At 33.0% G+C, this 64,989-nt stretch overlaps 6 protein-coding genes across 7 annotated transcripts; 3 read left to right on the top strand and 3 right to left on the bottom strand.

The window, feature by feature from the left end:
* Positions 1 to 7,727: 7,727 nt before the first annotated feature.
* On the bottom strand, positions 7,728 to 9,921 carry LOC130801867 (pentatricopeptide repeat-containing protein At3g49240, mitochondrial). Its single transcript, XM_057665797.1, has one exon. The coding sequence runs from the start codon at positions 9,829 to 9,831 to the stop codon at positions 7,909 to 7,911; it is 1,923 nt and encodes a 640-aa protein (XP_057521780.1). The 5' UTR covers positions 9,832 to 9,921; the 3' UTR covers positions 7,728 to 7,908.
* A 3,429-nt stretch (positions 9,922 to 13,350) lies between these two features.
* On the top strand, positions 13,351 to 21,983 carry LOC130801863 (pentatricopeptide repeat-containing protein At1g15510, chloroplastic). Of its 2 annotated transcripts, XM_057665792.1 has the most exons (4): positions 13,351 to 16,255; positions 16,384 to 16,474; positions 21,311 to 21,431; positions 21,501 to 21,983. In XM_057665792.1, the coding sequence occupies exon 1, from the start codon at positions 13,434 to 13,436 to the stop codon at positions 16,038 to 16,040; it is 2,607 nt and encodes an 868-aa protein (XP_057521775.1). In that variant the 5' UTR covers positions 13,351 to 13,433; the 3' UTR covers positions 16,041 to 16,255; positions 16,384 to 16,474; positions 21,311 to 21,431; positions 21,501 to 21,983. The 2 variants fall into 2 exon arrangements, with proteins under 2 accessions (XP_057521775.1, XP_057521774.1); XM_057665791.1 differs by having other exon boundaries at positions 21,311 to 21,983.
* A 574-nt stretch (positions 21,984 to 22,557) lies between these two features.
* On the bottom strand, positions 22,558 to 24,192 carry LOC130801886 (peroxidase 57-like). The gene is made up of 4 exons (XM_057665823.1): positions 23,954 to 24,192; positions 23,661 to 23,840; positions 23,388 to 23,553; positions 22,558 to 23,266 (listed from the first exon to the last, which is right to left on the bottom strand). Exons 1-4 carry the CDS (start codon positions 24,179 to 24,181, stop codon positions 22,857 to 22,859), a joined length of 984 nt encoding a protein of 327 aa, XP_057521806.1. The 5' UTR covers positions 24,182 to 24,192; the 3' UTR covers positions 22,558 to 22,856.
* Positions 24,193 to 30,481: 6,289 nt separating this feature from the next.
* On the bottom strand, positions 30,482 to 33,963 carry LOC130801884 (peroxidase 44-like). Its single transcript, XM_057665821.1, has 4 exons — positions 33,702 to 33,963; positions 32,304 to 32,483; positions 31,785 to 31,950; positions 30,482 to 31,088 (listed from the first exon to the last, which is right to left on the bottom strand). Exons 1-4 carry the CDS (start codon positions 33,933 to 33,935, stop codon positions 30,679 to 30,681), a joined length of 990 nt encoding a protein of 329 aa, XP_057521804.1. The 5' UTR covers positions 33,936 to 33,963; the 3' UTR covers positions 30,482 to 30,678.
* Positions 33,964 to 44,436: 10,473 nt separating this feature from the next.
* On the top strand, positions 44,437 to 55,857 carry LOC130801887 (chorismate mutase 1, chloroplastic-like). Its single transcript, XM_057665824.1, has 6 exons — positions 44,437 to 44,921; positions 51,422 to 51,644; positions 51,717 to 51,803; positions 54,286 to 54,429; positions 55,091 to 55,183; positions 55,266 to 55,857. Exons 1-6 carry the CDS (start codon positions 44,740 to 44,742, stop codon positions 55,506 to 55,508), a joined length of 972 nt encoding a protein of 323 aa, XP_057521807.1. The 5' UTR covers positions 44,437 to 44,739; the 3' UTR covers positions 55,509 to 55,857.
* A 2,464-nt stretch (positions 55,858 to 58,321) lies between these two features.
* LOC130801900 (early nodulin-like protein 17) lies at positions 58,322 to 61,329 on the top strand. Its single transcript, XM_057665839.1, has 2 exons — positions 58,322 to 58,705; positions 60,741 to 61,329. Exons 1-2 carry the CDS (start codon positions 58,531 to 58,533, stop codon positions 61,082 to 61,084), a joined length of 519 nt encoding a protein of 172 aa, XP_057521822.1. The 5' UTR covers positions 58,322 to 58,530; the 3' UTR covers positions 61,085 to 61,329.
* The last annotated feature ends 3,660 nt before the right edge of the window (positions 61,330 to 64,989 follow it).

Consider the following 64,989-nt stretch of genomic DNA (forward strand, 5'->3'; position numbering starts at 1 on the left):
CTAATTACTTACATTCAAGAACCTAGGATAGAAAAGTCGAGAAGAAAAGAAACAGCACACAAGTCAGCAGATTAAGTCGAATCCACTTTCTCTTGGCCAAGGGAAAAGTCGACTCGGCTTTTGCTTCTGTCTCCAAAACACTTTTGTTCCTTTAAAGCCTTTTTTCCTTATTCTAAATATACCCCTTTTCACCCCTTCTTTCCTTATACCATTTAATCATGGATTAAGCACCAAAATCACACCCTTAATTACAGCATGAACTAATGGATGTTGCTTGATAATTCTACTGTTATGACTTACTAAATGAGTTTAATGCTTTCAAATTGAGAGATATTGATCAGAGAACGATGTAGCATGTTGAAAAAATAAGAATATGAAAGTGAGTCCTTTGTTGGCCAAATTGTATTGTTTGGTTCGTTTGTGAATGGTAAGTTACTGATTTGGGATAATAGCAAATTAAGTTCCAGCCTCGTTATTGAGAAGAAAGTTGGTTGATGTTGAGCAACATACTTGTGACTTGTGAGTGATGAGCGATTGAAGAACTTTTGTTGAGTGCTGTTACAGGATAGAATTTAACTTTGTTTACTTCTTGCTGGAGAGCTTGTCAATTGTGATAGTGCTTGTTATATGCTAATAACTTAATGACTAAAATTTCATGACAATAGATTAGATCGAATTGAGGAGGCGAATAAGAACTTTGAGGAGCTTAACATAGAAATGATAGAAGATAATTTAAGAACGTATGGCGAAAAACGACTTGTAGAACATAAGTGAAAAATAACATGAAAAATGTGTATATCTGGCAATATATATAAGAATGAAAGGAAGAAGAGAATTTAAGTAGATGACCAATGAAATTGATTTTCTTAATTGTAAGTTATTAGTAGTGCATGGCCACATATAATATAATCTTTGGTAACAACGATTTTCTACGTCAACTTGCTTTGGCACATGTAGCCGATTTTATATTGTTGGAATTAAGATTTAAGACTTTATTATTTTTTTTTTTGCTAGCTCATGGTTTATGGTTTGAAAAGAAGCAAAATGTTAGGTTCTAACTATTTGTGACTAAAGGTTCTTACATAAAGAGGACTAAATAGGAAACAAACGCTAATGAGTAAGTTACATAGGTGGTTGAATCGCCAGAAATTAAAATGTAAGTCATACAAAAGGAATTATGTGTTGTTGGGTGTAGTAGAGTCAATCATCAGTTGCATTTATCTTTACAAACTTCTGAGGTTACGATCATCTCTAGAACTTGTTCTATACCATAGGCTGCCGATGCCTTCAGGATTGTTATCACCTATCTGCCAATTACGGTTCTACCTGAAGCAGATACCTTGCTACCTCCTCGTAGTCCCCCAACAGCCTCGTTTAATAGTGTGTTTCACCTTAAGTTTTGAGCTATCCATAGCTTAGGACGTGTTCCCTCTTCAACCATGATAAGGGATTGCAATATGTATCCCACCTCCCTGTCTTTGACATTTCACAAGTCTTATGGGAATCAACAGGCCATTATGTCAAGAACTCAAGATGCCCTAACCAAGCCACAATTTGGAGTGGGGTTCTCTTTTGCAATTACTCGGGCAGATGATTCTGGAGCCAAGCCTTCTTAGTGAAGCTTTGTGGTTTTGAGTTGCAGGCTGCAGCCAATTAAAGGATGTTGCCATCTTGTAGAGTTTGGCTTAGGTAGTTATCGTCCACTATAGCTTCTCCGTTTTTTGCTTCCGTTGATTTTTACTTCATTCCATTCCATTTCTCTGCAGCTGTTTCGAGATATATTCCATCCCATGGGTGACGTTGTAATTCCCGTTTTTTTCAGTGTGCATTGCTAAGGCAATGGTTTTGTTCTTGCAATTGATATTACTACGTAGTTAAGTGCGGTTTGGTCTTTATCCACGTTTTGCTCACCAAGTGAAGTGTCACTTGTTTTTAGTGGTGCCTATGTCTATGTGGGCCTAAAAAATGGTCATCAAGCAAAGAGATCGAAGAATTATTTATCATATAAATGTCATGATGGAATGAAAATTCTCACACTAATGTTGCCAAAAACGAAAAATCTCACGCTAATGCTCCCAAAAATTATTACTCGCAATATCATCATAGGATTTTTTTTAGAACAAAAACAGATTAACATTGTTAATACTCTTAGCAATCTATCTATATGAAGTATAAATTGTGACGATAGTAGAAGTTAGTTATGAGAATTTATTGTTTGGCAAATTAAAAAATTTTAAATTTGAATTTGAATTTAATTTCACCATTGTTTTTAAAGTAGTTAAAGTTGAGAATTTAAAAGTAACTATTCAAACTTTGTCGTTCTTAATTTCTTAATTTATGATTTCATAATTGAAATCTATAATTTAAAATGAAATAATTATCCTAAATATTACATTACACCATTTGAAAATAATTATGATAAATATTATTTTGATAAAGACTTGCATTCATTGAAAATTGAATGATCAAGTTCCATAATGCAAACAACTTTAATGTTAAAAAATCATATATATATATATATAATGCATATACTTCTTATTTCATTCAATAAATAATTTGTATTGTGATACATAATTAGTTGCTTTATATAGGTTCATCAATTGAATAATAGACGATAGAGTTTAAAGATGAAATAGAATTGTTGATGAAGACAACACTCAAACTTGTCTTCATCAACAATCGTATTTTCTTCATCATGCTAGAATATCAATTTAAATATGGCCAATATTTCAGAATTAAGATACCAACTTGTTGTATAAGAGAGATACAATGTACAAAATTTTAGTAGAAAATTTTATTCATTATTTGTAAATAATCATAAAAAAAAATAAAATTAATAAAATAATGAACCTATAGAATAATGCCATATATTACGGTTATTTATCCACTGAAGTTCAAATTTTAGTATAGAAGACCATTATTATAATGGACAAGAAAAAGGCCGCCGATCCGGATAACAAAAATCAAGCCTTTCTGCATTAAAAAAGCGAATTTCAATGAAATTCAAACACACATACAAATGATTGACATAATAACTACAAAAAGGATTAAAGTTTTCCAATACTAAATATCAGGCTTATGTTGCTTGGAAATTGAAACTTAATATTCGCGTTAAGATATAATTTGAAACATAAATGTATTTTGAGGAGAAAATTAATCAGAAACTTTGACAATAATGGGCTAACAAATTCTATTGAGAATATCTGATCCAATCACAACAGCCAAACCCCAAACTAGGGCAATCATGGAGGACTACAGTTGGACTAATGAACCTATGACTGGAGCATTTGATAATACTGATGCCTTACCTGAACCAAATATACACTTAGATTCATCTCAAGGTCAGGAAGGAGTTAAAGAAGACAACTCAAGTCCAGCTGATCAAAACAAAGATCACAGCAAGACCACACAAACAGAAGAACAAGCAACAGAGCAGTCCTTCTGTCAGCAGACTATGCAGGATACATGGAGCGCAGCTTGGTACACCAAGAACCTAGAAAACCCAAGGAAGGTCATCTCTACACATGGACCAAGCAGCTAAGGCCCAAGGACAATCCTAATAATTCACGAAGAATCCACAAGAACAGCCTCAAGGACTTGAGGTCGCTGGATCAATACTGACAGCATGTTTTAGTTTTGTTTTAAGTATTGACTCTTATTTGTGTACATGTGTCTAGCACGTGATGTTAGTTAAGTTTCTTAATCTCAATTATAGCCGTTACTTGAATAAGAATCCTATATATAGGGATTCTCTCATGTGTATCAAACATTTAAATCTTTCAATACATTCAACATTAGAGTAATTGCTTGCAATTGTTCAAGGGAGGTACAGGAGTATTCTCTAGCTTGAGTGTGATCTTTGTGAGTGAAGCAAGGGGAACATTCAGTTTTTCCACAAGGATTTAGAGAGTGAATCTTAATCCAAGTGTGAGGAAGGAGCCGGTGGCTGAGTGAAGGCCAACTTGTTTCTATCCCTTCTTTCTGTCCAAGGCACAGAACCATTTCTTAGGAGTTGTTCTGGCCACCTTCTGTTTCATCAATACAGAAGGGACGTTTAGGTCCAAGATCCTCCAAGATTGTTCTTGAGGGTGTTCTTGGGACATTGATTTGATTCTTGAGGATTATAACTGTGTGCACGCATCAATTTGGTATTAGAGCCAAATTTCAAAAAAGGTACATGAAGGAAGAAACACAAAAATCATAAAATAACAGGTAATATCTACATTCTGGTAAAGTTTTCAGATGAGCAGGTATATTGCAAACTTTGATTTTTGCCGCAACAGGTATGAATTGAATCCTTTATTACTTGTATTTTCATTCTTTTCACTACAAAGATTATATCATATAACCAATTGTACTTAATTGTGAAATTATGAATTCCTGAATTCTGATTTCATGTCAGTGCACATTTCTGTTGAATCTCTGATTTCTGATAAATGTCATTCTGAATTCTAATGGTCTTTCACGAAATTCAATTCTTGATTAAATTGCATGTTATTTCTAAAGGGCATTTTCGACACTTTGGTTTTCAAATCGCCCAATCATAGTTTTTCTGAGACTTGTAATTGGCAAAACTGATTTCAGAGAATCAAGGTTTTCTGTGTTTGTGCAATTACGATTGAATCTAAAAAATTCTTGTTTGTTTGCAATCTTTATTATATTGTGGTGTGTGTGCAATATGAATACTGATGAAAGATTGGCTGAAATGGCTAATGCCATTCAACAACTTGCACAAACTGTTGCAAGATTAGAAATAAACAATCAGGAAAGAGAAACACAATTACCCAATACTAAGAGGGGTTTAGAGGATAAAACTCTCAGAATTGATATCTCTGAGTTTGGGGGAACGTCACATAATCCTGAGAATTATTTGGAATGGGAGGCTGGGTTGGAAAGGTACTTGAAATTCAAGAAAACTCCCGAGGAACAGCAATACAAGTTAGCTAGGATCAAACTCACAAAGCTAGCTGTTATTTGGTTAGAGGGAATCCAGAAGCAGAGAAGAAGGGACAATAGGGACATGATTAACACATGGGTTAAACTCAAAAAACACCTTAGAAAGAAATATGTTCCTTCCTCCTACAGACAGCGCTTGTTTGTGCAATGGAGTACACTTACGCAAGGGGGAACGACAGTAGCTGATTACATACAGGAATGAAAAAGGATGTCAACCCTATGTGATGTAAATGAACCTGAGGAAATGAGGGTAGGAAAGTTCATAGGGGGATTAAGAGAAGATTTAAGGGAAAAGCTGGAGGTGACGCAGCATTTAACCTTTGAGACTGCCTGCAGTAGTGCCCTAACCTATGAGAATTACTCCAAGAAAAAAAATACTTATGTGCAAACCTACAAACTAGAGGTGATCAAACACCGGGCCGGGCCGAGATGCAAAAATCTGTCCATTGATGCGAGCCGGGCCGGGCCGAAGTGCGGGCCAAAAGTTCTTGCCCAAACCCGTACTTTGCGGGCTTTTGCGGGCCTATGTTATATATTATTTATATATATTATGTAAAATTTAAATAACTTTATAATTTTTAAATTTTTATTTTTTTATTTTAAATTAATTTTAAGATAACCATGATTATTTCACTATAACTTAAAGCACTCATCAATAATGCTTTAAATTAAAAACTCTCATTTTTTTATTTAATAATTTCTAATCAATCACCGTGATTTGTAAATAACCAAAAAAATAAAAATATAAAACTAAAATAAATAAAACCAAAAAAGACAAAGAAATTCACAAAACTACAAATATAATTGTTGCATATTATACATAATTTAAAACACAAATTAAAAATAATTGAAATAATCAAATACAATTGTTACATATTATACATAATATAAAACAAATTTAAAATGCAAATCATGAACAATTGAACACACACTTTTTCGGGTCGGGTCGGGCCGGCCCGCAGGCCAAACACCAAATCCCAAACCCGTCCCAAAAAAATCGGGCCACTTATTTTCTACCCAAACCCGCCCATCAGGCCATATTTTGGCACCCAAACCCTCACTTTTTCGGGCCGGGTTGGACCGGGCCGCCCATGATCACCTCTACTACAAACCCACACAACTTAAGCCTAACATGAACAGCATAACACTGGAAAACCTTGGGACCTCTAACAGTACCCCTAGACAACCTTTAAATCCAACAGTCCCTAACAAACCTAAAGAGAGGCCAAATATACCCATGAAGGATGTGATGTGTTTTAAATGCCATGGTCATGGATACTATAGGAATGAATGCCCTAATGTTAGAGCCTTTCACTACCTTTGAGTGGACTGAGATCCAGAATAAGGGAGGACCTAGGACTATGTTAGTGTCTAAAGATGGACAGGAGGAAGTGATACTCTCACCTACACCTGTGGATGAGCCAAATGGATCATATATATTGACTAGTTTAGGCACCTTACAAGAGCAGAACCAGGGGACACAGATGAGATTGAATCAGAGGAGGAAGAAAGGGAAAAAATTTATGATCCTACATTCTCAATGACTCAATGTCCAATGAATGAGCACTCTATCTAGAGTTCATTATCACCTTTCCAAAGCAACATGACCATTTATTCGAGTCACAGACAAAGAGTAATGCCATCGACAAAGAATATGGAGTACCTAAAAAACAATACAAACACGACTCGTCAATCATAGAACGATATGCCATTTATTGTTCCAATACTTGTTACTTCCACTTTGATCTAAAGAATAATTTTTTATACTCTTAATATCCAACAAATTAATTTATTTAGTGTTGTAAATTTGCAACTACAAGACTCCAAACCATGCAACCTTATAGTGAACGTCAGGATTCACTAATGCCCCACCTTCCATGTATGCTTGAGCAATTAAGAAGTTTACGATTAAAACCGACAAAAAGCAATATCTACAACACATTGATCACAAACTTCTCTAACTCAACATAACTACAAAAACAAACGAAAAAAGTAATCGACACAAGGAAAACAATGTGCCTAGGCTAACGGAATTTTGCATACTTATCTGAATATCAGGATCATTGCAACATGGGTGATCATTTGCACATATGAATCCCGTCAGCTAACTATAGAAAACTTGGAAACCTGCTGCAAAGCCCAGCTATAGAAAACTTCATAACTGCAGCCACGATTAATGATATGTGCACCAGTTCATAATGCTCCATGGTAACCATGACTTATTTGTGCATTATGCTCATTAGCTCCTTCACAATTACAGGCTCTTCTCTAGCATCTCATTGAACACCATATAATATCAGGAATCATGCTTATTTTTGAAGCTGCCTGCTTCCTTATGCCTAATCTAATACTTGAAGCCTCAAAATGTTGTTCTCCTCCCTATAGAAAGGCTCAAAGGAGACAGTTGAACACATAAAAAATTTTCTAGTAGTCAGTAGTCCTCTTAAGATATTTTCCAAATGATTAAAGATTATTCCCTTCAATCACTTTGCTTCTAACGTGATTGAAAATGTCACAGGAAAAAAAAGACAAGGGAATAAAAGGAATTAATAAATGAAAAATAACTCTATAGCATAGTGAACAAGAGCACAAGCTAACCAAATCAATAGTTCCAAGGAAAGCACAATTACTCATGTTTGATTAGGTTAGCCCAGTGTCACATGATTCGCTAGTCGCCTCGCGAATCGTGAATAAAAAAAGCGAATTATGGTCGATTTTAGGCTATTTTTGAGCCATTTTGAGCGAATAGCGAATTCAAAAGGCGAACTAACTACCGAATTATGTTTCACTGGGTTAGCCAATATCATAAACTAGCCAACTGACATGAAAATCTTTCAATTCATCATTTAATAAAATAGTTAATACTCGTGTTTTAACACGAGAACAAGCTAGCGCTCTTAAGACGCAGCAACAGATAAGGGAGCCAAGCAAAATGACCGTGTACTTGAAAGATCAATTTGTAGCCTGTGCAGTGTCAAGACTATTAGAATCAGACTTAGCAGCTTCCTCGCCTACTGTAACTGTATCTGTATCTCCACTAGCTTGCACCTTATCATCCCCTCCAGAGAACAGTGATTCTCTATTGTCTTCCTTATTTCCAAGGAGTTTGGATGGAAGTAAAGAAGCAACTGCAGCTTTTGCACTGGCCTTTGCTCTTTCTGCTTCTTCAGCCTCCCTTCTTTTAGCTTCTTCCTTCTCTCGCTCCTTCTGCTCAATCAGTCTGTCAAGTTCCTCTTCCTCTCGCGCTTCCCTTCTCAATCCATCCTTCACAATGTACTTCATGTCATCATTAAGATCAATACTCGCCTCATCCAAAATATCGCCAACAATCTTAAGCACATCATCAACCCGTCTAACATCGCACAAAGACTTGAACATAAATTCATAACTAGCAGAGTTGAACTTTAGTTTATTAACCATCAAGTCAAAGAACGACTTTGCATCATCAATCTTTCCCACTTGAACCAACCCTTCAACCAATCGGTTGTAAACCGACAAATTAGGTCGTAAATTTTCATCAATCATTTTCTTGAAATACCCAGCTGCATCATCTGGTCTATTTTCCTTAAAACACGCATCCATCAACAAACCGTAAGTAACCTCATCCGGACTGACACCCTTCTCGCCCATCCTACTGCATACTTCTTCAGCTTCAGGAAGCAAATCCTTGTTGCACAGAAGCCCTATCAAATTATTAAACGACAAAATATCAGGACTGCAATTTTTTTCATTCATACTCATAAAAACTTCAATGGCTTCCTTGAATCGACCTTCCAAGAAATACCCATCAACCATCACATTATAACTTCCAAGATTCACAGTCAACTTCCAAGGTGGATTATGCAAGTTCTTCATCCTCTCAAACAATTCCAAAGCTTTCTCAAACAGTCCATTCTTACAAAACGCATCCAAAACCAAATTATACGCCAAATCGTCCATCTTAACATTGGAATTCTCTGCCATTGCTTCTTCAAACTTTGCCATGGCTTTATCCTCCATTCCCTTCAAAAAATACCCTTTCATCAAAGGACCATACACAATCCCCTTAGTAACTTCTCCTAATTTCTCCTTCAACTCCTCATAAAGCCCCAACACTCTATCTCCATCATTATTCATAGCACATCCATTCATCAAATACGCATACACTACCTCATCAGCATCGAACCCTTTCGACAACATCTCATCCTTAATTTCAATTCCCTTTTCAACCCTATTATTATCCACCAAGCCCTTGACTAAAATACGATAAGTTGCCTTAGAAGGCTCAAAAGGAGCATCCTCAATTAGCCTCTTATAATGTTCAAGAGCAGTATCAGGTTTTCGACACTCACAATACAATGTAATCAACATATTATAAGTAATAACATTTGCAGCTATTCCAGCTTGAGTAATAAACCGATGAAGAGAAAGAAAATCGGAATACCTCGATTGACGAAGAAGAGCAGCCAATACTGCATTACAAGTAAAGATAGTAGGACGACAATTAGAGTAAACAGAATGACGAGTATACAAAGCTGCTTCATCAAGATCATTCTCTCGAATAAGCTTGAGGATTTTATTATGGAGGTTAAGGCGATTACCGGTGAGAACAAAAACGTGATCGGGGATTTTGGGGGAATTAGGGTTAGGGTTTGGAATAGGAGAACGTTGTTTTTGTGGGGGTTGTTGATGGCGAGAAGGGGAAATAGGAGGTTGCATACGAAGTTGACGCTTTCGTTTACGGCGTTCGGCGGCCATGTCTTCAGGAGTGGCGTAAGAGAGGAGGCGGAAAGCGACGGAAATTGGTGGGGAAACGCGGTGGAGAATGTGGTGATGATGGGGGGTTGAGAAGGATTTCAAATGGAGGAAGAGGGATGAGGGTTTGGAGAACGCCATTGATGAATGCTGTGAAGGTCGAGACTCGAGTAGGAAGTGAAATGGGGAATGAGACGAGGGTTTTTTAGAGGTTTAGAGAAATCAAATTTAGTTTTTTTTTTTTTTTTAAATGATGATAAGTAATTTTTATAATAATGGGGATTAGGCGAATCCCGACATGAATAAAAATTGTATTTTTGAGTTTGCTCTTGAAAATATATTTTTTTTATTATTAAGTTTTTTTTTCTTTCACTGTATCATGTAATAGAAAAATAATTGCATGAAAAAAATTAAACTTGATTAGTAGATATATTTTCCTATACATAAGTTACTAAATAGTTTTTGGTTTTTGGGGGTTTTTTTAATTATATTTAGCTAATGGAATGAAAAGATTAGATGAGAATCGGATGTAAAATTTTATCCAGATAAAATTAACACTTGCTACAACTAAAAAGTTCACTTGTTTTTGATTTTTAGGGGATAAATTTTGCCACTATGCATATAAGTAGATACTTAAAAATATGGAAAATTTCATATCATAGTATCGAACTTTGATGAAATGTCAGTGGTAGCAGTTTTGTAAAACTTTTCTACATTGTAGCATCCACTTTTGTTACCGTTAAATTCTTGTCAATTTCCTTTTAATTCACCATTTTAACGTTTTTATCCTAAGTGTTGGTTGTTGTCTTAATAATTTGCCCTAAATCATTTTTATGCTCTTAGATGTTTAGTTTACCGTTTAATTCATCAAACATTCTCAAATGTTGAGGCCAAATTATAAAGACACAACAACCAACACTTAATAAGGGTTGAAACGTCAAAATGGTGAATAAAACGAAAATTGATAAGAATTTAACGGAAAATGCTACGACAGTTAGATAAGACATAAACTGGATATTACCATGTGGAATTTCCCTAAAAATATAAATATACTAATTAGTCTATGTCTAAATTTATATTTAACATGCATTATTTTGCCAAATGTTTGAATTGGTACGAAACACACTTCATTAATTAAAAGTGCTTAATTCAAACTTTAAATAATAAAAACATAAATTTAATTACACAAGTTTGAAATAAGCACTAAAGTATTTTTTTTAATAATATTTAATTCATTAATAAAGAATCATACGACATCTATATCAGAGATTAAAATTAACAAATACATAATAACTTTAACCAAATATAATTCAAAATTAACAAAACTACGATCATTGTGTATGAGATCTAACAATTCTAAATATCCTCTTCTACATTGCTGTTTGATTCAGTCTCTTATGAGGGGGTCTTTCGATCTGTTGTAGTCTTGAGATAGAATTGAATTTGAAGTAGTTGATGATAATTGCAATTTTAGTGTCTGCTGCGTTATCGCATAAATTTCTACCAACAAATTAACTAGATATCAAAATTCATAACGCCAAACTCTCACGAGAAGAGAGATTAAAACCCAATATATGGGTAGAATCAACTCAATGAATGGGTAGAACAACCCTCCAATGGGAAGAGAACAAAAATTTATTCTAATCATATTAAAAAAGCTTAAAACAGAGAAATTAAAGGCTTATCATCAACTAAAAGGTTGATAATAGTCTCAAACCAACTATGGAGATTAGGATTTTTAAGAGAGATAAGTGAGAAAAAAAAGGAAGGGAGCATTAAAGAAATTATAGGCATATTATAAATATCATAAATTAATATTTTGGTGAATGAACCTCAAATATTATGATTTTGAGTAATTGAAAAATGATAAATTAAATTAAATTTATATTTAAAATTTTGAAATAATGTTCTTTTGATACAAAGGAAAAATACATTTAAAGTAACAATTTCAAATATTGTGTTTTATTTATAAAGTTATTTTATCCTGTTGATTTTATGATTCGGACGTATTGGATCTAATGGACAACTCATCCATAAATATTAACTTATTAAGAAACACCAGTAACTAAGTAAATCTAATTTCGTTGCCAAATGCCAAGCCATAAACCCATGACTTAATGAGTAACTGTAGATGACATCTACTTAAAATTTTTTTGGAAAATGCAATAAATCAAACATAGTTGTTGTAATTTGAATGAGGGTGTTTTTGGAAAATGATTTTTTTGTATTATTTTTGGTTGGTTTTTAACTATTGATCTGCTTTTTGGCAACATAAAAATATATGGTAAATGTATTTATAAACCAGCTTAAAAGTTAACTTATAACCTAAATCAAAAATTTAGTGCAAAGGTGATGCATAATTATATGCGAGAATCATAGGGAACCAAACTTCTTTACTACACAATGGAAGCCGAGAAACGATATCTAAGGCTATTCATGTCCCGAGCTATAGAAATATTGATAATGCGTATTAGGCAAATATATGACATAGATAATGGAGCCACGACTAGCATGCAATCACCTCTTTTCTTGTAGAAGTGAGTTTGCAACTTTGCATCAAGGATCGCCCAATAGCCTTTTCTATTTTGTTGCTATACTTATTGAGTTATCAAAATTTATTCATGAAATTACCCTAGGCGCATGCTTTTCACTAAAAACATTGTGCTTGAAGCAGAAACCAGTGACAAAGTCTATGTGAGGTTAGAGGATTGGAAGGTGACTCTAAAAGGTTGCGAATAAGTCACATTAAAAGATCAAGTTTAAATATTTAGGATCAATATTTAAGGGTAAAAGGAGATTGATGAAAATGTAATGCACCGAGTTTAAGTTAGATGGCTTAGATGGAGCAACCACTAGGGGTTTGTGTAAGAGATTTTCAATTAGATTAGAAGTTATATTATGTCAAGTTGCAGTCCTAACTTTGTTGTATGGGCTAGTGACAATGATTAATGAGCATATGATAAAAGTAACTGAGATGTGAATATCGTGGAGGATGTGTGGACATATTATTATGGTTAAGATAACGAATCATAACTTAAGGGATGGACTAGGGGTTGTACCCATTTCTATAAAGATGCGTAAAAGTTTATTGAGATGTTTGTGCATGTGCAATGGTATAGACCACCTATGCACCTGTGAGAAGGGTGGAAAACATCACGGTCTATGGAAAGTGAAGATGTACGAGGCCTAATACCTAATAAACATAAAAGATGTAAATTATTGGATCAAAACAGAACAACAAGTTGTGAATGTTTGCTTGAAGGTGAGAGTTTATTGAGCTTATATATGTGAGTGTCAAAGGGAAAGCTTAGAATGTCTAAAATATTATGGTGTAAGCTACATGAAAGGGTTGAGATGCAATGGTGGAAAGACGGGGATGCTGCTCTCATTACTGGAAGAATATAAAGGTGTATGAGATGTTTCTAGTAGCCTTAGAATATTAGTGAAACGTTCCAAGTAATAACACATAATTATACGGGTATAGCATACATAATTTAGTAATGGTGTTTAAAAATTTATTTACAAATGGCTGTTTTTAAGAATTTGAAATAATTTTATCTTCAAAAATAAAAGGTACTAATTGAAATAATTTTAAATAATATTGTCTTCAAAAATAATAAGTTTAAAAATTTAAAGCATTTCAAACTTGTCTTCAAAATATTAAGGCAAACTAAGATATTAAACAATTTACAACCTCATCCAAAAATCAGAGCGCGCAGTCAAAGCTCTGATTTTTCCCAACTATGGCGGTCTCCTCTAAAACTCTGCCAATTCCTCCATCACCAGATTCCCAAAACCCTCTCCATAACAACACCCATAAACCCAAAATCCTTTCTTTCAATCTCCACAACCAAACCCATCACCATTCTCTTAAGAAACTTTCTCAATTCTCTGTTCTAAACACTGATTCTAGTAATTCAAACACCCTCAACTTTAGCTTACGTATAACTGAATTATGCTTCAATGGAAGTTTAAATGAAGCATTAAAGCTCCTAGATTCAGCAATAGGACTCAATCTTCCCGTTGAAAATGATGCCTTTATTGCTCTGCTTAAGCTATGTGAGTGGAAGAGAGCAGTAAATGAAGGTTTACAGGTTTATTCACATATCTGTAGCTCCATGACAATGAAAAGTTTTGAAGTTCGTTTAGGAAATGCACTTTTGAGCATGTTTGTAAAGTTGGGTAATCTAAATGATGCTTGGTATGTGTTTGGAAAAATGGAGGAAAGGGATTTGTTTTCATGGAATGTATTGGTTGGTGGGTATGCAAAAAATGGGTTCTTTGATGAGGCTTTAAATTTGTATCATAGAATGTTGTGGGTTGGTGTTAAGCCTGATGAGTATACTTTCCCTTGTATTTTGAGAACTTGTGGGGGAATACCTGATTTGTTAAGGGGTAGGGAGGTTCATGTTCATGTATATAGATATGGGTTTGAGTCTAATATTGATGTGCTTAATGCTTTGATTACAATGTATATGAAATGTGGTGATATTTTTAGTGCACGTTTGGTGTTTGATAAAATGCCTAAAAGAGATAGGATATCATGGAATGCTATGATTTCAGGGTGTTTGGAAAATGGAGAGTGTTTGGAGGGGTTAGGATTGTTCTTGATTATGCGCAAAGCTGGGGTTTATCCGGATTTGATGACAATGACGAGTGTAGTATCGGCTTGTGAGCTTGCGGGTGATGAAAGGATTGGGAGGGAGGTTCATGGGTATAGTATAATCAGTGGTCTTAGTGTTGAAGTTTCAGTTTGTAATGCATTAATCCAAATGTATTCAGGTACTGGGAATCTGGTTGAAGCAGAAAGAATTTTTGCTAGTATGAATTATAAAGATGTGGTGACATGGACCTCAATGATATCTGGTTATCAAGATAATGGTTTTCCTGAAAAATCTGTGGAGACTTATAAATTAATGGAGATTGAAGGTATCTTGCCAGATGAAATCACTATTGCTAGTGCCATATCCGCGTGTGCTTCATTGAGTCTTCTGGATATGGGTATGAAACTTCATGATTTAGCTGTTAGAACTGGATATATTTCATATGTGATAGTTTCCAATACTCTTATTGATCTGTACTCTAAGTGTAGATGTATTGATAAGGCTTTGGAAGTGTTCCACCAAATTAAAGAGAAAAATATAATATCATGGACTTCTATAATCTCTGGACTTCGTCAAAATAACAGGAGCTTTGAGGCGATATTTTTCTTTCGATTCATGAAACTTTCTTTGAAACCTAACTCTATCACTTTGGTTGCTGCCCTTTCGGCATGTAGTAGGATTGGAGCTTTTAAGTGTGGAAAAGAGATCCATGCATATGCCTTAAGAACCATGTTGGCTTTTGATGGATATGTACCAAATGCAGTCTTAGATATGTATGTTAGGTGTGGAAGGATGGAACTTGCATGGAATCAGTTTAATGGATGCTGCAATGATATTGCTGCATGGAATATCATGCTCACTAGTTTTGCAGACAGAAAGCTGGGGGTACTTGCTGTGGAATTCTTTCATAAATTCTTAGATTCAGGTATAGAGCCAGATGACATTACATTTATATCATTACTCTGTGCTTGTAGTAGATCCGGTCTGGTGGCTGAAGGGCTGGAGTATTTTGACAACATGGAGAACAAATATCATGTTTCACGGAATTTGAAGCATTATGCGTGCGTAGTGGATTTGCTTGGGCGTGCTGGTAATTTGGACGATGCCTATGCATTCGTTCGGAAAATGCCTTTTAAGCCAGATCCAGCGATATGGGGAGCATTATTGAATGCTTGTAGGATTCATCAGAATGTTGAGCTTGGAGAACTTGCAGCACAAAAAATCTTTGAAGTTGATAAGGAGAGTATTGGATATTACGTACTTTTATGTAATTTGTATGCTTTCTGTGACAAATGGGATGAACTTGCTAGACTGAAAAAGACAATGAGGGAGAGAGGTCTAATCGTTGATCCGGGATGTAGTTGGATAGAAGTGAAGGGGAAAGTACATGCATTCCTCAGCAATGATGAGTCTCATCCCGAGATAAAAGAAGTGAATGCCGTACTGAAAGCCTTTTATGAGAAAATGGAAACCGCTGGAGTGAACGAGGCTGAGGACCTAGCTGAAAGTCCTTCAAAGGCTGAGGTATTCTGTGGCCATAGTGAAAGACTGGCCATAGCATTTGGTCTTATCAATACTGCCCCAGGAACTCCTATTTGGGTCACAAAGAATCTATACATGTGCAAAAGCTGTCATAATGTTGTAAAGTTTATTTCCAAAAATGTCCGGAGAGAAATATGTGTTAGGGATACTGAACAATTTCATCACTTCAGGAATGGTGTTTGCTCCTGTTGTGATGAGGGCTAGAAAGAAATACACTAGTTATACCCTCAGGAACTTGTACTTGTACATGTAATGACTTCACACTTGTCTCAATATGCTGCACTTTTAAAGACTTCCTTTGCTTGTAAGTGGTTGTAACGGGCTAGGGATTGTGGGTGAGCCGATACTGTCTACATCTAGCTCATATATTCTACGAATCTTTGCTAGCGGCGAACCTTGCTACCTTCAATTTTGGAAATGTAAACTTATATCCAAATGTGTAACTTATATTCAAATGTGTAATTATATATGCATTCAACCAAGCTTTATCATTTCTGTTTAAATGTACAAGAATTCCTGATCTAACGTCTTCAATTTTTTGGATTAGGGCTTTTGTTACCCGAGCTGATTACTACATTGGGACGATGTAACAAATAGGTGCATATATGGTGGTAACCCGAGCTCTTCTGTATTTCTATGTAAGTATGTTATTGCCTCACCTCATTCAAAGGACTGAAGACTGTTTCTTATTGTGAAGACTACAATTAGATGATATAAATTTTGTATATTTGAAACTCTACTCATTAGAAGAGGTTGCATGTTTTCATGTTGAAAGATTAGTTCTTCGTGAAATAGTGAGTTAACTCGGTAATACAGCTACTTCGATTCTTGTAGTTTGACATGTAACCTCACTTTACCACTCAGATTTTACTGATTATCGATATTGTATTTGAAAACCTTGTTAAGAGCCTGAACAAATTACCCACAATACGCCCAAGAATGAAAGGTTTGATCTCAAGAACACGACTCACACAAACACCCCAAAAGCTGAATTGAATATGTGCAACCAAGTACCACAATTAAGAACAAATAAGAACACAAATAAAACACACACCAAGATTTAAGTGGTTCACTCCTAATTGGGCTACGTCCACTGTCCTAGCCTAGATGTCTTATTGCTTCTTTCAAAAGTTCTCCAATACACTTGATGATGATTACAATTGAGGAAGAAGAGAATAGAGAGTTGAGAGAGAAATTTGTAGGGAGAGAATGAGGGAATGAAAGCAATGTATAAATTCTATGTGTTTAGCCCTATTTATAGTTTATAGGGTCTAACACTTATAAATGATCCTAAGGCAAATCAAGAAAACCAAAAACAGAACAAGAAACATGTTCCAGCACATAAAGCCGAGTCGGCTTCCCTTTGGCCAGGGGGAAAGCCGACTTGGCTTTCTCTTCTGTCTCCAAATGATTAAGGACATTAAGTCATACTAATCACCACAGAGCCATATCATCATTTATAGTAAAAATACTGAAATGTCTTCTCAGTATCCTCTTTGTGCATGGAGATGTAGTTCACTGGTTTGTTGTCGTCATAGGATCTTCATGGGATAGTAATATATATTTATTTGGACTTATGCTTTGTTTTATTTAGTGATTGGAAGAAAAGGAAGAGGAGAGATTTGAAGGGATATAATTTTCTTTGTTTGGATAATAAATTTGGAGGTTGGGGATTTGAAAGGAAGATTTTTAAAGGAATTAAATCCCTTAAATATTTTGGAAAATTCCACGTGGTAACCTTGAGGTTTTGGGTTTTTCACGTGGTAACCAAAACTTTTAAAAAATCCACGCACTAACCCTGAGGTTTATCAAATTGTTCCACCATGACCTTTTTTACACATAAAACACTAGCAAACGTTAATTTCGACACTTTAAGGCTGCTGTACGCCTATTTATGCGACTCACCATTTCAAATGCCACCAGTTTCAACCTTTGCTTCAAAACATAAACCCTAACTCTACCATCTTTAGATTTGGGGGGAAAAATATGATTTGAATGAAAGATGGATAAGTTAGGGTTTATGTTTTGGGGGAAAAGGTTGAAACTAATGGCATCGGTGAGTCGCATAAATAGGCGTACAACAGCCTTAAAGCTTCGAAATTAACGTTTGCTAACGTTTTATGTGCAAAAAAGGTCACGGTGGAACAATTTGGTAAAAACTTCAGGATTGCCGCGTGGATTTTTTAAAAGTTTTGATTACCACGTGGAAAACCCAAAACCTCAAAGTTACCACGTGGAATTTTCCTAATTTTTTTTAATGATCAAATCTCTTTAAAAGTGAAATTATTTAGAAGAAAAATTATTTTATTCTTCCTCTCCCTTCCTTTCCCTCAAACAAACAAGTGAAACTTTACTTTTCATTTGCTCCCTTCCCCTTACCTCCCTTCCCATTTTCTTCTTTTCCTTTTCCTCCTAAATTTATATATCTAAATATGATGTAAGAGTCAAGTCAAGGAAAGTAAAGCTTGTTTATAGAGTCCTCTTTATGAAAACCTAGAGAACAAAATATTCACTGTTAATAAGGTAGATTTCATCTTAGAAGTTTGCCTCAAAATATTTTTGTTGCTTTTTGAGTGTTTGGTGAAATTGTTGGTGAGCTTATTGAACCCTTCAAGGTTAACATGTTAAGTGGTTGACAACCTAAATAGATTACATTTGATAGAAATAGACATCTGACACCATGATAGAAATATTTGTCGTGCTTTTTCTCATTAATGTTGTCAAATATATGCAAAAGTACACGAGCTTAATCAAATGGTCCATTTAGCTTATTTAAAATAAATAAATTATTTTTATCCATTCTATCAACATTATGGTTTTGGTAACTTGAACTCTAGCCTACAGCAGCTAGTTCAGTGAAAATTACTTTGATTTGGTTCATTTAGCCTACGCCATATGTTGGGATTAAGGCTTTGACATTGTTATTGTTTTTGTGGTGCAAAAATTATCTATGGTAGTATTTCTCAAAAGTATTAAAGCATCATAAAGCCCTTTTCAGAGCTCTTACCAAATAATTTTGAAATGTCTTTTTGTTTTTTGAGATGTCTTTTATACATTGCATTTTCAACTAATTCCTTGAATCGTATCAGGAAAATGTTATATATGTACTTGGTTATATAGAAAAGGTTGCAACTTTGGTTAGGCAAGTGTTTTAGGCGATTTTTAGGGTAGTGGGGATTTTCAAATTTTTTGTTTTCATATGGAAAGATTTGATCTTTTTTATGTTTTAGAGCTAGGAATGGTTTATGGAAGGATTAATGTATGGGGGATCGAGAAAAATTGATAAAGATCCAATGTTTAATTTTGATTTAATCACATAGGTGATTTTATGAGGTGGAATTTTGAAAGATGAAATTTTGTAGTTTAAGGATGATGGACAAATTCTAATGAAGGGTTGATGGTTTAATGTTACGTGTGGGTTAATGGGATTCAGGGGGGATTTAAGTTTTGTGAAGTATTTAGGATATCAAATGACATAAGTTTTAACATAAGATAGATTTTACGGAAAAGATGCATTGAAAAGGTAGATCTAATTTTTTTCTTTGGTTATGGCGTGAGGCCCAGGAGTTAATATCTTTTGTGGACGTGTGGTATTGAAGGATATTACAACAATTTTTAAACTCAAAATTTCAAACTTTTCTTCTACTTAAAGTTTTGAACTTTCTTCCAATCCAATGATTGTTTGCCAAAAGAGCTTTGACCTTTGCTACAGGATTATACGTATTTAATGTGTATTGTTAGAATGATCCTCGGACATAATTCTTCATTTTCTTTAGCCATGTTTTTTATCATCCCGTTCTGCATCTTCTTCTTCGTCTTACCCAAAAAAGTTTAAATCTTTGATTGAATTCTCAAGCAAGGTGTTGGTTTTGTTTAGTGGGCTTCTTATACAACATTGGTGCAATTTCTCTTTTTTCACCTTCTTCTTAGTCTTACCAAGGTTATCAGGATCAAGACAATGTGGGTAGGATCGAATTGGTTGGACCAAATTATAAGATTGTACGGTCCTACAAATAAACTTAAATATGCTAATATATTTGGCCCCTAGTTGTAATTATTCGTTTTAAAAGTTTATAAATGTGATATAAAATTTATTCGTTTGAAAAGTTTATTTGTTAATTATAATAAGGAAAATTTTCATACAAGTGTGTAAAAGAAATTAATGAAAGATGGTGCATTGAAAAAAAAAATTATAACTAAAACGAACTTTGTTAGATCGGATCGTAGGATCATAGAATTCGACTATACTCCTGCTACTCAAAATTGTATCTCAATTAGGATCGTAAGACTCCACCATCATTACGATCCTGCCATGATTCGGATCGCTTGCTTGTTTTAAGATTGTAGAACCATAGAATTGTGGATCAATCCTGATTTTAATAACAATGGCCTTACCCCAAAAAAGTTTCTATCTCTGATCGAATATTGTTCCTAGCAAGGGGTGGGTTTTGTGCAATTGACTTCTTTTCCAATACTGGTGCACTGACTTCTTTCTCCTTGGCCCCTAGAGATAGTAATATCGTGAACTTGATTTTTCCTATGTAATTTGATTTAAGTGTGTGCTTTCTCATTCATATTTGTAGTTTCCTTTAGATGATTTTTGCCTTCATAATTTGATTACCTGAGAATCATTGTGAGTTGATACCTAATTCTTTATTATGTTAAAAATTTAAAGAGTTATAGTGAGGATTAGGCTTGTGGGAATTCGAATTCAGATATAGCTCGCCCTCATGTTTGTTTCTTTTGTATTCTACTTAGGATTAGTAATTTTGATTTCTCCGGTTAGTACTCATAGCTTTCCCTACCGATCATAGTGTAAAAATAAGGCCATCGACCGCATTGTAAAGGTTTTCAAAAAAAATGAACCGATATATTCCACATAATGAAGGTGTAAAAAACCCCTTATTTTGGCGATATCAAGTGATATCTTATGATTCGATTGATATTTAGTTGTTACAATACTGCTTCACTCCCGCCACCGCATCACCATTCCATTGTGTTTCCGCATGTTTAGACTATGTTACCTATAGGCTGATTGCAACAAGTTAGATGATAGTAGATGCACTGCACTGATTGGGCGTTTTTTCATGAAGAACTTGTATGTTAAGAGTGCAAATAGCTGGGTTTTTGTAATGATTCTTTTTTTTGGGAGTTTTTATTAACTTGAAGGCGTTAAAATATAAAAGGGGCATGTTGGTGAAACTGTTTATCTTGCCTCATCTGATACTATTGACGGTAATTTACTGATTTTGTTCTGGTCGTGATCAATTCTAGGTTTTATGAAACTTGTAGCTTGTAGGATACATAACGTACAGTTCTACGATGAATTAGACTTTTCAGGTCGAGCCTAGTGTCTATAACGATTTCCCTACTGCGCAAGAGCAATTGGTGGTACAGATAAGAGTATTTTAAATCTGAATGTTAAGATACTCATGAGCAGATATCACTAATGTTTCTCATTCGTCCCTCTGTAGAATTCAACGTTCCCCATCGATCCCAAAGCACTGCATTTAGGCCTCGACAGTCCACCACTCTTACATGTCGAAGTGGTGATCTTTGTTTGCATCAATATTCAAGCTGACAGAATTCGTAAAGGTAAACAGACTTGTTTTTTCTCGACTCTTGTTGAATTCGACACTTCCTTTAACCTTCGAGTCAGAATAGATGTTGCAACAAGACCACCCTCTTCATATGAACAACACAAGGTTGATGCTGGGAACAATGCTGAGAACACAAGCAATGAAGACACAAGCATTGAAGCTCAACCTAGCCCAGCCCAAGCAAATGAAGCTGATGAACAAAGAGCTGAGGAACAATTACTCAGTACTATGAATATACATGATACAACCTTAAGGAAAGCATACATAGTTCTGTATCTGGAAGAGGAGGAATAAGGAACAACTTGGTGTTACCAAACGCAAACAGAAGACCCAGCACAAAAGGCCCAGCAGACCTTCAATCTTTCTGTATAAGGCTTTTGTTTTCTGTTATAGCCGTTAAGATTTAAGCGCTTTTTTCTTGATTGTTATAGCCGTTAGAGGATGAAAGCCAAATCTATAAATAAGGCTCTCCTCACAAATTGTATGCAGTTCATTCATTCATCAACGTTTATAGTAATTCAATTCAGAGAACAAAGTGTTTGTTTCAGTTTCTGTTTTCCATTTTTTGTCTTGCAAGGTTGAAACTTGTGAGGATTAGGCCCTGCATTCCTTAGGGAGTCAGTGTCTTCTTCCAGGGATAAGTAGTCGATCAAGATTACTTAGAATTCAAGCCAAACAGACATTCTGATCAAGAAACCTTCTGTTCTTGGTTGTCTCTATAAGCGTGCGTGTGTATAAGGTAACAAACGTCATTTTCCTCTTCATAATTGGTTCAGATGTTCCAGAAGTTTTGATGAATAGATTACGGGTTTATCAATCTATGCCATGAGTCTGATGCGATACTTGGTTTAGTGGTTAGAGCCACACGATTATTCCGTGGCATTTGATGAAATTAAAAGAATTCTCGAGTTTGAAGTATTATTTCATGTATATTTCAGCGATACTTGGTAACAAACACACCTCGTGCAAATAAGTTTGATTGATTTTCAAGATGTTTGTCTGTTGTATCTACTGAATCTACGATCAAGTGGAGTGCTCGATGTGCTCAGCGGCCAGGGGTAAATGATTATGGTGTTAACCGGACACATTTTGTAGGATCGCGTTATATGTGTCAACATGACATAACGCAAACACGGACACAGGATCTACATCAGACCTGGTCATAAAAAAGGTAACCCAAAAATATGAACAAAAAGCAGCTCCATGTATATCTATTGTGTTCCTTCATTTGTGTTTTACACAAGAGGAACTTGCATCAACTGTTATGTCTACAATACACTATTGAAGGAATCAACTCTTATGTCAACAATCCCTTCATGATATGATGACAAACTGTCCATCCATAAACTTAAATTTTTGAGAGATTTAAAAGAAAAACACATTTATCAACTAACAGTAAAAACTCGACAAAAAAGCGAAGCTAGTTTATACGACGACAATTGGTCCTGATTTGGCCTTGTGAACCGGTAAGGACTCCAACCCTACCAAGCTTAACCATTGCATCACTAAATTGGAAGGCAAAGTCCCCAGTCAAGGACAATCTGTTGACAGTTGTAGCAGTAAGTGTGTCTTGTTCAATCCTTTGATCAATTTGGAGTACACCTTTGTGTAGCTTAATTGCATTGTAGAAACCTTTGTCCACCTTAAATTCACTTCCGACTGTTTGGTCTGCGAAAACGAAGTTTGTCGATCCAGTGCTTGGGCATTTTGATCTTAGGAACGTGAGAGTGGTTGTATTCATGGTTGGGTCTGGTTTCCCGGTGTTCTGGAAATTGTAAAGCCGGTCTAGGAAGAAGTTACAGTGAATTACTCCAACAGTGTGACCACCACCTGCGTATCAGTGTGTTAAAGTGATCAATTAGAAAAATGAACTAATTATATAGGCTTGTCTTATAGTGAAATGGTCTCATCTAAGATGAGTTGATAAAAGAGATGAAACAAGATTGATTACCTAGGAGGAGCACAAAATCAGTAGCATTCAAGCCTTTGGAAGCGAATAAAGAAACCGCATCAGAAACTGGGATACTTGGCCCTGGAAGGCTATTTGAAGCTTCAGTAGCACTTGAAATGGTACCATCCCTTCTTCCTGTTTCCACACTAAACCACTTTCCTCCAGCCTGTTTTGATTTCATATATATTCATATTATATCCGTTTTGAAATACTTGTAATTTGTTGTGAATGTCACTATCAGATAAACATTACAGAAGACAAAGTATATCATACCAGGTTAATTGCAACTCGAGTAGCCATGACAATGATATCAGCACAAGACACGGTTCCTGGACATATTTCCTCCAGTTTTGACTTACAAGCATCAATAAGTTCATAACCTCTAACACTTGCATTTGCTCCTGCTTTTTTCTCTGAGCTGCTTCCGTCTAATAAGATTGACGCATCACATCCCTGTCGTCATAATGATAATATATACTCGTTAGCTATCTGGGATAAAAGTATGCAATGATTTCATTTACATTTCTTAGAGGTATATGCTAAAACATTAAAGTAGCAATCCGTACCCTGACGAAACAATCATGAAACTGCATTCGAAGAAGAGCGGCTACAACTGTTTTATCTTTAAAGAAAGCTGCTCGGACAATGTCGTACACAACTTGCTCCGCGTTTATTGTCCCACATTTTCCAGCGTAAAACCCAGTTTTCAACTGACCATAAGACTGACCAAAGAATGACATAAATAGCATAAATATACAAAAAACTGAATAAAAACCAATGCTAGTTTTGGCCATTTTTGGGGGGGTTTTTGTTTTTTTAAAAAAATAATATTTGCTAATTTCGAATGGAAAAAAGGATAAAAAGAAAACGTAGCTAAAAATATTCTAAACTCTTTTTCTTGATATGTCGAACCAGAAAATTGGAGACTGGTATTTATAAGGATGCTATTAATTTGTAGCGTCCATATATATATATATATATGGATAATGCATAAATGAGTCTAAATGCAACGTGTATTGATATGGAAATTTTTAAGAAAAAACAAGTTGACATAGTTAATTATTTTTTAGTCAACCAAATGATAATTGGAAATAATTCTGTAATTTAATTTTATAAATCAGTTGACATTCCTTGTCATAAACAACAAAGAAACATTTTTTTGTCCCCTATCAATGACTTGTACAATTATTTATATTTCTATTATAGAGATCCTTACTTGATTAATAGGATATTGCTACTATTGTTCTAAGGGGATTTTAGTTTAATTTAGAGTAGTTTGTTAGTTGTAGGTGTTTTTTGGGTGAGAAGTATGTTATTTACTTTTTTTTATATAAGAAGTATTTTTACGGGAATTATTTAAGTGTGCATATTTTTTTTTGTCTTTTCTTTAAAGAAGGTATGAGTTTGATTTGTTTGTTATCTTTTTTTTCGGATTTCAACATGTACAGAATGTTGGATTGATGAGTATGACTATTATATAGTATATTGAAGGATGTTTATTGTTATAGTTGTTAGGTTCTTTGGCGCAATTAGACATGCATCCTACTTCATATGTTTGACTTTTTTAGTGTCATGCACCAAAACAGCAAAAAACAAGATTCTTGGACAGGGGTGGTGTAACGCTTGAAAATTGAATTATTAGAGAATGTTTATTAAAAGTGCATGTCATATGATGATTAAAAAGGCTATTAGTCATTATTATACCTAGTGTATCCTGCTTATAGGGATTATGAGCAGAAATCCATACCCATAAAGGAAGATGCGGTTAAAGAGTCTTCAAACTCAAAAATTGATCCTCCAAAGAAGCTCTTCCTAAAGAGCATCTTATCGTTAGTTGTAATTAAAGCCTCGATCATTGTCAAATTGGACAAAATTAGATTCAAAAATGCACCATAGGGGGATTAGAGTCGACTTATGCATGCATTATAGATATAGATAATTTGGCGAGTAAATGTGCCTTTATTTATTGCATGTTTTTTGAGTAGAAATGTTTGTGTCTCGTTTCAAATGTGCTAATTCATGCAAGAGTTAAGGAAATTGATGCATCATAGCTAGAGACAAACCTATATATGTTGCTCGTTTTGTATGTGGTACTTCATGCACGAGTTAGGGAATTAGTGCATCATAAAGACAAGATATATGTTTTGTATATGCTACTTCATACATGAGTTAGAGAATAAGTGCATCATAGACAAGATATATAGAGTGTGACCAATTACTTGGTGTTTTACCCTACTTTTATATATTGTGCTTTTTTTGTACAAATGGTTGTCTCTTTTCGTATGCGCTACCTCATGCATGAGTTAGGGATGAAATGATACTTTTAATGTGGAGAAAGACTTGTTGATTGAAACTTTATGCAAATTATTTTGTGATGATAATTAATGTGAATGTAATGTTCCTAGTCAAATGTAATATTATCTTGCAAATTTACTAATTACTCTTTGTTCATCTTGCAAGGTTTACTATCAATATCTATAAATTTTAAGGCCATAGAAACACGTGTGATTGATCATTTTGTGCATGCCCCGTTTGTAAGGGTTATTTTCAAATTTTTTGAAAGACTTGAGTAAAATGCTAAACGTAAACCAAATATTGTTTTTTGGATTATAGGGTAGATTGATGGAATTGAAAGGGTTAGGTGAAAATCAAATCTAAGGTCTTTTTTGAAAAATGATACTTGCTCTCAAGACACTATTTAATTCTCTAAACACCAAGTGTTTTTTTGGATTACAAAATAGACCGATGTTAACCTTTCTTGAAAAGTGGTGCAAGGTCTCCAACTAAAACAAGGCTGATTCTTTAAACACCAAATATTAAGACCACAAAAATGTTGATTTTTAAAGTTGACTCCAGCTATTGACTCTGCAGTGATTCACAATATTAGACTTTAATGACTTGAAAGTAAATAAAGACGCATCATCCAATCAATTAGATATGACATTCTAATTCCATAGATTATAATTTGTTAAAGCAAGTACCAAAACTTTTAACAATGATATTGAATTTGAACGTATAATTGAACATGCCTTATCATGTATTTTGAAGAAGGATGGTGAGGATGTGTTGAGCTGCGATGGTTTAAGAATGATCAATGAGGTGATTGATATGAGGCATATGAGGCTTCACTAAGGGTGTGAAATCATGCCTTGAAGAAGGCAAGCAATGAGAAGAAGGTTGCTCGAACAAGACAATAAAGAAATGAAGTCAGAAGCTGACAGCAAGGGTTTGCTCGTTTGAGCAAGACATCTTCTTGTCCGAGTAGAAAGTACAGTAGCAAGCAGTGTGTTCAGGTAAGGGCCGCTCGAACGAGCAAGCTATAGGCTCAAATGAACGACATGCAAACAGTCTAATGATCAGTTTTCTTAATGTGTTTTTTGGGTATTGATGGGGATTTATTTTTGATCTTATTGTCTTGTATTATTATATATGTTATTGTATATTGATGGTGAGTTAACCTCTATATAAGGGCACATCATTCATAAAAATCAATCACCACCACAACACAATTGAAAAAGGGCTAATTCATATGTAAAGAAGTTAGAATGTGTATACTAAAAGAGTATTCTTTCTTTGAGTTAGTAGTTGTGATCTTGAGAGATTGTTGTTCTCAAGACAGGAAAGGTGATTTATATTGTATTGTTGAATCCAATTATAAATAAAACCATTGTTGAGAGGGAGGTATTTAAAATACCTCATAAAACATTGTGTCCTTTTAGGCCAAACTTACAAAAAGGGTGTGGAATAGGCAAATTAAATGTGCCTATGCACTCTTTAAGAGCTAATCATATATGCATCATTGGCCGAAAATCAAGAAGGTTAGTTGTTTAGATTTGTAATCAACCTTGTTATTTTAATACAAAAAAATGTGCACTAATTATTATTACAACAAAATAATAAGTACACCCTTCGTCTTATTGAACTTGTAATATTTTTTCATTTTGGTTCATTCTATTTAATTTGCATGATTTTTATTTTGGATAGTGGTCCATCAATCTTCTAATCTCATTCATACGTCTTAAATATTTTAATTTCATCAACATAATATTTTTTCTCTTTATTAATTATCATTTTCTTAAAAAAACTTAATTTCTCTTTGATACAAATCAAAAAGAATAGAGAGAGTATAAGAATGCGAAATATTTCTTGAACTTGATCTTCATCAACTTCACGTAAACTTTCTATAAAAAAAAATAACACACTTTGTTACCGGACATAAACTTGATTTGAAATGTGAGCGCTTTACTTTCTTTAAGTATTGATTCTCCTCACAATGGTAGTTAGTTAGGTGTATGAAAACAAAAAGTACACTAAGAGATACAATCATTCACATAACATCTCACAATACAATGAATGTTGGAAAATGGATTTGGATTCAGAAACATCAATAAGAAAAAAAAAAAAAAAAAAAAAAAAAAAAGAAAAAAGAAAAATCTAGGTTTTAATGTGAAAGATTGAAAAAAATAAGATAAAAAAACAATTTAATTCCAAATATAAGATTCGGGAAAACTTATGTCCCAAAATAAGCTTCCGTACGTCCAAGCCTAGCCTCGGGTAAGTCGCTGTTAGTAACAGCGAATTAAGGGAAAAAAAAAATAAAAACTTGAAAGTCGCTGTTAGTAACAGCGACTTTCAAGTTTTTATATATATTTTTTTTAAATTTAAAAACTAAACTAGCCGTTGTTAATTAGAAAAATAGCCGTTAGAATGTGAAAATAGCCGTTGTAATGTTGTTGTATAAATAGGTCCATCATTTCTCATGGATTATGTAATTGGATTTATGAGACTGAAAGAATTATGAGAAAGTTAACTAAGCCTTCTTAGTTACGGACGCTAGTTTAACTTAATGCATGAAGTATGTAATTGGATTTGGATTTGTTGAACTTGCTTGAAATTGTGTTGAATGTTGAATAGCAACATCCTTATTTGAATATGATTGTATGTTTGTTTTTGATTAAATTTATGCTGCATTGTTCGCGGATTGATTCATCGCCCAAAAGTCTAAGTAGTTAACATCAATTCACTCATAATAAACGTGTGATACTACGGTAAAAATATATACATGTACATATATGTTACAATTTACACACAAAAGACCAACAGTTACAAATGAGTATGTACAAATGTTCAATAATTACAAAACTATTGTAATGCTAATCCTCCTCCTGTACCCTGTCTAACCTGTACATCCCATAGCACACTGCTCCTATGACTCGCCTGCATCGTAAGGACACTAGGGTCCAGAGGGCCTGGAGCTGTTGGATCCATCTCTCCTGCAATTAAATAATAAGTAAGCCTTATGTAATCTATAAATAATTAAGAAGTACTGAAAATGTTTATTTGTTTGTTTCATAATCTTTACGTTTATATACTCAAATATAGATACTATTTACCTTGACATGCAAAATCTAGTGTTATGACCGTCAATACCACACCGTCGACAAGCGTTGCGTCTCCGCGATCCTTCGTCCATTTCGTTCGCGATCCTCCTGGACTTAGGTCTTCCTAATCCACGAATGTGATCTGGATCGTGTAACACCTCAACACCGGTGTATTGAGGCCATGCCCTCTTATCAATTAACGGCAAGAATATGCATTCATACGTGTTAACATAGCTCTGCGTCTTGTAGCAGGAGTCCACAAAACGCTCATAGGATAAGTGTCGTTTAATGCATACGGCAAGAACATGAGAACAAGGTAAGTGAAATATGAACGGTTTGTTAGTAACAGCGACTTTCAACTTTTTATATATATTTTTTTTTCCCCTAATTCGCTGTTACTAACAGCGACTTACCCGAGGCTAGGCTTGGACGTATGAAAGCTTATTTTGGGACATAAGTTTTCCCGAATCTTATATTTGGAATTAAATTGTTTATTTATCTTATTTTTTTCAATCTTTCTTTTAATGTTTGCAACATTTTTTTTCCAACCATTCTTGTGTGCAACGGGCCTTATGTATGAGACTATCATTACAGGCCCAACCCAATAAATTTTTTTAAATCACTCAAAATCAAATTTTAATTGCCCTTTCTAAAATGTAAAAAGCCAATTTAATATTTACCAATTTCAAGCAATAGCCTCACAGAAAGGCCCAACCTATAATTTATATTTAAAAAAATTTTTTATATAATTTTTTTTTTCAATTCAAATTTCAGACTTAAAAGGCTAAATTCAAGATAATGTTTGAATTAATCTTTTAAGCCTTGAATTTGGTTTTTTAAGTTTTGAAATTAGAATATTTTTTAAAAAAAATTATAATGCCTAACTTAAGAATTAAAATCAAATTGACTTAAGTCTTGAAATTGGTCTTTTGAGTCTTAGATTTTGCCTTCTAGGTATTGAATTTTATCTTTTAAGTTTTAAATTTGGTATAAAAATATTACTAGAAAATTTTTTTACAAAAAAATTGGATCATGGACTATTTGGCCCATTTATAGGTGGTTATATCCATGCAATCATTGCATACAAGTTTTTTTTTTCTCTAGATTACAAGGTAAATTGAGGGAATTGGAGGTGAGATTCGATCCAAGACCTTGCTTGAGAAAAGACGACACTTACTCCAAATGAGAAATGACCCGATTCTCCGCAAGAAACTTAACATTGAGATTGTGACATGTGAGAATACGAAAATTATGATTTTTGTCATCAATATAATTGATTATACATGCACTCTATTTATAGAGAATAGACAAATAAATTTGTTGCGTTTAGAATGCCTACATGTCTATTAGATAAAGCAACATGTAATTTGGCTAAAACAAGCATTGTTTGGCCATAACAAGCTTCATTTCACAACAAATAGACACAGGGATATAGGTTTGCTCGATCGAGCAATGTTCACAAAACTAAAATGGAGGATTCACAAAACTATGTGCTTGATCGAACGTATGTGCACAAAATCAAAATACAGGATTCATAAAGTTGTCTACACGATAGATACTAAACCAAAATGGACAATAATTAATAGTGAATAGAAGTATTTGTTAGTAAAAAAAAAATCACATATAAAAGTATATTGATTACAAAGATAAACCTTGATCAATAACAAAAAAAAAATACATAGAAGAATAAATTTATCTTCCACAATAGGAGCATGAACAAATATAGTGTTACTCCTGCTTAACTTGTGAAAATAAAGACAATAGAAAGAAATAAGTTGCAAAAATTGAAGAGAATTCCAAAGCGAAAAAAAGGGTGAGAAAATTAATCCATTTTATAGTTGGTGAGAATAGAACTCTTATAAAATCCTTAATTTTTAGGCTAATCCATGATTCCCGATGAAATGAATGAATTAGTTAAGACGGCGACAATTCTTCCTGATTTGACCTTTAGAGCCAGTAAGGACACCAACCCTACCAAGCCTAACCATAGCACCACCAAATTGGAAGGCAAAATCACCAGTCACTGACAATCTTCTAACTATACCAGATGTAGCTGGGTGAAGAGCTATTTGTTGATCAATTTGGAGTACACCTTTGCCTTGTGTGATTGCATTGTAATAACCCTTATCTACCTTAAATTCACTCCCTTTTGTTTGGTCTGCAAACACAAAGTTGTTTGATCCACTGCGTGGGCATCTCTTTCTAAAGGCTGATAGGGTTGTTGGGTTCATGGTCTTGTCGGGTTTCCCACTGTTTTGGAAATTGTAAAGCCGATCTAGGAAGAAGTTACAGTGTAGAACTCCTACTGTGTGACCACCACCTGTTCATATACATAATAATCATTAGCACTGCACGTATTAGAGACGAACCCCCCAAAATTCTCGAGTGTCTGAAGAACTTTTTGGCCGCCGCATCCTCCTATGTGGTTATAGGTTGTTGTCTTTTATTTCTGCCCATATCTTGATCATTGATCCTATGAGCAGGATATATATACTGGATATGATGTTGATTATGATGATGACATTACGAAAAAGATTTTAGGAGAACTTAGCCTTTTGGCCCGTTTGGTCATCGATACTAATGGCCATGCTTATTCTACTTTTATATCTCAATTTCATCACAAAATTCATTTCAATACATTACTATTTGAAAATATAGTATTAGATAATAATAGAATATTGTGAACAAAAACACCTTTTATGATTGAACATTTATTACCATAGGAATGACATGATGCATATCGTGAAAATTTATGCTATAATTTATTATCATTCCTACTATTAAGTGTTGATTATCAAACGGGCCGTTCAAGTTAAGATACTATCTTTGCGGGTCATATATATATATATATATACCACATTTTCACTGGTTGTTTAAAGACGGGTAAATAAATAAGAGTAAATATTTGAGTTATGATTTTTCTTTCATTATTAATAAAATAAATATTTGTAGATATATTGGTTAATATATATAGCATTATGCATTGTGAATCTCCCCTAGAATAAAAGGAAAGTACCTAATAGGAGAACAAAATCATCAGCGCTCAAGCCTCTTCTTCTGAATATATCAATAGCAACTGGAACTGGGATAGTGGGTCCAGGAAGATTTGCTTGTGCTTCTGATGCCCTTGAAATAAGGCCATCTCTTCTCCCAGTTTCAACGTTGTACCACCTTCCCTGAGCCTAAATTAAAAAATAATAATTTCAATATATATAAGTAATATATCTATTTTATTTTACATATATTATTATATTATATTATTAAATTATACTCTCTCTGTTTCTTTTTGTTTGTCTAGTTTAAGTTTTATGAAAGAGAGTTTTAAATTTGATTTTTGAAGTATATAATTAAAACAAAATATATTCATATGGAATCTTGTTAGATTCGTCTTGATGCAAAGAATTTTAATATATAATTTTTATAATTTTTTAGTATGCTTATCGACGCTCAAAATTTGTATTGAAATAAGTAAAAAAGTAAAGTGGACAAACAAAAAAGAACGGAGTAAATATATCTTGATTATGCATATATGTACCAGGAAAACTGCAACTCTAGTTGCTATGACGATGATATCAGCACAAGAGACAACTCCCGGACATTTTTTCTCCAAACTTGCCTTGCATGCATCTATAAGTTCATAGCCTCTAACACTAGCATTTGATCCATCAGTTTTTTCTGAGTTGCTTCCATCTAACAAAATGGATGCATCACATCCCTTTTCATACATCAAAATTAATGATGTTAGTATCAATTAATTAACTAGCACATGTTTGATACAGTATATAACATAATATTATAGGGTTTGAAATTTTGATTGAGTTAATTCTTAAACATTTAACATGGTATCAGTATGTAGGGCTGAATAAAGTTTGGTCTAAACCGATTAAACCGTAGTTTAAGTATTTGGTTTGGTCTACGGTCTATAAGACCTGGTCTGGTTTAATTTTTTTTGAATGTTATGGTTTCTGACATGGTCTTGATTTTTTATTTTTTAGACCAGATCAAACCGAAAACCGTTTTAAAGTAGAATATGAAATGAAATACTCCGTCCTAATATTGCTTGACAAACTTTTAATATATAATCTTACATTTATTATTCATAGAATCATAGTACATACACCTTGCATATATAGTTCGATCACCAAAGTGGAATTGAGACCCAAAACATAAATTTAAATCATTAAAACTCGAGTAAGATGCTTTCTAATGTTAAGTACAACTTAAAATTATTAAATATTAAGATATGTCAAAAAGAATAACTGTTAAATTCTAGTTAGGTTTTACATAATTTATATTTTTGTGTATTTCATTTGATATTTATCCACTAAAAGCTTATGTTTTGCATAATTCATGCTTTTGTCCATTATAATGGATTAAATTACATAATTTGTGTTAAACTTAATGTAATTATGATTTATAATATTTTAAATGATGATCATGACTTATGTAGATTTAATTGAAGGAGGGAAATATTTGCATGAACAAATACATTATCATACAAAAAAGATTTAAAACGCAAAAAAACCATAGATTAAATAGTGTGTTAAGTGGTCTGGTCTGAAAAAATTTCTGACTGGAATTTCTAGTTTTTAGTTAGACCAGACCAAACAAAACCATGTACACTCTTGGGTATCAGAGTCCAGCAGAAAGGTCACGGGTTGCAAAATTTTTGCTAATGGCAAGGTTTAATCTTGGGCACCTTGTATGAAAGATAATTACCTAACCAACTCAATGAAGTTCGATTTTTACTCTTGATTGCAATACACTTAGATTTTTAGTATTTTTAAAGTACTGTCACTTACCTATATAAACTACTTTTAGATTCGTCCCTGAATAAGACAAACATATATATATATAGTAGAGTTTAAATGTAGGAATGAGGATAAAATCATGTCGAACAATTATATAAGCTAAAGCTAAAAAAGAACATTACCCTAACAAAACAGTCATGAAATTGCATACGAAGAAGAGCGGCAACAATTGATCTATCTTTTTTGTAGGCTGCATTGACTACATCAAAGATATCTTTCTCCACATTGGTTTTCCTACATTTTCCAAGGTAAAACCCATTTTTCAACTGGGCATAAGACTGACCAACAAGAGTCATGCAAAGAAGTAAAATTGCTAGTGCAACCCTTGATGATGAGCTTGTTCTTGCACTACCCATTTTTAACAATTTAATTTTTTTTCTTTTTTGTTATATGATTTACTAGAAACATGGATTCATATATATATATATATATATATAGCCAGTTTAAGACTAAGTTAGGGCAATGGTTGGCCATAAGTTAGTAGTTGTAAGCACGAATGTAGCCAATCAACGTGCATTGCACTAAAATAAGAAGTTAGTTTATCTTTTTATAATTAACAACCCAATTGAGTTGACCACACAAATAAAATAAGACATCTCTTGAATTATTCTCTTTATCATTGACGAATTGTAGTTTTATTATTTTTATATTATCCTCTTGTCGTATATATTATTACACCTTCGCTTGTATCAGATCATTTTATTATGAGACGAGCTTATATAATTAATCGTTTTTTATTGATTACTTTAAAGTTGTATATAAGTGATACTTTGATAGACTAAATGTATATGAATCAGTCCAATATAAATAGTTTCACTATAACACTGTTTCATTTAAGAATTTATGAAATTGTTATCATATTTAATTATGGGTGAAGCTCTTCTTTCTCTGTTGAGATGCTCATTCTATTGATTTTTATTCCGGTCCCTTAATAATTTATAGTTATACAATCATATAATTTAGAAATAATTGTCAGGTTGTACCTGATAAATTTTTTTCCAAAAAGTAACTAATAAAATTTTTTTCCAAAAATTACCTAATTAAATTTTTTATTTTTTAAAGGGTATCAAGTAACATTTTCCTTCAGTTGTTCGTCAAATATAAGGGTTGACTGGTTAAAATCGAAAATTCTTCCTCATCGTCTTCAGTTTGTTTTCCAATTCAATTTCCTCACTCATCTTCTTCCTCTACTTTTTACTCAAAATCGAAAATTCTTCAACCTCAATTATTAGAGGGGATCTTGGTAAGAATCAAATCTTTGTTACAAGGGTGAAAGACTAACTCAAGATTTTTCAAGCTCAATTGTAAGAGGGAATTAATCTCAAAAGTACACTATTTTTATGTTTCAAAAAAATTTCAACAAGTAGAAGTGTAGACGAAAAGACGAAGAGTAGCCATTTTCATCCGCCGTTGATGGTGCTTGGAATTGTTCGTACAATAAGAAAGAGAAAATGGTTTAAGAGAAGAAAAAGGATTGTTAAGGCATTTGAAAGGTGGAATTTTGAGTAAGTAGTATTGATGAGGAGATGAAAAGCCATTTTCAAAATTTATTTGTTGTTGAATTTTTCTCTCTTTCAATCCAAACTCAGTAGATCTATGAATGAAAGAATCAAACCAATCAAAGCAGAAAGCTTTGATCTTTAGCAAGTGGATATTTCTCAATTTGATGAACCAAATGCATTAACAAATTAATTGAATCAATAACTTTTGATTTTGAGTAAAATGTTGAGGAAGAAGATGGGTGAAGAAATTGAATTGAAAAAAAATTAAAGATGAAGACGAATTTTTTATTTTGACCAGTCAACTTTTATAGTTGATGGTCAACCGAAGGAAAACGTTACTTGGTACTCTTTGAAAAAGAAAACATTTTATTAGGTATTTTTTGGCAAAATTTTTTTATTAAGTACTTTTTAGAAAAAAAATTTATTGGATACTTTCTGACTATTTTCCCTATAATTTAATAAAAGATTTGGAAACTTTCAAATAAATGACATTATTATAAAGCTTCACCAGATGGAATGTTATTATTGGCCAAGTCTTTATTACATGGTAGATTTTTATCTATCAAAAAAAAATTAAAACAAACTAATTAATCATCCAATTACTTACTTATGAAGTAAATTAGTTTCAGTGTCGTTTCTATCAGTTTTTTGACCCTAGGCGAAAAATAAAATAAAGATCCTTATGTAAGTAAAGTTTCGGTTGATTTTCTCTAATTAAGTAGTTTTGAAAATATGCACTTAATTGAAAAACCTAATGCTGCAAGTTCGATTCATGCTAGAAGTTACTTATGTAAATACTTATTTTTAATTATAAAGATTGACTCAATTTGGGCCTCCTTCATAAACTAGACCGTAGGCGATTACACCTCAAAACTACTATCAGAAACGACCCTGATTAGTTTAGGTGTGTTATTAATTTGATTTTATTACATAAATAGATGAGTATTTACGTAAATAATTATTTGGCGATGTATCATCATACAATATACTAATAATAATGTTGGAAAATTCCAACTGAGGTGTAGTATGAGCTTTGACAAATGCATTATTTCACATGTAAATATTAATTATGTGCTCTATGTATATAAGAAATTTTTTTTGCTGTACTATTAGGCAAATATATATTTTCATAAGAGTCTTTTTACCTTAGGAAATTATAAAATGTAGTTTATGAAGTTATTCAAAGTAAGCTAATTCAGTCAATCGATCATACAATTTATTCGGTGTATAATTTTTAAAAGTAATTGCTAAATTTTATTTCATATATATTAAACATCTTTATAACTTAATTCTTTGGCATAAATTTAGTCAATAAGCATCAGCCGGTCTCCTAAGAGACCGTTTGTCTGAGAGACGTCTCTCAAGTCAAGCCTATTAAACTTAATTAAAAAAGATGATAACTAATTGTATAATTGCACACTTACTTGGTAGGGTTTTAGGATAATTCAAGTAGGCATTTATGATATGTCAAGTAGAGGTTCACAGTATGTTAAGTAGGCATTAAGGATAACATAAATAGGCATTAAGAATAGCTGAAGTAAGTCTTAAAGGATATATTAAATAGACGTTCAAGTAAGCAAAGTAGGCATTAAGGATAACTTGAAGTTTGCATTTAACTTACGTAAAAAGGTATTCGGGAGAAGTGAAGTAGGCATTTAAACTATCGATATATAGTAAGCAATAAAAAAACTTTAGTAGGCATTAATGATACCTCAAGTTCGTATTAAATTAAAGATACATGAAGTTTTCATTTAGTATATCTCAAATTAGCATTAAGGATTTATCAAGTAGGTATTAAGGATCAGCTAGTTTCTTGAGAGGCCGTCTCTTTGAGAAACATATTTCAAACCCAGTTCATTAAAAATTAATGTCTACTTACCGTATTCTTAATGCCTACTTACATTATGCTTAATGTTTACTTACCGTATCCTTAATGCCTACTTTCAGTATCTTAAATGTCTACTTACATCATTCTTAATACTTCTTTACAATATTCTAAAAAATATATTATAGCTCAGCCCAATTAATAGAGATGGTCTCTCAAAGAGGCCGTCTCTCACAAGAATTTGTGATTAAGGATATCTCAAGTTGGCCTCAAGAAAACATTAAGTAGTCATTGAGGAAATCTCAAGTTGGCATTAATTAGGAGACTTAAAGTAGGCATTAAGGTTATCTCAAATTGGCATTAAGGAGACTTCAAGCAGAGATGAATGATATTTTAAGTTGGCATTAAGGACAATTAGTCAGTTTAGATATCACAAGTTAGCATTTAGGACACTTCGAGTAGTAATTAAGGATATCACAAGTTGACATTAAAGATACTTCAAGTAGTCATTAAAGATATTTCAAGTAGGCAATTACAACTCTGTATGATTACTATTTAGGGAAACTCCACATGGTAGCATCAAACTTGCGTGAAACGTCAGTGGTAGTACTTTTGTAAGATTTTTCCACGTGGTAGCATCCAATTTATGCCTTATCTAACTGCCGTAGCATTTTCCGTTAAAGTCTTGTCAATTTTCATTTGATTCACTATTTTGACGTTACTACCCTTATTATGTATTGGTTCTTGTCTTTATAATTTGCCCTAAACCATTTTTATGCTCTCAAATGTTTAATTCACCATTTTGACGTTTAATTCATCAACGCTCTCAAATTTTTTGGGCAAATTATAAAGACAAGAATCAACACTTAATAAGGGTAGAAACGTCAAAATGGTAAATTAAACGAAAATTAAGAAGAATTTAACGGAAAATGTATGATAAATGCCTACTAGACATATTGTGAACCCCTACTTGATGTATCTTAAATGCCTACTTGAGGTATCCTAAAACCACACCGAATATGCATGCAGTACTTACTCTACATTATTTTCCTTTTTCTACAAAAAAAATAATGGCCGACCCAATTAGATATGGTCTCTCAAAGAGACCATCTCTCACAAGAATTTGTGTTAGTCAATTCAAACCAAATTTGAGATAAATAACAAGTTTTGTTTAATTCCTTACTTTACATATATTATTTCCTAATTATTGTAACATATATGAAGAGTAAGGAATGTAAACGATACACCTAGGGAAGTTTTAGCTACACCACGACAATCATCCCCCGGGGTTATATCAGAACTTTAAGACTCTATGAGTTACATTTTCCCTAAGGTGAGATTAAGGGGTGTTTGGTATAAAATTTTTAATACTAAGTAAGAGATTCAATTATTATTACTTCGAATTTTTTGTTGGTATGACATTAGGTTAATCCAATTCCTTTCTTGAGGGTAATAGATACTCTTATTTTGTTACCACTCATTTATGTCAAGTAACAAATTTCCCTTCTTTGATCAAGTAATTGTTTCTTTTATATTTTCATACCAAACAACATATAATTATAACCCATACTCTTACCCTTACTCCTCTTTATCATTTTTCTTTCATTACATTTTATGTTCTCATACCAAATATCCTCTCGGTGTTAGCGATCCCTCGAACTTCTGAAAGATGGACATATATTGGTTTTTCTTTTTTGCCCTCGGTTCATCTCTTCCTCTAGATGGTTCTCCGTTTTGTCGTGTTCTTTTTCGTACACTTATCTTACTTTTTGTATTGTTTGTAGTATCCCTTCTAGATGAGGTCTTCAATAATATTCCTCTAGGATGGCATAAGCTCATAGTAAGCCTTTTAGTCTTGGCCGACTTTATCCGTGGTAGCTTGCCTCTTCCAGTTTTGCTGTATTTGTGCACTTGGTAGATTTTTGCTCGAGACTCCATCAGGGGGTGTATTCCCTAAAGGTCTGGAGAACATGCACATTCGAGTCCTCTCCACTAGAATTGGGGTAATTGGGTAAATTACGTTAGATTAATGAATTTAATTGAAAGTCAAAGGTCATTTACTTTAGTCAATGATCATTTTAGCAGGTCATTTTAGCAGGTCATCCGGTGAAGTGGCTGTATCGATGTGATCGGTAATTTGATGGTTTTTGTTTGTAAAAAAAATTCAAAGGTGTTTATTCTAAAATGACTAAACTTTAAGGTTATAGTTGGTAAATGATCCATACAAAAATATACACTCGAGTTTTGACTAGATCTATAGAACTCTGTAACCAACTATCAACTCAATCAGATATTGACTTGATATCATAACCGACTCCTATTCAAAAAAAGCCTAAACTCAGTTTGTGCCCAAAAAAACAAAATAATTATAGACCAATGACAACATGAGCCCGATTGATGCTCGACACGAATTTCAAATGGTAATGAACCGGTGTGAACCCGATAACGCAAATAATCGTTGTTAAACTGATTTGAAATTAATTCACTACTAATAAATGTTAAAATGGCGACGGCAAAAAGGCGACGGCCACCTGTTCATCGCCAATATCGCCAATGGCGACGAACAGGTGCATCGCCATAGATTTCGAAAAAATGTCGACAACACAGTCCTGTAGCCAGCTCGTCGCTAGCCTTTTTCAACGTCTCTTTTTAGAAAACAGTGTGGGGGCGACGACCATTTCCCGTAGCTAGCTCATCGCCCAAATTAAAAAAAAAAATTTGAGTGGGGTACGGCACAAGACCGTAGCTAGCTCGTAGCCCCTATTGAATATTTTTTTTTTTATTTTTTTTAAGTGGGCGACGACCATGTGCCGTAGCCAGGCCGTTGCCCCTCTCCACTTCATTTGTGAAATTTTGCTGCATTAAAAAAAAAAACTACATAAGTGTCTACAATTAATAATATACTAATATAATTAATAATATATTAATAATACGCTAATACGACTAATAATACACTAATACGACTAATTATATACTAATACAATAATGTACTAATATTGTAATAGCCCTATTTTTAAACCTCTTTTAATCTTAGCTTAAATAGCTATAATACACTAATACGACTAATTATATACTAATTTGACTAATAATATATTAGTATTACTCTAATATGACTACACAACTAATAATATATTAATAAGATACAAATTCGACTAATAATACACTAATACGATTAATAATATATTAATACTACACTAATACTACTACAAAACTAATAATATATTAATAATGCATTAATTCGAATAACAATATACTAATATGATTAATAATATATAAATATTACTCTAATATGACTACACAACTAATAATTTACTAATATTACACTAATACGACTTATTATATACTAATACAATTAATAATATACAAGTACTACACTAGTACAAATAATAATATACTAATATGATTAATAATATATTAATATTATACTAATACGATTAATAAAATATTAATACTACACTAATACGACTATATAAATAATAATATACTAATACGATATATTAATACTACACTATTACGACTATAAAACTAATAATATACTAATACGATTAATAATATATTAATGGTACGCTGATACGACTATACAACTAATAATATACTAATACGATGTATTAATACTACACTAATACGACTTTAAAAGTAATAATATACTAATACGATATATTAATACTACACTAATATGACTAAAAAACTAATAATATACTAATAATGCATTAATTCGACTAACAATACACTAATACAATTAAAATATATAAATAATACACTAATTCGACTAACAATGCACTAATACGGGTATTAATATACTAATACGATTAATAATATATTAATACTATACAAGTACGACTAATAATATCCTAACAAAACTAATAATAAAGTAATATGACTCACTACATAGTAATATGATTAGTTATATAATAATAATAATAATAATAATAATAATAATAATAATAATAATAATAATAATAATAATAATAATAATTATTATTATTATTATTATTATTATTATTATTATTATTATTATTATTATTATTATTATTATTATTATTATTATAAGTTATAAAAATATTGAAGTATAAGTTATTAGGTAATAAATATAAAAGCAACATAATAATATTTATTAAGTTACGAGTGTCCTAATGATTGGAGTGTTGCACCTTGATGCTACAGGTCCAAGGTTCAAGCCCCAACAAGAACAATTATTCAAATATTGGTTTTCGTAGCTAGGGTTCAAGCCCCAACAACAGTTAGAAATTTTTTTTTTAAATCTAGGTGACGAAACAGGGTCGTAGCCAGACCGTAGCCCCATTTTCGTAATTTTGGCGACGTTTAAGTGTCCAATTTTCATTTAGCGTCCACCCTTGGACCGTCGCCCGAACAACTGTCAATTTAGCAATTAAATAGCGATCATAAGTGTCGTCCCAATTTTGTTATTTTTTTGTAGTGTTTAATCCGACCAAACTAAATGATATCCATCCAAAACTAACATGATAACTCAAATGAGCACTTCTAAACATATGTAGCCCTATCGGCTACTTATAAACGTTAATGATAAACTAAAAGAGGGGTAGTATACTAGGAGGAAATGAATCTAGCAATTATTATCATACAATTACTAAAAAAGAAAGGATATTTTCATACGGCATTCTTACAAAGATTTGACACATGGAATAATCAAATTGTTTAATTTCTATATTTATTGAATTAAATATTATACAATTAACTAAAAGGATATTTTCAAGGATTTGCCATATAGAATAATCAAAATGGTTAACTGCTATATTTATTAAACTCACGACATAAATTATTATATTTCTACTAGAAAAATCAAAACACTCACAAACAACTCAATTAATTCCAAAAAAAGGTAGTATACTTTAAAAGAAAAGAAAAATAATGTCTATCATCAAATTAATTTAATATAATTATATTTTAAATGATAATTATACTATTTATAATATTTTAATTTGATAACGATAACATTTATTTAAAATCATAATTTCTTTCAGATTATCAAGTCTTGGTTATTCCATTAAACTTAAATATATATTTCTCTTATTCCATTAAACTTAAATATATATTTCTCGAATGAAAAAATATTCAATTTTTTCTTTTCTATCAAATACAACTAACCCCATCTTATTCGGTTCTTTTTTTCTTTAAATTTTTTGAATCCATTTTTGGAAAATTATTTTTAGCTACATTAATGAACTTTTGTTTTTAGTTAGCCAAAAACAAACCAACGCTTTTGTTAATTAGTAAGAATATTCATATATTTTAAAGAATAGATTAAAATACAAAAAAAAAAATCAAAAAAATAATATGTACATGTTGATGCTGGATTTAGTGATGAATTCTATTTTTTTTATGCTTTATTAGATAATAGTAATGATATAGGTTTTAAAGTTTAAATGTATACATTTACCAACAACATATTATATTATTAATAACAGGTAATAGGGTATGCTGCAAGCTATTTAAGACAAATGTTAGATTATTCACAGCGAACTAAGAAAAAATGTTGAATTATTAGAATATAATCTAAAGGTAAAATTTTTTCACAGCGGATGAGTCAAATGTTAGATTATTAATGTGGATTGCGATATTCTAGTTTATTATTTAAAAAGGAAAATTGTCAAAAAGTACTTAATAAAAATTTTTTTTCCAAAAGGTACTCAATAAAAAAAAGTTTTGCCAAAAAATACCTAACAAAATTTTTCTTTTTCAAAGAGTCCAAGTAACGTTTTCCTTCAGTTGACCATTAAATAGGAAAAGAAATTGAAGATGAGGGGGAAGAATTTTCGATTTTGACCAGTCAAATATTATATTTGACGGTCAACTGAAGGAAAACGTTAATTGCTAATCTTTGGAAAAGAAAAAATTTTATTAGGTATTTTTTAACAAAATAAGTATTTTGTTAAAAAAAAATAAATTTATTAGGTAATTAAAACTCTTATTAATATTTATAGAAAACGAAATTGAGGTTAGAAATCGAGATTTTGAGGTGAATTTATAGAAACTACCTTATTTTTTCAAGGGGAATGATAAATGACAAATATTTAGTCTTAGATATGAGTTGAAACTTGGGAAGAGAAAGCCCACAAAAAAACTCTTGGGGGAGAGTGGTATTTGGAGTTCAGAATTAGAATTTTTATAAAAAGATATTTTTGCCCTTGATGATAGTAAAGAGAAGTAAGAATTATAAGAATAATTTTGTAATTATAATTAATTTTTTTCTAATATCTTTTCTATTTTTATCATTTGTCAAATAAAGATATAAGTCATTTATTTTTAAAGTCTTAATTTTAATCTCATCCTAAGTCTAACTATAATCTCATAATTCTTATTCCCACATGCCAAACACTCTTTAAGTTTTATATACAAATGAAAGATTAAAAAAAAAGAAAAAAGAATATTCAATGCTATCAAATTTTCCTTTTTCTGCAAAGTTATTAGTAAAGATTGATTTTATGTATATGAAAACTCTAATTCAAAAAAATTATATAAAAATTCAGTTTATAAATAGTATTGTATTAACATATTAAAATTGTCTTTATATGAGAATATTTTACAAAGATGTAATTAGATTCTTTTAAATATATAAAAACACGTTAATTAAGAAAATGCGTTGATTTTTATGCTTAGCCATAAGGGCTATGTATATTAAAACCCTTTATTCATATTAGGGATGATCAAGGGTCCAAAATCTTATTTGACATGACCTAGGCCCGATCCTATTTTTAGAGTTTGTGTCTATTTTTTTGAAACTCAACGGATCCGAGCCTGGTTTTGTCTCCAACAAAAATATGAGTATGAGTCTACGGTCTTCAAACCCATACTCGACCCTAATTATCTATACGAATTCATTTATGACCTAGATCAGCTTGTCCTGTCCTATTATACAACCCAAAATTAATTTAAATTGTTCTAAAGGATTCAATTTAGGCTTGTATACAAGACTACCTATCCCAGTACCAATGAAACTTTTAAAATAAAAAAATAGCCCGTCTTGCATGAGACCATCTCACGGTGAGACAACCTCAGAACAAGAAGTCTATAAGCTACAAGTTTTCATTATTGTGCTAGACCGTCTCATACAAGAATTTGTGACAAAATCAATTATGGATGATTAAATCAAGACTCATTTTCACAAATAGAATCCAGACAAACTTGATAGGTCTGAGTTCGAGTCTAAATTTTTTAAATCGTAAGAATCTGAATCCGAATATAAAACCACCAAAAATTAATAACACAAAGTGAGAGACCATCTCTAATTGGACCAAGTCATTATATATTTTTTTAAAATATTGTAAGTAAGCAATAAAAATAATATAAATAGACATTTGAGATATTGAAAGTAGACATTAAGGATCTGGTAAGTAAACATTAAAGATAATATAAGTAGACATTAAAAATCTAATAGTAAATAGGTATTAACATTTAATTTTAATGTGCTGGACTTAAGATACTAGCCGATTAACTCAAATATGAGTTTAAATCCGATTAAATTCGACCCAGATCCCACCCAGTGTCATTCCTTATTCAAACCACACCTAACTCCTTCACCTAACTCTAATGTTACGTAAGATCTCCGCCTCTAAATTTGTTATTCTCCTTTTTCCACTTGTTCAGTCACTTTCTCGAACATCTCCCCCTGCTGGCCTGCTTCTATAAAATACACTCAACTTTTCTACTTGTTTGTTCACTCACTTTCTTCACCCGTTCTTAATTTCTATTTGACTTTGAAATCGGGTTTGGTCTCGGTTGGATTCGATTTCTACTTGAGTTGGAAGTTGGAAGTTGGAAGTAACTGGACTTCATTTCTGCCCCAGCCCTTCAATGGAGGCTAAACTTTTAACTCCTTCCCGGAATGTTCATGTTGATACCAACCCAACAAAATCATGGAGAACCTTCAATTTCCCTCCTCACCAAATTGGGAAAAATAGTAGCTTTAGCTTTTCCAAGGGTACCTATTCAATTAGGGGGTTTCAATCGCTTCATGTTTCTGCAACTGCTTCTGGGTATATTACTATATTACCATCTTTTCCTTTGTATGATTGACTGATTTGATAGATTATTGTATTACATTCCTTGGTTTGTTCTATTATTGATTTCTCGTTATCATTTGATGTCGGGCATTGTTTTGGCTGATTTATTATTGGAATTTTTTGGGTTGTTTGTCTTTTGCTTTAGCCTTTTTTTTGATTTAATCGAGTGGATTGTTGAAATTGCTGGTGTTTATGTTTTGCAGTTGTGAATTATTCCATTGATGCTGAAAATGGATTAATTCTACTCTTCAGTATATAATTCAGGCATTCTTTGGTTGAAAAAAAGATATTTTGTTTTCTTTGAGAAAAAAGTGTATTTTTGATACAAAATTACCGCTTTTGAAGAATGGTAGTTCCATTTTTATAAGGAAATTGACATTTTTTAAAATTATTTTGTAGCATTCCTGAGAGAAAAGGACATGAATGGGGTAGATGAGTGCTTCCAAACCTATCACATAGGTTTGATTGGTGGAAAGTGGAAACATTATTGTATTACAAGTATAATTAATAGTTTCTCAAAAAGTTAGGGTTCTATGTTGTTCCTAAACTATTTTCAAGTTAAGAGCTTTACAATCTACAAACATTCATAATTGTTAAATTGATAGATCTATCTCCTAGGCATTAGCTTCTCTGGTCCTTTTTATCGCGCCCCCACCTCGTAGGTATTGATATGGCCGTCCAGTTAAATTGACAAGTGATGGGTAATTCATATCCATCATTGGTAAATGTTATCATTCCATTTAGATTTAAAGTAGCTCGCATATTATTAGGACTAGGTGTGATCACTGTATTTGCTTGCGTTTAAGCTCATTTTTTGTCACCTTGGGGATAGCTCAGGATGGGGTTCCCACCGCTTGACATTTCATGTAAAATTTTGGAACCCATTCTTATGACCTTTTGCTAGTTTATTGTCTTTTGGGGCCTTCAACGGTTCAACATGGATAACCTTGGAATGGCTTTAGTGATATCTATGTTAAACCCAAGCCTAGCGTATTATATCTTGGATTGAGAGCTAGTAAAATCATGAGAGGGACACTAAAACATTTGAGGCAAGTTTTTAAACCAAGCATTTTACAAGTATTGGAAGCACTTTTTTTGGTCATAATACCTTAATTAAGTTAATGGGTACTATTTGAAGCATTTTATGTTATACAACTTAACCAAGGAGCATCAAATATGTCAATTTCAATCATTATAAATCTACACAATTCAATTTCCATATATAAACTCAATTTTCAATCAAACCACTACACTCGCCCAAGTTTTCAGCTTTGAGTTCATAATCCTATTTTATTTATATATCTTGCCTTTAATCATACTTGACACTCATCAAAATGAAGTATTCAATTCTTCACTAACGGCTCTTGTAAAAATTTTACGTATCAAATGTATTTCCCAAGAAATCACAAGCATGCCACCGTCACCGATACTTGGGCGTTATGAATTATAATAATCGGATCACTCTTGTTAATGGACCACCATTTCGTTATCGCGATCGCGACCATTGTCGTATTATTACACTATGGTGTCTATTACCGTATTTTTTGCACTGTGAGAAGAAACAAGGGAATAGAGAAGACCATGAGAAGGAAAAGGAGGGTAAGAAAGCGTTGTGAGTTTTCTCTTAAAATCCATTAATTCCCGGACATTCTCATTTGTTGGAAAAGCATTTTTTTTGTTGTCCCAATATTGTCCAATTCACCAAAAGACGTCATTGGAAATAAAATCCTGACGAACTCGAAAAAAAAGTAATGAAATGTGTTTTGAATCCGCTTAGCACTTGGAAATCTAGAGAACATCCATGCCAAGCACGCTTCCACGTGGAGTATTGATGGGATCCGGTGCAACTGTGCTGGAATAAGTGAACCGATGAACTCATGCAATAATTCATTTGTATGCGCATCGCCCTGTCTGAAGTGCTTCTTATTTTCTGATAGTCGTGAATCTGCGACCGGGACATGCTAGCGATTTTTATTTTTTCCTTGATCACCTCATATTATGTGCCTTCCTTGCCTTTGTGTAATTCCTTCCAAATAAGCTCTGAGGGATATGGTTCATGGTTGTTTGATCAAGTGGAGCACTTAAGTATTCATTATGACTCTAAATGAATATAAAGGGAAGTTCCAAGTGCATATTCCTTTCATAAAGTTTTAGCTTGTGAATCCTCATACTCTACTGTTTTAAAACTTTAGTTGTGAAATTATGTTAATTTTTTATTCTGAAAGCAATTATGGGTATATCCATACTTAGTTGATTTGCTAAATAATTTGTTGGATAGTATATATTGTAACATTGAGAAAGCCAGTGATAGCAAAAAAGTTTCTTCACATGATAGCTTTGAGGTTATGTTTTTGTCTACACCGTAAGAATTTATGGTTAAATGTAATAAAAAGTTAAATATTTAGTTATATCTTTTTTCTTTTTTCTTTTATTTTGATTTGATTAAATACCTAAAATTCTCTTAATTAAAAGGAAAGAAAAGAGTTATATTTGATAAATATTTTAGCTTTTGAAATAAGCGACAAAAGCTTTTGCATCCATGGAGTGTGATGGTCCATCCTTCCTTACTTTGTCAATCTACCATGTTTTGTCGCTCCATAAGACGATAAAATTTAATAGCATGCTTTTAGCATTCATGGGGAGGCATTGCTATAAACTTAGGGAGTGGTCGACATAGGGAGTGAACTAGCTTAGGATGGTCATCCAAATCTTCTATTCTCCTTGCCCTCAGCTTGATATTTGTTGGATTCTTCAGTTGTGTCCTCTACTAGAGCCTTGGTGCTATGGTGTCAGGTTGTGAGATGGTCCATGAAGGTGTGTAGAGCTGTCTATAGCTTTCCCTTTTCAATTAGTTTTCCTTAGTTGTAGAGAGAGAAAAAGCCATTTCTAAAAGAGGTATATCTGTGGACTTAATTCTTTTGAGTTGCAATTATGTTCATTGAATATGTATTGTAGGAGACGTTTTTGATAGTGTCCATAGTGTAGTGCTTTCCAATAAATTGAGGATAGTGCATTGAGTGTGCTTGGTTTTCTAGAATTTTTTGAACTTGTTTTATTTGACACCGGACAATTCATTGCGTTTGTAAATCGGAATTGCAATTGTGTTCGTGAGTTTGTGTTCCGGGAGTTTGTCGAGCTTGGGTTGTATTGAATTGCGATTGTGATGAATAGTTTTAATAGAATTTAGAGAAGCATTACTCTTGTGGATGAAGAAGGGATGAAGTTTTGATTCAATTTTGAAGGAAGAATATTGAAAGGATGAAGAATGGTGAAGCTTTGATTGTTTTAAGAATGGAGAAATGTTAGAGAATGATATTTTAGGGTAAATTGTATTTTTTATTGCTAATAAATAAACTAGAAAGAAAATATTTAAAAAAATAACGGAATCTTAACGAAAATACGAAATATGTCATTTTAAATGAAATTTGTTATGGTGTAGACAATAATATAGCCTTGTTGCTACCATTTAGAGAAACATTATTTTTGTTATCACTAGCAAAAGTCAAAACTTCTATGTTACAATATTTAATATCTCATATTTAATTTTGGAAAGTATAGGAGCTGTTGACAAGCATTGTATGAAAATGTCTCACATTGCCTTCAGCCAACTAGTGAGCTATTTTTATTGTACTTCCTATGGTAGTTTATTGAAATTTAGAATGTATCTTCTCAAACATCTCAAAAGGAAGTACATCTTCTATTAAGAGCAACATATTCCATTTGGAGAAATTTATGAATAGTTGCAAAATTTTCTCCATTGGTAGTTTTTTTCTTGGTGTACTTTCTTTCTTGTTTGTGTTACTTATAATGTTTGGATTGAAGTCGGGAGCATCTCCTCACTTATTTGCATAGTCTGATAGGTACTAGGCACATAAACTTCACTTTTGAATCTGCATGCCATTACTATTTGGCAATTATTAAAACTTACAAGATAGAGAAATTATATAATAGAAGAAATTCATAACATATATTTGGACATCATTCAAATTTCAAATTCCAAATTTCATTAGGTTGTATTTGGGAGCAAGTATTTTGTTGGAAATACTTCATATGTGTGAAAGATCCCACACTACTAAAATTATAGGTTATGGACTTGCATAATGTTTGGTGGGTAATCCTCCTAATTTCTTATGGTTTTGAGAAAGAGTGAACCTCATCAAGTGTGTATGCAAGTCAACACTCATTATCCGTGGGTTTGTCCACACGAGTGGGCCCACAGGGTGATTATGTGACGAATTGTCACGACCAAACATGGTATTAGAGCTGAAGGTGGTTCTTGGATATGGTGTGGCTCACATGTGAGGGGAAGTGTTGGAAATACTTCACATGTGAGAGAGAGCCCACATCACTGAAATAGTAGGTTGTGGACTTGCGTATAATGCTTGGTGGGTAATCCTCCGAATGCGATATGGTTTTGAAATGATATCTCCTTGGCTTGTGAGGTGTGTGCATCTCTTGTTTTCCCGATTATATGATGACATTGACAATAAGTCTAGTTAAACTTAACATATTCATTTTAAATTGTAGATTTTAATTTATAAAATCATAAATGAAGAATTTAAGAATGACAAGGTTTGCGAAGTCATTCTCAAATTCTCAACTTTAGTTACTTTCAAAAACACTAGTAGAATTGGCTCAAATCCAAATTTATTCTTTTTGATTTGTTAAACACTAAATTTAAACCAATTCTAGACTTCCAAATAAAATAATTGTTCCCAAACATAGCATTACATAAATCAGGTCATCATTCAAATTTCAAATGGTTATAAACTTGTAACTCATTACATATATGGCTGAAATGCATTTAATACTTTGTAACTATGTCATAATTTTCTTATAGGAAGTGAATTGTTTCAGTAGACTCAATTTTCAAAGTAAATGCACAGAATCATTGTTGTATTTCACACTTGAAGACATACTTGACACTTTAATTGCTCACGTTTCAGGTTCAGTTGTGAAACAATTGCAGAGTGATTATTAGAATAAGCGGTTACGATTAGCGTGTCACGTCACTTTCTACGATGATCTACATAGCTAATTCAAGCACATTAATGATGAAGGGAATTGAGTTAGGAACATAGGATTAGTGTGCATGACCTCCACTTTGTTGCTCTTTCTTGGCATTGCTTTACCTAACTCTTCCACATAGCCCGTTTTCAAGCAATATTTGCTCTGAAGATTGTGTTTTTTCTCTTTCTGCAATTGTTTTGGCGCTTTCTCTAATGTCTTCCCTGACTTCTTGTATATATAGAAGTTCTTGCAAGTTGAAACCTTGCTGAAACTCTTCACCCTTTGGAGTATTCATGATCGTTTTCCTCTAAATTATCCTTCTTTCTTTCGTATTTCTACTTAACTTCGATCTGGACTTTTTTTCTTGCCTGCCAATGTCAATGGAGGCTAAATTGTTGACTCTTTCTCCTCAAACCCATTCTCGGACTGACACCAAAAAATCATGGAGATCCTTCAATTTCCTTTCGCATGAAATCTGGAACCACTCCGGCTTCAGTTTTCACAAAGGAAGCTCCTCAATGAAGGGTTTTCAGTCCCTAAAGGTTCCGACAGCTTCTTCTGGGTATAAAATCATCTGCTTTTTTTTTTTTTTTTTTTTTTCATTTTCCTCTTTTGTTTTTGAGTAAGTGATTTGGTAAATTATTTTATTGGTCGATGTGCTCTATTATTAGAACTTTATTTTTGTGATTTCATAGGCTGCATAATTTTTTGAAATATTTGCTAATTTTTTGGTTAAATTTTGGTTTCCATCTCTGGCTCTAGTTCAAATTCAATTAAGTTGATTGTTGACATCACTTGTGTTTGATTGAAGATTGATGTTTTTGGTTGGAAATGTTGGGGTGTTTCTTTTTAATGGAAAACTTTGATTACTGTTTTGATGCTGGAAAAAAGAGGATTCATTCTATTCTCAACAAAAGTTTAGGCTTTCTATGTTCCAAATAAGAATGACATTTTCTTTCCTTTGAGAGAATGGGATTTTCTTGTACCATTTTGCTAGAATTCCTGGTATTTGTGTATCACTGGCATTCCTTGCCCTAATATGTATGTATGATGGAAACAATAGTCTAATACTAAGTACTTTCAATAGTGATAACTAAAAACAATTAGGGTTCTATGTTTTTCTATAACTATTTTTGAGATTTGAGGCTTTAGCTTTCCACAAGTCAATTTTTGCTCATTTGACTTCATAGTGCATGTGTGATTTTATTACTTTGCGGGTCTTTTTTAGAATTTTCTTTTAGGATATAGATTCATAACTGTGGAGTATGGACCTATGAGGTGTTGCATTACTGAGCGGATTATAAATGAGCCCATGTTTAAGTCTATAGATTTGATGTTAACGGATAAAAATAATATGGCATGCAAGTTAATTTACTGGCTTGATTTTAATGTTTTCATTTACAATTGAGGTCAATGTGGAATTTGATAATTGATACGACTTAACATTTAATTTTTTCATGCAGTCTGCAATCCAAGACAAGAATTGATGAGAGTGAAAGCTTGACTCTGGATGGCATTCGACAATCCTTGATTCGGCAAGAAGACAGTATAATATTCAGCCTTCTAGAGAGATCACAGTTTTGTTATAATGCAGAGACGTATGACCCTGATGCATTCCCTTTACCTGGCTTTCACGGTTCTTTGGTCAAATATATGCTCAAGGAAACTGAAAAGCTCCATGCTCAGGTATCATATGTACCGAGTATCTCAACGTATTGAAGTGTGATTGCCGTTTTGACTGTTTCTCTTGCATTTTAGGTTGGACGATATGCGAGCCCTGATGAACATCCTTTTTTTCCGGATGATTTACCTGAAACACTACTTCCACCCATGCAGTATCCTCAGGTAATCAAGTGTATATTGAGTATTGACCCTCCTTCTTTTTTCCCAATCTTGTTAGCAATTTGTTTCTAGAGACAACGAAACAAGCGTGTTGCGTTCCTTTACCCATTTATCCAGGATTTCACAAATTAAAATTTAGTCGCTTATTTGGCAATATTTTTGCATGTCATCCTTTTTTTGAGGATGTATATTGCATTTCCATGTAGAAGAGGTGTGTTTTTTTGAGTTAGAATGCATATTCAAACATTCATTTCGTAGGACATAGCTTGTATTGTTGCCTTACGTATTCTTATTTCTCTAGGTCGTTAAATGGGGCAATCAAAAACCAGGAATGAATTGAACTTTAATTGTTTGAGCTAGTTTTTCTTAAACAAATGTACAACAGTTCATATTGAGAAAGCAAGACAGATTTACAAATTTAATTTAAGAATCCATCAAGCTTATTGGTTTTAGTTTTTAGTTGGTGTTGTTGTGAGACTTACGAGACGCAAGACAAAGATATTACTGGCGAGAAGAGAAAATATCTGTCTCACGGCAGAGGCCCAAACATGTTACCCATATTTAGTTTATTCTGCAATCACTTCCTGAATCTCGTTGGAACGTTGATGGTGAACTCCACATACCCTGAATTTAGTAGAATGAAGCTTTGATGTAAGCTTGTTTTAATGAATCATACTGGATGAAATACAAATGAATGTATGGTGGGGGAAGGATAACTAAGTTAAGTAATCATTGTCTTTAAGTTCGTGATTTTTTAAGTCTGTGCTTTGAAAATATAGTATATATAAATTATTGGAGATGATACTTCAAATGTAAGCCTATCTAACTCATTTAGATACATCAAATTTTATCTTTGTGATTCTCATTTGGCTGTAGTTACCAAGTGGCGAGCCTACTTAACATAAGATCTATTACATCAAACTACAGAAGGAAATAAAAATATTTGCAATTAATCTGATGTCAAGAACTAGATTAATCAGATCCTTCTTGGCGCTGCTCGAATACTCTAAGGAGTGACTAGTTTTCATGGATTTTTTGAATGCTTTGATGGGGTTACCTAAATTTTTTACCACCTATAACCTAGCCATGGTAACCAAATGCTCTGCTTGAGTGAAGTGAGTGACATAGAGCATGTTGCTTCCCTCCAAGACACTTTGACTTCGATTCCCTCTTTTGATCAACCACCCAATTCCTGCTTTCCTGATCTATTACACTATGTTTGGATAACAAATTATGAGAGAAATAAAAGAAGAGAAAGAAAGGGGAACGGAAGGAAGGAAAGAAAGGGGAGGGATAAGAAGGGAGAGTGCACCTTATTTGTTTAGAAGGGAAAAGGAAGCAAAATGAGTGTTTTCCCTCCAAATCTTTCCACTTTAGTAGAGATTGTATTCTTAATGAAATTTGTAATCCCTCCCTTCCAAATTCCTCCCTCCCTATTTGTTAGCCAAACAAGGGACCGTCCATCCTTCCAAATCTCTCTTTCCTTTCCCTCCATTTCTCTCTATTCAAACACAATGTTAGTCTCAGCATTTTTCCTTATCTTCTAAATATTGGAAATATAATGCAAACACAAATAAACAAACCGATTTGTATTTCCCTTGTGTGGATGGCAATGGAACTCCTTGCTTTGTAAATCACCAAATGGACACCATGAAGATAAGGTTGCGACAATCAGAGAAGTCGCTCGGAAACTTGATATGAGTAGAAGGCGTTCATGCACTTTCCTATTGTGATATTTCTCCCACAAAGGTGCTTGGGATGATAAATGAAATTCACAATGAGATACAATCTACACAACAAAATCCTAGCACAAGGAAATTGCAATAGTAAATACAAGTGTTGTAGTGAATTATGAACTTTGATGATATTAAGAGTTAATTACTCTCTCAATATTATCTCATAAAAGGAAGAACAAGAATAAGAGTATTTTTAAAAGAGAAATCATAAATCATATGAAATTGGGATGGAATGTCCCTTGGCATGCAACCTCTATTTATAGAGCTATGCATCAAACAATACCTTCTTTTGAAACAAGTGTTTCACCAAACAAAGCTTTTTCACCAAGCAAAGCTTATGAAACAATGTAATGTTCCACCAAGCAAGGCTTATGAAACAAAGTAATGTTTCACCAAGCAAAGCTTATGAAACAAAGTAATGTTTCACCAAACAAAACTTATGAATCAAAGTAATGATTCATCAAATTCTTTGAGGCATTAATTTGGACTTATAATATATTTATTTAGTCCCACTACTATACTAAGTATGTAGTATATACAAATCTAGGTCTATATACTCTAAATGTTCAACACTAAACCTCATCTCCGATTTTCCAAAACTTATTCCGTTGGATGATGTCATTTTCATTCGAGCCTGTTTCACAATTTCCTAGCATCATAACATAAAACCCTCTCATCCTTTCCTATAATTATGAGTTACTTTTTCATTTGCTGTAAATCTCGTAAAATAGTTGCTAATTTAATTGCAGGTTCTCCATCCTTATGCTTATTCAATCAATATAAACAAACAAATTTGGGATATGTACTTCAAAGACCTTCTGCCGAGACTTGTCAAGGAAGGAAACGATGGCAACTGCGGATCTTCTGCTGTCTGTGACACAATATGCTTACAGGTATCAATACTTTGGCTAGTTTCTAGCTTTCTCAAAAGGATAACTCTATTGATTCAGCTCCACATTAAGTAATATGCTAGTACTTCCTCTGTATATCAATACTCGCACCATCTGAACTTTTGCATTCTTCAATGCACTCTGACCGTTAAGTAATAGGTATCAACACTCGCACAATATGCTTACGTGTATCAATCGCCATGATGTATTTTTTTTACCTTCCCTGTACTTAGGGATGCACAATTAGTTTCTGGAACCGCGTCTGCTTGAAGGGGCATTTTTGTAGTACTTAGGGATGCACCATTAAATTTGTCAAGAGATATTTCTACTAAAAATACACTAACTTTTCATTACCATTCCCACCAATCAGTAGTTTAGTACCGATTACCAAATGGGTCGTTTGTGTTATGATGAATGAAGTACTGCTAACCCTGGGTAGACTTTTGGCTTCTTACATCGTGAGCTTCTGAAATTCATTAATACGATCGTTACTAGCTCGCTTAATTTTGTTGCTGATATTTTAGCTGTGTGGAGTTTTAGGAATCCTTTAAGAATGACAGTGGATCTGATGATTACTGGTTTTGGTTATCTTATTGAGTTTTGACGTTACCGTGATAGGTTTGCTCTGATGATTCTAATGTGATAACATTACACTTTTCTATAGGCACTCTCTAAAAGAATACATTACGGCAAGTATGTGGCCGAAGCAAAGTTTCGAGCTTCACCTGATGTATATAAAGCTGCTATTGCAGCACAAGTAAGAACATTTTATGTCAAATTCTTGTGTGGGTAACTTTTGCTTGTTCGTTCGTTACTGATATCTGTACTCAACTTTGTAGGACAAGGAAAAGTTGATGAGTTTGTTGACGTATGAGGCGGTAGAAAATGCAGTTCAGAAAAGAGTCGAAATGAAGTCGAAAATATTTGGACTTGAGGTGCCTATCAACCCTGATGCGGCTGAAGAGGAATCCAAGCCCGCGTATAAAATAAATCCTGTTGTTATAGCTGATTTATACGGGGACTGGATTATGCCTTTAACGAAGGAGGTTCAAGTTGAGTACTTGTTGAGACGATTGGATTGAACATAATCGTATTTCTTTCCTTGCGCTCTACAAGATTGTAATTTCAAACTCAGCTTGTTTTGGTTGTTTATTTAAATGTGAACCGTAAGTTATCTGGTGGGTATAATTTAAAATTTGCTCAATAGCTTGTAATCTTATTTAGCAGACCCTAATCTTTTGGGATTATGGCTCTGGTATTGTTATTTAGCTTGTAATCTTGTATAGCCCTCATTATCTGATGTCAAATTTCATCGGAGATTGGTGTTTCTGTCATGTGGCCTGTAGTTGAAATTTGTGATAATTGAATGGGGAAAATGGAAAATTTGAATTGAACTCATCACAATTGAACTGAACTATGTTTTGGACTTCATTTATAGACATTTAGTAGTTTAGTTTTCTTCATCCAATACGCCTTAATTCTATTAGAAATCTTGAACGCAGTGTGTTATTGAGCTGTATACACTCCATAATTTGTATGTCTTATTGAGTAAGCCTAGTGGTACCTTGGTAACCAAGAAATCTAGAACTGAAACGATCCCGGTCTGTTAAAGAATTTTCTCGAATCGGAACTGTTTGTAATAGGTTTCAAGCTGGTCTGCCTGCAAGTCAATTTGTTTTGACCAACACGCAAAATGTTGTCCGAACCCAAACCGTAAATCGACTCACCTTACTCGCTATTCCCCTCTTAAATCGGTTAAAACGCCCTACCGGTTCCATGGAACCGCCCCGGACCTCTACCTGAAACCATTTGATTCCCTGATTCACCGGCTCTTTCGGAACTGCCCAACTCAAAATAGAGTCGTTGAGTTAGAAAAAAGAGTCATCGGGATTTTAGCTATAAATATGGAGTAATTGATTCATTCATCCACACTTTCTCATTTACTACTTTCTCTGATTTTCTTTGACAAATTGTTTCTACTTACTTAATTACGTAATTATTTCCTGCACATAGTTCACTAGGCCAAATTAAAAAATTGAAAATATATAGCTAGCTAAGCGATATAGCTTTGTCACTTAGCCACATATTAAATAGGTTAAAAAAAATATTATTTTATATTTAATTTTTAATATGTCTCAAAATGAAGTTGCAAATTGTTTGTAACATGTGGTGTTATCACTTACCAACATATATATTTATTTTGTTTTGTTTATTCTAAATAATATTTTTTCTGTTCTAAAATACTTGCCACTGATAGTAACGTATTTAGTGAAAAAAAATCATTATCAATAACAAGTATAATAAAACAGAAAAAGTATATATAAACCTTTATTTTCTAACACCTACTCAATCATTTTCCCACAATGAATATTAACATATTATTATGCACTCAATTTAAAATAGAATGCATCCGTGCACACCACTCATACAAAGACTTTTTGTTTTAGTTTCGAATTTGAAAATATTTGAATGAAGAGACGATTATCATTATTTTTAGCAAAAAAGTGGAAATCTTAATTAGGTTTTCAAACAAAAGAAGAATAAAAATATCCCAATTCCCTAATCCATGCCCTACCATGTGGTGGGTTTGTAATCTATAACGTGGCTTAGTTGAACTTTTTCCTTAACTACTCCAAAATTATTAAATTATTTCATTATCTTTTTATAATATTGTCTATTTGGTTGGCCATATAAATTTATCAGATTGATGATGAAAAGTTGGTATAATTTTAGTAGAAAATTTTATTGAAAGTTTTGATGGTCATACTTAATTTAATTTATTTATCTTATTTTTCTTCGTAATTTAATTTGTTTCTTTAACTTGATACTCTCTCTGTTTCATTTTAAATTTTTCATTTGTTTTTTTGCACATTTGCTAATCACTAATTCAGTATTTAATAGTGATAGTTGTATATAATTAAAAATTATAAAAACTATTTATTAGTAAACCTTATGTTGAAATGAATCAATCAAGATCTCATTTGACTATACTTTAATGCATGGATTAAGAATAAAATACAAATCAAGAGTGATTGATGAATAGTAACCCAAAAGCAAATGTGACATTTGAAAAGAAACGGAGGGCGTACAATTCTATTTTAGTTAATGGTCTTAAAACATTCTTTAATTTTCATCCACATCTTTCTCATTTTCTCTTATTTTCAGATTTTATCTACACAATTAAATGGTTTCCATCATTTTCTTTATATGCATATAGTATCATATAGTAAACAAAAAAGTTTTTCTATAATTAAAGTTTTATTATCACAACAATTCAAAACAATTTTAAAATAATATCCCCTTTGTTCTCAATAAATGTTCCTATTTTATAATAGAAAGGCGAATGATATACTTTTTTTAATATATATATATATATATATATATATATATATATATATATATATATATATATATATATATATATATATATATATATATATATAGTATAGAATTCCAGTAGACTCATAGTAAAGTAGGTTAATTTGTGAATTGAATCAAATACAAATAGACATTTTCTTTTTTAAAGCGGTAGAGTTGCACTCTTTAAAGACCCTAAGAAAGAGGATTAAGTAATTGTACAATTTTCAAAACACATAATCGAAGTTTAATATCTATAAGAATTTCTCTAATCTTTTTATAATTTCACAACAATTATAATTAGTCTTTAATAATTTTAATAACTTTATTATAAAAGATTAAACTTATACACGAAGTGCATAAATTAAAAAAATTAAAAAAATACATTTCATAAAAAGTTATTAAAATAAAAGTATATACTAATAACTGGAGCTGATGGGCACTCTTTAATCGCAATTTCTTGGTGAAAACTGATAAGAATATGCCGTATATCTAATCCTTCTTAGACTCACTCTGACTTTGGTCCGACTTTGGACGGGACTGATTGAGATAATGATGATTAATAAATATTTTTTATACAACGTAGCGAGTATTTAGGAAATAATTACGCTTAGCCAGCCTGTCAAGTCCATCAATCACGGATATAAATAAGACTACCGTCCTCTCCATTTCAATTTTTCACGACCAGTATCTTTCAAACATCTCAAACTTGAAAATACTTCTCCCGAGAAGACACACCATTCAGCAATGAGGTCTACTACATCTCTTCTAATGGCGCTCACTTGCGCTTTACTGATGGCCATGGCACCACAACTAGCATTTGCAAAGAGATACATTATTGGAGGAAATCAAGGATGGAGTCCTAATGTTAACTACACTGTTTGGGTTAAAGACAAGCACTTCTACTTCGGCGATTGGCTATGTAATCTTCTTTCTCATTTACTTTTCAGATCTGTTTTCTTCCTGATTTTCTTTCTGCTGCTCAGATCTGTTTTCTGTCTATTTTTATGGGTTTTTTTGATTTAGATCTTTGGCCTTCTTTTTCGTTTCCCTAACTTTCTTTTAAGTTATTCACTGATAAGCTCAGTTCAGGATTTATAACTTCTTAATTTATCACATTTTGAGTTCTTATAGCTGTATAAGTTCAGCTGAGTGCATTTCCATGCTAATTAGTTTAGTTGAAGGGATTATGAATGTTGATTTTTATGTTTGTTTCGTTAATGATTAGTGGATTACTCCTTAATTAGTGATTGTAAGCTGTTTTTAACATTAGTCATACTCATAAGTATCCAATATGGGTTGTTTTTTAGAGGCAATTGGAATTGTGGGACTTTTAACATGAGAAGTAAGACGAGATTTTGAGCTTAGAAAAAGTCTTATTCGTTGGTTGTTAAGTTAGACTTTTTAGGTGAGACTTTGAGCTAAATAACAGCCTCATACATTGTTTGTTGAGACCTTTGGGCTAAATTTCAAACTTGAAATATGCCCCCATAAGGACATTTTTCTTGGGGACTGATCAAATTTGTGTTTTCTATTTCCGTTGCTTGTAAACAAACAAGGACTTGAGAGTTTCTATTTATAAATTTCCATTCCCTTCTCCTAAATCTCTCTAAACAGACGCCCCCGAGATGGACCGAGAAAATGAATGAATTGATGAAGATATAATGTAGCTACAACTTTTGCATATTTTGAGTTTCTGTTTAGGTGAGATGTGGATTTTAGTAGATTTGGCAAGTGAGGTATGAGCCAATAAAGGGCAAAGAGTTTACCAAGTAGGGAATCTATTGAGTAATAAAGTGAAATAGCATATACTTCATGAAAAAAAGCTTGAAATAGGATATACTTCATGTGTAGTTCATGTAGATAGGTTTAAATGGAGAAGACACATTGTTATCAATGATTTCTCGTGTTGATTTGTTTTGGTTCAGGTAGTCGGCCCACATATTTTGGGATTAAGACTTTGACACCATTGTGCATTATTGTTGTATAATCAGGTTCAGTTTAGGAATTGGAAATAGATATTATGGTCTTGAATCACCTGATATAGTGTTAAATAGGTTTGGATGGAAATTGGAAAATACAGCATTGTTACCATTGATTTCTGAGGTTGATTTGTCTTGGTTCATGCATCCGACCCTGTATCTAGGATTAAGGCTATGGCAATGTAATCAGTGGTAGATCTAGGGCCTTGTATAGAGAGAGCAATGATATCCAATTAAAAAAACTAGGAGGGTTAAGATATGAACTCTCAAATTCTAGTTTTAACTTTTAGCCATTAAGTTAAATTTTTATATGGTAAATATAAGACAACAATTTAGTTTTATATAATGACCCAAAAACTTTCAAGTTAGGCCCAGTAAAAGATATCCTCTACTGACAGTGTTGTACATTGTTGTTGTTTGATCGTGTAACACGATCATTCGTGCATTTGTGTTCAATGCATTTTAATGTAGGAAACTGAAACATATTGATCTACTACATTAGCATGGTAGGCATATTATGGTCTTGATTCTTGAATCACCTAATATTCTTTACATCAAAGTGGTTATGGTTAAGACTTAAGAGCATATTGAGATTTGATGAGAATATTGTGTGGGCTGAACAAATACAGCCTGGCCTGATGAGTATGTTTTGCTATTTTTATTTCATGTGGGTGGTCCTGAATATGATTTTGTGTCTTTTAGAAACTCTGATGGATTCCTTACAATTCTTATCAAAATCAACCATCGACAGAATTTCAAAATTTTAGCTGTTCTGAAAGTTTTTTAGACATTATATGGCTCCTCATCTGTCTGCCGTCTTTAAGTACTTAAATCAATTTTTGTATCACATAACCTGGATGGCTGGATCTTGTCTCCCATGTGATTTCTACCAAAAACTATACAACTACAACCTCTAATTAATGAGTATTTAATACATACGATTAACTTTGGCTTCTTCTGCTTTCTACCATCTAGATTTCGTGTATGATCGGAACCAGCACAGTGTGCTTGAAGTGAACAAAACCAACTTCGAATTGTGCAACACAGATCACCCCATGAAAAATTGGACAACCGGAGCTGGAAGGGACGTTGTTCCTCTCAACGAAACCAGACACCGCTACTTTGTAAGTGGCAACGGAGCGTGTTATGGGGGCATGAAATTGTCCGTCAGGACGGAGAAGCCTCCGCCCCCACCTAAAGCCGCCCCTATTAAGAACGCTGCTGCTACTGCAAAGATTTCTTACAATTCTCACCTTGTTTTGCCTCTTGCATTTGCCATTGGTGCTGTTTGGGATTCTTTCCTAAGAGTCATGGGATGATCATTCAATATCATGATTTCAGATTTGTTGTATTTGTAGAGTATAAGTTATTGAAATGAACAGTATAATTTGTCTTTTTTGTTTGGAGTTTCTTAAAAACTCAACCTGTGTTGGCCTTTTCATGATTGTTGTATTTCTTGATTCATTGGAGCATGATTTGCTTGTAATATTACTGCCCAAGGCAGTTTCATTACATTTTCTTTTCAGAAAAATTATTAGACTTTGGATTACTCTTTTTGATCTTATGGTGGTTACAGGTTTGTGTTTCTAATTTCTGAAATTTAACAAGAGTTTCTTTGTATCATATGCTTAAAGTTCGTCAAATATATGAAATTACATAAATATAAATTTTCAAGAAATGTGCAATTACATATATAAATTAAAATATTTTTGATAAAAAATATAATAATCAATATAAAATATTTATAATAATGTAGTGCTTGCATGATTGCATAAATAATTAATAATTATAAAATTACCAAATAAAAATACTCATAAAATTTAATCAAGTCTAAAATGATCTTTTGATAAATGTGTATATTATATGCTTATAAATAAATGTTCAATTCTTCAACTGACTATTAACTCCCCAAAATTATAATATTAAAATCATATGATGTCGATAATTTATTAATGTTATTTAGGAGGTTTGAACCTAAATAACATTAATAAAACTTTACCAACTCAATCAGTAGACAATATATATATTTATCTATAGATATATAAATTTATACTGAACTTAAATGTTGGCAATTGACATCATTGTCGACTTCTAAATCCCTCCTCACTACAAAAAACTATTGAATTAGCGATGGAAAAATAGCGAGGGGAAGTGTTGGTCGCCCCTGGCGACGAAAAGGCGAGAGAATAGTTGGTCGCCAACTGAGAAAGTACATTGGCGACGGGAAAAGTGGTCGCCAACCAGTCGCCCATAGCCATTTTTCTTTTTTTTTTTTATTTTACTACATGGCGACGGGTTGTCTCGTCGGCATTTCGTCGCCAAGAAAGACAATATTTTTTTTTATTTTGACGCATGGCGACGGGTGTTGTTTGTCGCCACTTTGTCGCCAGAAAAAACGTGAATTTGGTTTTATTTTTTTAAATGAAGGCGACAGTTCTGTTGGTAGCCCTTTGATCGCCATGTTTTTGAATTTGAATTCAAAAGTGGGGATGGGTTTGTAATCGCCGTGTTGTCGCCATGTTTTCTTTAAATAAGCTGCAGAATTGTTGTGCATCGTATATTTCAGAAACTAAAGAATTAGAAGAGGTTAGTGATTTTCTTATTCTATTATGTAGCTTGTTTTTTATCTTTATATGAGTTGTTTTTATTTATTTTTATTATTTATATTTAAATTTTATTGTCATTAATTTGATTTAATTTTATTATTTAATTAGTACATATTTTGTTTCCTTTGTTACTTACTTGAGTTTTTTTTATATTTTTTATTATTTTATATTTTATTTTTATTGACGTTAGTATGCTTTAATAATTTTTATTAGAATAATTATATTATTATCATATATTGTTATTTTCATTAACTTACTTTACTAATCAGTTGAATAATTATGTTATTATATTATATATAGGTGTTAAAAATGAATTTTAGGCAAGAAAGAAGTTGGATGTACAACCGACGAAAAATTGGAAAGTTTAGTTTAAGATTTATGAGAGGGTTGGAAGAGTTTTTAGATTTTGCTTGTACAAAAAGCATGAGTTCTGAGGTTAGATGTCCTTGTAAAAAGTATAAAAATTGTTGTTATAAGGAAGCAGATGAAATAAGAGAACATCTAATGAGAAGGGAGTTTGTTGAAAATTACTATGAGTGGGAATATCATCAAAATACAGAGATAGGAACAACATCTGATGTTGTAGCGGTAGTGGGAGAGCAATCGTCAAACAATCCAAATCCATACTCACAGATGGTGCATGATGTAGTAGCTAGTGTATTTCCAGAAACTTACTATCAGTTTCTTCCCTCCCAGTATGATGTAGTGTCAGTAGATAATGAACCACCGGTACACGTTGACGAATATCCAAACCCTCAGTGTTGACAGTTCTTTGAAATGTTAAATTCTGTAAATAGTCCTTTATTTGAAGGTTGTAAAAATCACACCAAGATGTCTATTATTGATCGACTTACAAACCTGAAGACAGACCATCGTCTCACTGAGAGGTGTTACGACGATATTTGTGCTATTGTAAAAGAAGTGTTACCAGAACAGAATACGATGGTAAACAACTTCTATGAAACGAAAAAACAAATAGCTGCCCTTGGATTACCCGTTGAGAAGATAGATTGTTGTCCTAACGGATGTATGATATACTGGGGGAATAATGCGAATGCAACTTGCTGTTATATTTGTGAAACTTCTAGATGGAGAAGAAACAGTAAAGGCGATAAGGTTTCGCGGAAGCAATTTCATTATTTCCCCCTGGGCCCTAGATTACAAAGATTGTATGCTTCAGAGGCAACAGCTAGGCATATGAGGTGGCATGCAGAGCACCGCACTAAAGATGAAGAGATGATACATCCGTCCGATGCTGAAGCGTGGTTGACATTTAACGACATGCATCCAGACTTTGCAATGGAGACTCGAAACGTGCGGCTTGGTCTGTGTACAGATGGTTTTAACCCCTTTGGAAGTTCCGGTCAACAGTATTCATCGTGGCCTGTCATTTTAACACCATACAATCTTCCGCCATGGATGTGCATGAAGAAGTCGTATATTTTCTTGACTGTGATTATCCCTGGGCCGAGTAATCCAAAGCACAACATTGACTTATATCTTTAACCACTAATACAAGAGCTGAATATGTAGTGGGAGGAGGGTATTTGTACATTTGATGTGTCAAGAAAGGAAAATTTCCAACTACGAGCAGCTTTAATGTGGACGATCAATGACTTTCCAGCTTATTCGATGTTGTCTAGGTGGAGTACTGCGGGCCGATATGCTTGCCCTTACTGCATGGATGATTCACAAGCCTTCTACCTTACGCATAGCAAGAAGGTGTGTTGGTTTGACTGTCATAGAAGGTTTTTAGATAGAAGTCATCTCTATAGGAGAAATAGAACAAATTTCAGATTAGACATTGTTGAGAAAAGAGATCCACCTATTATTCGGACTGGACATGAATTGCTTGATGAATTAGACCAGTTTGGTTTTTTGAGAGTCAATGAAGAAGATGTACCGGAACATAATAAAGAGGTTAGTAAGTACTCTCCTGGATGGAAGAATAGGAGCATATTCTGGGATTTGCCATATTAGAAAACTAACATGATTCGACATAATTTGGATGTTATGCACATAGAAAAGAATGTTTTTGATAACATTTTCAACACTTTGTTGTGTGTGCCAAGTAAAACAAAGGATTACATCAAGGGTAGAAACGATCTGCGTGAACTTGGTATACGTTCAGAATTGCATCCTATAGGTTCGTGTATTCTCAAACCTTTATAGAATTAATAATTAATAATAATTCATGTAACATGTTATTATGATTATATACAGGTACGTCTATTCCTAAAGCTTCCTATACATTAAATGGACAACAGATATGTGCTTTGCTTCAATGGTTGAAGAATATTAGGTTTCCCGATGGTTATGTGTCCAATATGGCAAGGAATATTGACATGGCCAAGCATCAATTGTTCGGCATGAAAAGTCACGACTGTTATGTTTTCATGCAACGCTTAATTCCAATTGCATTCAGAGAATTGCTACCGGTGAAGGTTTGGGAAGCTCTTACCGAATTGAGCTTATATTTTAGAAGTTTGAAAACCACAAAGCTATGTGTGGAGGATTTGAGGAAGATGGAAGCAGATATTCCGGTTATCATCTGCAAACTAGAGACTATCTTTTCGCCCACATTCTTTGACAGCATGGAACACCTTCTTATCCATTTG

This window comes from Amaranthus tricolor, chromosome 15, assembly GCF_026212465.1.
Source record: "Amaranthus tricolor cultivar Red isolate AtriRed21 chromosome 15, ASM2621246v1, whole genome shotgun sequence".
NCBI classification, from domain to species: Eukaryota; Viridiplantae; Streptophyta; class Magnoliopsida; order Caryophyllales; family Amaranthaceae; genus Amaranthus; species Amaranthus tricolor.

Coding starts and splice junctions, on each gene's coding strand:
- LOC130801863 (XM_057665791.1), top strand. CDS start 13,434: ATGGCGGTCTCCTCTAAAACTCTGCCAATTCCTCCATCACCAGATTCC.
- LOC130801867 (XM_057665797.1), bottom strand. CDS start 9,831: ATGGCGTTCTCCAAACCCTCATCCCTCTTCCTCCATTTGAAATCCTTC.
- LOC130801887 (XM_057665824.1), top strand. CDS start 44,740: ATGGAGGCTAAACTTTTAACTCCTTCCCGGAATGTTCATGTTGATACC. Junction 54,430..55,090: donor GTGACACAATATGCTTACAG/GTATCAATACTT, acceptor ACTTTTCTATAG/GCACTCTCTAAAAGAATACA. Junction 55,184..55,265: donor AAGCTGCTATTGCAGCACAA/GTAAGAACATTT, acceptor TCAACTTTGTAG/GACAAGGAAAAGTTGATGAG.
- LOC130801886 (XM_057665823.1), bottom strand. CDS start 24,181: ATGGCCAAAACTAGCATTGGTTTTTATTCAGTTTTTTGTATATTTATG. Junction 23,841..23,953: donor TTCATGATTGTTTCGTCAGG/GTACGGATTGCT, acceptor TTATGACGACAG/GGATGTGATGCGTCAATCTT. Junction 23,554..23,660: donor CTCGAGTTGCAATTAACCTG/GTATGATATACT, acceptor AAATCAAAACAG/GCTGGAGGAAAGTGGTTTAG.
- LOC130801884 (XM_057665821.1), bottom strand. CDS start 33,935: ATGGGTAGTGCAAGAACAAGCTCATCATCAAGGGTTGCACTAGCAATT. Junction 32,484..33,701: donor TTCATGACTGTTTTGTTAGG/GTAATGTTCTTT, acceptor ATGTATGAAAAG/GGATGTGATGCATCCATTTT. Junction 31,951..32,303: donor CTAGAGTTGCAGTTTTCCTG/GTACATATATGC, acceptor TTTTTAATTTAG/GCTCAGGGAAGGTGGTACAA.
- LOC130801900 (XM_057665839.1), top strand. CDS start 58,531: ATGAGGTCTACTACATCTCTTCTAATGGCGCTCACTTGCGCTTTACTG. Junction 58,706..60,740: donor CTACTTCGGCGATTGGCTAT/GTAATCTTCTTT, acceptor TCTACCATCTAG/ATTTCGTGTATGATCGGAAC.